This window comes from Lactuca sativa, chromosome 5 (genome assembly GCF_002870075.4).
Source record: "Lactuca sativa cultivar Salinas chromosome 5, Lsat_Salinas_v11, whole genome shotgun sequence".
In the NCBI taxonomy this organism is placed as follows: domain Eukaryota; kingdom Viridiplantae; phylum Streptophyta; class Magnoliopsida; order Asterales; family Asteraceae; genus Lactuca; species Lactuca sativa.
The window spans coordinates 232,352,152-232,424,240 of record NC_056627.2 but is presented as its reverse complement, the minus strand read 5'-3'; the positions used below and the strand labels follow the sequence as shown (position 1 = coordinate 232,424,240).

At 37.1% G+C, this 72,089-nt stretch overlaps 3 protein-coding genes and 1 pseudogene across 3 annotated transcripts; 2 read left to right on the top strand and 2 right to left on the bottom strand.

Moving 5' to 3' along the window:
- Positions 1–5,330: 5,330 nt before the first annotated feature.
- On the top strand, positions 5,331–7,951 carry LOC111911454 (glucan endo-1,3-beta-glucosidase 14). Its single transcript, XM_023907239.3, has 3 exons — positions 5,331–5,735; positions 6,134–7,161; positions 7,582–7,951. The coding sequence occupies exons 1-3, from the start codon at positions 5,672–5,674 to the stop codon at positions 7,660–7,662; spliced, it is 1,173 nt and encodes a 390-aa protein (XP_023763007.1). The 5' UTR covers positions 5,331–5,671; the 3' UTR covers positions 7,663–7,951.
- An 11,650-nt stretch (positions 7,952–19,601) lies between these two features.
- Positions 19,602–20,779, bottom strand: LOC111911577 (umecyanin). Its single transcript, XM_023907333.2, has 2 exons — positions 20,402–20,779; positions 19,602–19,703 (listed from the first exon to the last, which is right to left on the bottom strand). The coding sequence occupies exons 1-2, from the start codon at positions 20,777–20,779 to the stop codon at positions 19,602–19,604; spliced, it is 480 nt and encodes a 159-aa protein (XP_023763101.2).
- Positions 20,780–21,353: 574 nt separating this feature from the next.
- LOC111911586 (umecyanin-like) lies at positions 21,354–21,969 on the bottom strand. The gene has a single exon (XM_023907342.3). It carries the CDS (start codon positions 21,916–21,918, stop codon positions 21,355–21,357), a length of 564 nt encoding a protein of 187 aa, XP_023763110.1. The 5' UTR covers positions 21,919–21,969; the 3' UTR covers position 21,354.
- Positions 21,970–24,950: 2,981 nt separating this feature from the next.
- LOC111911567 (protein argonaute PNH1-like) lies at positions 24,951–59,619 on the top strand (annotated as a pseudogene).
- Positions 59,620–72,089: the final 12,470 nt, after the last annotated feature.

Here is a 72,089-nt window from a genome sequence, read left to right as displayed (position 1 = left end):
GTATTTTTTTTGAGTTGCAGGTGTGTTTTTTTCGAGTTGAGGCACATATATATATGTATATGTGAAGTGCATGTTTAAGATTTAATGTGTTTCAATAGGGAAGAAGACGAAGGTGCTATTTGTTTTTCTATAAAAACCTCTTCAAACCACTTATTGTTGCGCGGCGCAGCATACGCGCAACACTTTCCCTCTCGCAGTAGTTTGTTTTTTGGAAAACTTCAGACTACAAAACCTCTGCGCGTGTGCTGCGTGGCGCAGCACTTGACTTGCCTCTTCTAACCTCTTCAGCTTTCATTTTTTCTAAGTGTTTTTTAAGAATTTTTGTATAACTTTTTTTTTTTTAAATTTTTTTTAAAACTTTGATTTTCTTAAATTTTTATTTACGGATGTGATACAATTTATTTTTATAATTTTCACGATTTTTTTTAACTTGATTTTTTTAATTTTTTTTACCGTTTTATTAATAATATTTTCAATTTCAGTTGCATATTTTTTAACGTGTGTAATTTTTTACGAACTTTGTAGACAACGTTTGCAAAACTTTCTTAATTCTTTTTATTATTTTCTTTTTTAATGTTTTTTAAAATTAGTTTTTTTTTCTAGAATAAAACTATAAGCGTATTTTACATTTTTTTTTAGTTTTTTTTTTAAAAAAAAGTTTTATATTTTTGTTTTTTACATGCTCTTTTTATTTTTATTTCAATGTTTTAAGACTAGAATTATTAAATTTCGATGTTGATAACTATTTTCAGTTTATTTAAATTTCAGTTTACTGCAGCAGTCTGCAGATGTTAAAAAACAAACATGCTTCTTATTATAGGCTGCAGCCGTTTGTTCCACCTCTTTTGCTACAGAGGATTGCAGAGGTGGTCTGTAGACTTCATGAATTTTCACTTCGAAAAAACAAACAACACCGAAGTGTGTGGGTATGTGTGAGTGACAAAGTGAAAGGGAGAGAGAGATAGAGTACAGTGGGGTGGGTGGTGGCTTATCTTATTTTTTTTAATCAAAATAACATTAAAATAATTATAGAAAAAGGAAAAAAAGAAATTTAAAGGGCATAATCGTTTTTTCAAGTTCTCTAGAGACTAAAAACCTAGAAAAATCTTGATTTTGGACCTTTTATGCAAATGAAAAAGTTTTTGGATCACATCCAAAGTTTTTTGAATACCATAGGGACAAATCTTGCAGATTTGTCTATTTTATAAGACAAAATTTAAAAAGTCAACACCTATAAAATAATAATTTTAAATAAATCATAAATTTAAGACAAAACTGCAAAAATGGTCCATATGGTATGTACTATTTGGGGTTTTAGTCTAAACCACAACTTCTTTGGATTGGTGGTCCTTTTGGCCATGTTTCTATGTGGAAATGGTCCCTCCGAAAATTGAAATGACTAAATTGGCCTCTTGATATATTTTTATGTGTTTTTTCAATTTAATTTAATGTTTTATTATTATAATAAAATGGGGCCCACACCATATTCTCTCTTTCAATATATATACTTTTTTTTACCAAGAAAGAACAATTCTTCTTCTTTGTATTTCCTGTTCTCTTTCTCTGAACTTAATTGAAAACCAGGAGCTCCACCGGCAACCATCTGTACAATTTTTCTTTTTAATACCATGATCATGTATAGTAGAAGAATGGAGGCCATCTAGAACCATTTTAGATTGAAACCCAGGAGCTCTATCAACCACCGACAACCACTTCTGATTAGTCTTAGAGCTCTATCCCTCCGAATCAACTTTCATCTCTTTCTCTCTCTTTCTCACACACACACAAACCAGAAATATGATTGAGACCCAGATGTAAAATGGTCAAGAACACCCGAGTGAAAGATCATCAACAATCGATTTCTAGAAAATTGGTTCCATAATCAATCTTCTTGTTATATATTAAACCACCCACAATAATCAATTAATAGATTAATCCCACAATCCAGCTTCAATATATAATGTTAATCATTAATTTGAGCAAAATCTGGAGTATGAGATCAAAATGAAGAACATCGAGAAAACCATAGAATCATAATCCTCAACTATTTAATCCAGGAAAATTGTTGGTGTCTGAAATTGATATTGATATACGAACTTGAAGCACATACCCATGGATGAAATCGATGAGTGATGAGGATCTCCAATAAAATATCGAAAAGGCGTTCACCGAAATGGGTTTGTAGACTGAATGTCGGTGATGCAAAGAAGAAAATAGTGGCAAAAGAGGGTTGTGAATGGCGGTGAAACGAGGTGGGCAGCGGTGTTTTCGGTGGCCTCCTCTCGCTGTAATGCCCTCGTCCGTGCTGTTTTTGGCATCGAGTAGTAACAACGCACATGGTGGTGTTTGGGGCTGCTATGTTTGAAGGAGGGGGCTAATATTGTCGTTGAAGGGGTAGTTGACTCTTATTTTAGCATATATATATATATATATATATATATATATATATATATATATATATATATATATATATATATATATATAGAGAGAGAGAGAGAGAGAGAGAGAGAGAGCTTACTTCGTTCTTAACTTCTTATAACTATAAAACAATATATTATTTTACAAACCTTGACAAACATGAAAGTATATTGTAAAAATTAGAAAAAAAAAATGTCATAAGATTCTTTTCTTCATAACTACCATTTTGTGATCGATGTTAAAGCACCTTTAACTTAATATAATAGGTATAAGAACGTATGATTTATTATGATCTATAAACAATTCGAATAACGTACGACTATACTAGTGGTTTATCTTACATAAATATTTATTTTGCAAAAGTCCTATACAACAAAATAATTTTCTTAAAATTACTATAAAATTCAAAATACATATAACATTTTAGTTGCCATTTAAAAAAAACATATAACATTCAGTTTGATTTATAATTTTAAATAAGTTATTATGGTAAATCTATAAAGTTCTAAAACTTTGGCTCAATTTATGTTTTAGTTATAAATTAATTTTTTTTACGAAAAAAATCTTAAAAACGACAATAGTTTGCAGTTTGATTTTTTTTACCAGGTGGATCCGGTAACAAATTAGTTTAAGATTATTTTGTAAATTGATCCAAAATATTTTTGTTTGTAAAAAAATCTCAATATTTTAATCAGTTTACGAAATAGTTCCAAATTAATTTGTTTCGGTTTAAACCGGTTAAAAAAACATCAAAATGCAAATTTTTATTGGTTTTTAGAATTTTTTTCATAAATAAAAAATTAACTTAAGACTAACCAAAATTTTGAAATTTTGGTGTAAATTTTACTAATAAAATTGATATACCAACTTTGTTTCAGTTGGTGAAACTCTTTATCTAATTACACAAACGTCCCCTATACAATAATGTCATCAACATTTCATACTACTTATCAAATTATCAAATTGCGTGTAGCCAAATTCTAGTTGTTTTCATTATAAGAACTAATTCGCATATCCATTAATATACTCGTAAATCTAGTTGTTTCAAATACGCTTTAAACTCTTACCATATAGGCTGTTAGAGACATTTACAAAAACTTTAGATACTTTTAGGTCCCGTTTGATAGTTGTTGACTGAGAAAGTGCTGACTGAGAAATATCTGTCTGAGTAAAAAATCATGTTGTTTGATTGTACATCTAACTGAACGTGCTGACTGATGCAAAATGACTATTTTACCCTGAGGCACTATCCATTTTTATGCAATATAATAATAATAATAATTATAAAGATAATAATAATAATAATAATAATAATAATAATAATAATAACCAGCGTTACACATTATATAAAATATTTGAGCAAATATAACAAAAAAACCTTCTAGTGTGGTGGAAAAAATGTGGCTTTGTGAATGTAAGGTTGTGGGTTCGATTCCCACTTAATCTAAATTGAAAAGTTTAGCGATATCTTTCTCGATGTAAAGAACCAGATTGTTTTCAATAAAATCATCATCAATTTTATTACATAATATATTCTTTATGAATCTAATCTTTTTTGCTTTGTTTCCATTCCTTAATAAAGTTCACTAATCACAAAAAAAATCAATTACAAACGTACTCTTATATTTTTTAACAAAACCATCTTACATATAATATAATAATACAAATAAAATAATTCATAACAAGAAATAATAACCTAATTTATTAGGATTTAGGAACCTACGATAAAATATAAATCTATGATGAAAATAAAAACAATAATGAAGCAATTGAGTAATCAAGATAACATGAAAAAGTTAATAAACTGATCTGATGATGACCATCGATGAATAACGATTAACAAGTGGAAAAGAAACATTAAACATATGAGCAAAGTATTACGAACAAACGTCATAAATTATTGAATTAGAAAAAGATTAATAGTGTAAAATCGTCAAAATTGAGAATAAGCAATTTTAATTTGTCATTGGTTGGGCTATGAAACTCAACTTCTTCTTATATATAATAAAATATATACATTAAATATATATGAAATTGAATTTTTGTAGGGTGGGCGAAGGGCTACCGTTGCCTCAATGTGGCTACGCCAATATATATATATATATATATATATATATATATATATATATATATATATATATATATATATATATATATATAAATTTAAGTCAACATTTTATTAAAATTTGACGTCAAATACAAGCCTTGGAGCCATGATGCGCCTTAACGAACTTTTTAGAACCTTGCTATTAAGTCATTTGGTAGTCAGTTTTAGTTCACAATATACAGAAAACAATAACTAATTTAGTCATTTTATGCTAACAAGCTAAAAATATATTATATCTATGTCTATTAATTTCGATCATATAGTTCTTTATAAAACATAATGTTTTATCCTTTAAAACAAAGGTTTTATGAGTATGTTTTCCCTTTTTTGACATCTTTTTTTGACATCTTAAACGATTTTTGAAAAGTGGATTATAAAAGTTATGACCCCATAAAGTGAAGTTCTAAAAATTAAATTTTTTGACTTGTCATCTCTTGACATATATGATTGACTTATACTAAATGTTTTTATTGACTAATATAAAAAAAAATATAAGTTATTTTTAATTATTTAATATGATACAACCACATATGTCAACTAATTTATAATCAAAAAGATAGTTTGAAAATTGAAACTTACTATAAAAGATTTTAGGTATCCCAATAGGAAGAACCGATAGATTTTGTCAAATTTTATGATTTTGGAATAAGTTATTTTTAACATATTTGACCTTAAGTTTCACAACATAACTTTCTCCCAAAAGGGATATTTTTTAAACAGGAGGGACTGATTGGCAACACATATCTAATTCAAGGGTAGTAAAAAGATATAATGTGGGAATATAAGGCCATATAATATGCTATGTGGCTATTCATCGACACAAAATTGAAAAAAAAATTCTACACTCTACACTCTACACTATAAATTGTGCCCACTGAGAAAACCACCAAAAGCCCCTTCTTCCGCCGTACACCGCCGCCCCCGTCGCCGGAGCCACTGCACATGATCCCCACGATTCTTGAAAGAAGAACTTATTAGTATACTCTTATACAAAGAGAAGCGTGTACGAACATGTATACAGAGTAAGAGATGGTGTGTAGAGTCGAGAGGAACTGAGGAAGGAATCTGTTTAATTAATCTCATGGCATGGCTGAGTTGCAGGATCAAAAGTAACGGCGTCGGAGTCATTTTGCTGACTCCGATGCAATGAAGATTTCGAGATCCTTTTGTCGGTATCTTCTTCTGCTTTTGGTCTTTTTTATTCAAAAAGGTAATAATTTTCCCCTTTTAATTATTGTTTTCATTCATCGATTCTTACTTGAATGCTATTAAATTGACGTTAAAATTGATGTTCATATCAATTTAATGCATATAGTAATTAAAAGGTTAATCATTTGTTTCTGTGTTTTATTCGATTTTGTTTGATTGAAATTTGAATCGGCGAGCTAACAAACAGCGACACTTCTTTAACTTCAGTAATTGGAACTGAAGTTCAAATTGTTAAATGTAAATCGTTGTCTCGATGTGAAATCAACCTCAGCTACATAGTCGTTTAATCTTTTGTTTGCAAAACTGAATGTGGGTATGCGAATTTGAATGATTTTGTTGTAATGTGATAAAGAGTGTTAATTTCCGCTATAAATCTTCACCCCTTTTTGTTTCTCACAGGGTATGTAACAGCTAAAGCTTTCACAGGAACCTATGGTATAAACTATGGAAGATTAGCAGATAACATCCCTTCTCCTACTGAAGTTGTTAAACTCCTTAAAGCTTCTAAAATTAAAAATGTCCGAATATATGATGCTGATCACAGTGTTCTTGATGCATTTAGTGGAAGTGGGTTGGATTTAGTGATTGGACTTCCGAATGAATTTGTCAAAGAAATGAGTGAAAATCCCGATCATGCCCTCAACTGGGTAAAACAAAATGTTCATGCATACTTTCCCAAAACACATATAGTAGGGATTGCAGTTGGAAATGAAATTCTTGGAAGTACTGATTTAGATCTTCAAGATTCTCTTTTTGATGCTGTTAAAAACATCTACAACGCCACAAAAAAACTTAAATTACACAAAGTGGTTCAAATATCAACTGCACATTCACAAAATGTGTTTGGGACTTCATATCCTCCATCTTCATGTACATTCAAAGAAGATATTGCTCAAAACATGAAGAAGATTTTGAACTTATTTTCACAAATCGGTTCCCCTTTTTGTCTGAATGCATACCCTTTTTTAGCTTACATGGGTAACCCTGATCATATTGATATAAATTATGCTCTTTTTAACCCAACTAATGGAATATATGACAAAAAAGTCAACCTCCATTATGACAACATGCTTGATGCTCAAATTGATGCAACTTATGCTGCTCTTGAAGATGCTGGATTTGATAAAATGGAGGTTATAGTTACAGAAACAGGTTGGGCTTCTCATGGAGATTTAAATGAAGGTGTAGCAACATTGAAAAATGCAAGAATTTATAATTATAATTTGCGTAAAAGGCTTGCTAAAAGAAAAGGGACTCCAAGGAGACCGAATTTTGTATTGAAGGCGTATATTTTTGCTTTATTTAATGAGAATTCAAAGCCGGGGCCCACTTCTGAAAGGAACTTTGGGTTGTATAAACCTAATGGGAGGATTTCGTATGATATCGGTTTTCCAAGTCTTAAATCTTCATCTGCAAATTCATTGAAGGTATGTAACTTGTCTTACTTTTGCTATATCTTCTTGTTGACTAATTTTCCACAAGTTTTTTGACATATAAAAAGAAATTGAATTTTGATAGATATGATGCCTTAATAAGAAAAATATTGAAATTATATAAATGGTCCTTATGGCAAGAAAGGCAAACGTGTCATTTCATAAGGGACTTAACTGTAAAAGTTAACATCGTTAGCCAAAAGGACTGTCTTTGCAAGATTTTGAAACCACAGGACTAGAGTTGGTCGATTTTGTCAACCACAAGGACCATTTATGTAATTTTGTCTAAAAAGAAATAGAAATAAGATGCTACAACCTACTTACACAAATAAAATGAAAGTATGTTGTTATTTTCCTGCATTTACCCCAAAGAAAAGTATAAATCGTATCTTACACCATTATTCTTTGTATCAGGTTTTTCGAGCTCAAATTTGTCAATGGTACTACGTATTGATCTTAATACTATGTGCAACAATGTTGTTTCAATTATTATAGATTTAGTAACAAATTTTGCACAATTTAGTGTTTGATATTCGATCATGTAAGTTTAGTTTCGTTATATGTTTTGACCTTATGTCTGGGCTTCACGAAATAACTCTTCGGGATAATCTGAAAGATGATAATTTGAGTTTTAGGCATGAGAATATGAAGAAGAGAACTAAATTCGTGTAACGTATTTAAGTCCATTTGGTTTTTGTTGTTATAAAAATGTATTCACTTAAACGAAATGAACATCTGAAATGTTGTTTTTTGTAATACATTTAATGTTGTGTTTGCCGCATCATAGCTAATTTATTTATCGAGTTTTTTTTGAGTTGTCATGTTTGGTAAACCAGAAAGTAGCTTATAAGTTAGTTTATAAGTCAGCTTCTTGAAAAGTTATTTAGACTAGTTTTATAGGACTTTTTTAAAATTTTTTTTTTTATTTCATAAATATACATTTAATTAATATAAAAAACATATTTATCTAAATGTCTTTTATGTCATTTTATATCTTCAAACTAGCTTATCAGTTTGTTTTTACCAAACTCAATTTTTATTGGCTAGAGTATAAACTAGTTTTTCAGTTAGTACGTCAAAATAGAATTATCACATCACTGTTCAACTTTGACAAGGACGAAGAGTTCGAACATGTCTTTTAATTAAACATTTTTATCCTTTAACTTGAATTTAAAGGTTATTTTGGTGTAATATTGTTTTTATTTTTTATTTTTTAATTTTTTTTCCAATTTTTATCAGCATGATTAATACAAAAGTATGAATCAAAAACTAAAAACCGAAACAATTGAAAAACGGTTTTAGGAACATATATATTTTTTTCTTAAAAACATTCTTTTTAAACCAAACTCGACGGTTTTAGGAACATACTTTTTTTCTTAAAAACATCCTTTCAACATGTATGCATGTAATTTTTTTTTTTTTTTTTAATGATTTTGAATAATTTAAGTTTCAACAATCCCATATAGTCTGGCATGTTGACCATTATATTAAATATTTAAGTTTATAGAAATTACACAATGATATTACGTTTTTACCAATGTTCCGACATTTTTGACGTTTAATAAGGCTTGACCCAAAAATTTATTTTTTACCCTTTTTTATCGAATTATATTTAGGTAGTGTAATTTTTTGGGCTAAAAAATATATTGTTAGACGAGTGAAATAAATATTGGATGTGTTTTTGCTACAATGCATATTTTAAACATGATTCTGTGTATTTCCTAAAAGAAATTCAGAGTACTTTCAATTAAAAAGAAATTTATAATTAATTACCATCTAAGTTTACTTGACCATTTATCATTGATATATATATATATATATATATATATATATATATATATATATATATATATATATATATATATATATATATATATATATATATATATATATATATATATATATATATATATATATATATATATATATATATATATATATATAGTTAGGTTCAAATGTTTTTACTATCTATTGTGTGCTTGTATGATTGATTATGAACCAATCATTTTAGTTATTTAAAAAAAATAATTAATGCATATTAAATGCTGAAGTTCTAATTAATGCTCATTATATCTTTAATATCTAATATGCATTAATTACTTTCTTAAAATAACAAAAATGATTGGTCCAGAATTAATCTTACATGCACACAATAGATGATTACAACAATATAACCAAACCCTATATATATATATATATATATATATATATATATATATATATATATATATATATATATATATATATCATACTAATTTTGTGAGACCGTGAGACTAAATCTAAAAATAATTTTAAAATGCAAAATAAAAGGAAAAATCCAAAAATTCTTTTTTTTAATTATTACTTTCGGAACTTTATTTACCTAAAAAAAAATTTAAAAAGATAAAAAAAAATTACCGTTTTTTTTTTTTTGATATTCTAATAGAATATTAACTCTACATTTATAATATGATTTTTAGAATGTTTAGAATATTATACTAGATTTGCCAGATATATAAAATATTCAAAATATTCTACTAAAATATGTAAAAATTTTGAATTTTTTGTATTTTTTGGAAAATATATATTCCGAAAATAATATTAGAAAAAAAAATTTCAAAAATTTTCAATTATTTTGCATTTTAAAAATGTTTTTGTTTTATCTACTAAATGAGTGATTAGGATTGCGTCTCACAGTCTCACAAAATTAGGTCGTCTCACATGAACCTAACCCTATATATATATATATATATATATATATATATATATATATATATATATATATATATATATATATATATATATATATATATATATATAGAGAGAGAGAGAGAGAGAGAGAGAGAGAGAGAGAGAGAGGTTACAGTGTGGATGGTAAATATTATGTGGATGTAAGAATTAATGTGGACCAAGAGTTTAAAATACATATTCTAATAGAATATATATTTTGATTGAATACAAATTTTGAGAAAATACATGATTGAATGAACATTTTGAAGAATAACAAATTTTTGAACCATGACTATGAGTTGAAGAATAACAACATTCTTAAAGAATAATCATCTATTATTAACATTATTGAAGAATCTAAGGTCCAAAAATAAACAAAATAACATTTTTTACTGTCACATTCTATAAAAATACAATGTTATTTTTTGAATTTTTTCCACATTTTATTTAGAAAACAAGCTTTATAGTGAGTCATTCTTTAAAAAAATCTTCATTCTATAAAAATACAATTTCATTCATGAATGAATCTTCGTTCTCATTCTTGTTTCATGTTGTTATATTTTGACATTTTGGTGTGGGGAATCTCAACTGCCATGAAATTGTCTCTTAATTTCCACCCACCATTGTTGTTCTAAACAACTTTGCTATATTCTGAGTGGTTCCGAAACAAAACACATACAAATATAAGAAATCATTTCAAAAATTATGACTCCAAGAAGACATTCATTTCAGAATACATTTGGCAGAATCGAGTACATTTTGCCATAACACATTTTAGATCGCTAAGGCTAAAAGTATTTTATCGCAAACTCTCTTTTTACGATTCCCGGTGTCATGCCGGTTTTGCCGTAAAACTTCGACGGGTCATAACTTCTTCGTTACAACTCGGATTTCGGAGTTGTTTATATGTACGAAACCCGTGTGACATATATTATACATTGGTTAAGATTATTTTTACTCTAAATAATATTCTATCAAAAATTCATTTTTGATGCTTATTGTCTCTAAATTGACTAGCCCGAATTTGTAGGCGTTATACACAAAAACAATTATTGAATTTAGAACACGAAAATTAATATTGTCCACATAAATCATACGTGGTCAAATACATAAATCATACTTGGTTAAATATAGAAATCACACATGGTTACATGTGATTAAATACATCTAATCACATATTATTAAAGTAACAGAAACAACTATTGAATCAAGAAATACAAAAATGAATCTTCTACATCTAAATCATATGTGATTAGATTATATGTGTTTAATCACATATGATTTATGTAGACAATATTGATTTTCGTATTTTCGGTTTCAATAGTTGCACAAGTGTATTTAATCACATGTGATTTGTATGGAAAAGATTCATATCACATAATATTTATATTGACAATATTCATTTTCACGTTTTCGATTCAATACCTTTTCGCATGCATTTAATCACATGTGATTATATGTCACTACTAGAAAAAAGACCTTTAATGACGCGCTTTTTACGACACGCGATAATTAACGATACGCAAAAGGACGTGCCCTTAAAATAGTGTCATCTCTCCAAAAAATTTAAGGATTTACGTCACGCTTTATTGCGTGCCCTTAATTTAGTGTCTCAAGAAAAAAAAAAATTAAAAACACGGAGGGCGCTTTATCTTAAACGCGCGTCGTCTGTACCTGTCGCTTTATAATTTTAATGAAACGCGCTTTTAGTAGACAAGGGGGGAAATGAAATCCCCAAAATTTTGAAAACCCACCTTTTTTTTCTATCTTCTATCTATCTTTCATCTTCAACCTAACAAGGACGAGCATTGCACTCTTGATTTCCCTAACTCTTTCTCATTTTCTGATTCAAACTTGAAAGAATCGAAAAAAAAATCTATCAATTTTGAAGCCTAAAAAAAATCTAACAAGGACGAGTATCCATCGATCCGACTTCCAAAAATAGAGGGCATCGATTCCACGTCTTCCGGGGTTGGGAGGAAGGAAAAACTGTTGGTCCCGTGTTGGTTTTGTGATGCTCAATCGAAGAAAAGGAAATCAGAATCGACGAAAAAGAGACCGGCTGGCTAGGTGCGTTCGTCGGACCTAGCAGTAGATATTCATGCCTAGCAGTCAATATTCACGCCTAGCAGAGGATTCTCCTTTCTCCCACACGGTAAAATTGTTCAATTTGGGAAATTGTTACGTGGCCACCGTCGGATAATCAGCAACCATCTATTCTCTCTTCAACACTTTCAGTTATTCTAGATATTGTCATTGTTTCACCTTTGAACATGTTCTTATCTTTTTAATTTTAACAGAGGAGGGTGGCGGTGGTTCCTACACTGAGACAAGGTAACTTTTCTTGCGAAGCTATTTTTCGTTATCTGATTTTTGTTCTTTCTTTTCGGGATTTTGACTGGTTTAAAAGCATACATGGAATTTTTGATGGCAAGATTTTCATTTTGTTACTGCACAGAAGGTGTTCGACAAAATGCCACAGTGAAGATATAGAGCTAAGCTGATTCTTCTACAGAAGTCTATTGCCCTCAATCAGGTAACTTTTTTTTGACTCACAAGCAATTTGTATCTTATCAAATTGAAAAGTTGGATGAATCATGGTGGAATCTATATGACAGTTTATGGGTTGTGATTAGTGAAATGCATGGGAAAGGGCCAACCTGTGAATCACAACGAAGAGCATCATCAGAAGGGCTAGGGCTTCTAGCTCGCCTTGGAAATGATATGTTTACTGCCAGATTGGTAAAATTTTGATATTGTTATTTATTTCATTTTAGAATGTGTTAAAAATCTCATGATCCATAATTTGTTTTGACTAGACTCGATCACTGCTTAATGATGTAACTGGTGCACCAGAGCATTATGTTGGATCAATTGCTCTAGCTCTTGGTTGCATCCAACGCATGTATTTTTCTTTTTATGTTGTATCTTTTTAGTGAAGTTACTTGTTTTCTCATAATTTATTTATTTTATTTTTTGAAAGCAAAAGATTTATCATTCTCATGTTGTATGCAGTGCAGGAGGAATGGCATTATTAAGTTTAGTTCCATCCACTGTGCATTCTATCTCTTCACTAGCTAAGAGTTCAATAGCTAACTTACAAGTATGGGCTTTGCATGGACTTCTTCTAAGAATAGAAGCTACGGGCTTGTCTTATGTTTCACAAGTTCAGGTACATTACATATCCTTTTGTATGTATACAATTGCCACCTTTCTCTCTAATGTAAGAATAAAAATTAACAAGAGCTGGCATGTAATTAAAACGATCTAGACTAGGAGATAATAGTTATTATATGATCTGTCATTCTTTTTTAGGCAACACTTGGCCTTGCTATGGATATTCTTTTGTCTGGAGAGAATGGATAGAATGTGCTTCAGCAAGGAGTAGGTCGCCTCATCAATGAAATAGTTGCTGTTCTTGGTCCTGAACTTCACCCTGGATGTATATTCTTTTCACGCTGCAAGGTTTGTTAATTCAATTATATAATTCATAAAATATATTTAATTTCCTGTTGTTGTTATGTGCACTTACTTAATTGTTTGTTTTCTACAGTCTGTCATTGCAGAGATAAGCACACAGCAAGAAACAACAACACTTCTTGAGTAAGCAACCTTATAAGTCCTTTATTCCAGAGATAAGCACACAGCAAGCTGTTACAGTTCATACTCATGTCAAAGTTATCCTATCAACTCTTTCATCAAGACAGGTAATTCTTGCTGGTGACTCTTAAAATTATTCTGTGATTTTCAGGTGAAATTTTACTCATTACTTTACTTTGTTACCCATAATACCAATATATTAACTTTACTTTGTTTTATATTTATGGAACCAATATATTAACTGGTGCTGATCTTCGTAGATTAAGCATGGATGCTGCAAGAGAGGTGCTTATTAAATTCAATGTTCCAGAAGAACATATTGCAAAACTGACAAGGTGGGTTAAAGGGTAGCTTTTATTTGATAAAATGATATAGTTTAAGTGTTTCTTATTTCTTGTTTGCTGGTATCACCTATGTATGATTTGGGCATAATGTGTTTTTTGTTTTTTTAGCTTTTGCTATAATTTGCTTATATTATAGTAATCTGATTTGGTTATAATCTGAAGAACATAATGTTTTTTTTTATTTTCTTTTTCAATCTGATTTACTTGGTATTGCATCCTAATCATATATGACGTTCAAGAATATTTGACAAATCTAGTTCAATTCAAGGTTGGAAAAGTTAGCAGCCAATTAATCTTGTAATGAATTTTTTAGATGAAGATGTTCAGAAGTATATTAATGAATGATTATCATTTACCTTTTTTTGTTTAAAGTTAAACAAACTTACAGTGAAACTATATCAAGCATCTAAGCCCCATATTTTGCAATTGTTCTTTTAAATGGTTGTTGCACTTTTTCTCAATACATCATCTTTATTCATTCTAGTCCAATTTCATGTTCATCTTCACTGTCAATGGATGGAGGTATGTCTGCACCCAAGCCGAGCCCTAACTTGATTAGCATTGCTATTCGTTCAAATGATCCGGTTACCTGATGATATGTTCCCTGACTAGCCTGATCCAAATCATGAAACAACATGTACTATACCTGATAAAGAGATTAAGGAACATGGTGAGAAAGAAAAAGACACATCAGAAGACACAAAACAAAGAGAACATGATCAAGATGATAAATATTGTGATGTGACACATCATTTTTCCCAAAATAAACCCCCACGTACTCTTGAAGACTCTGTAGCTGAACTCTTTCATCAAGGTATCTACTAGTCCCATCTGGCTGTTGTTATAAAGGTATTGCATTCTTTTGAACAATTGATTTCATGTCCTTATTGACCCTTTGTATGTTGGAAGATGTACATGCTCAAATGCTTTGTCTTCGTGAGAAGGTGAAGGAAAGATTGAGCAACTCAGATGATTACCAGTCATTTTTGAAGTGCATTGCAGAGTATTGCACAAAGAGTATTACTCGGCCACAATTGCAATCAAGGGTAAAATTATATACACAATACACATTATTTAAAGATTTATTCTTTTTTGTTTCTAGTATCTGCTTCCTGCTTTATTGCTAGATATTTGCATTCGTTGTTTGTGTATCCATAAAACTTCTAGATGACTTTTTGTGTGGTATCCTTAGATTTAATTTGATAAATTAAAGAATTTTTTTTAGGTAAATAGTTTGCTTGGAGTATATCCGGATATTGTGGAAGAAGTCACTGAGTTTATAGATCACATTGAAAAGACAAGTAATTGTACACATAAGTTCTTATTTACATTTACATGCCTAATAAGAATCTATAAATCTTCATTTAATAATGTATATATATGCAGATAGCTCTTCCCCATGAGTAAGTTTACATATAATTACATATATCCTAAACCCAATGACGATTTTACCTAAATGCCCCTCCATGTTATTTCCTTAGTAATGTAGGATGCTAAATTGTTTTTTTCATGACTCTATAGCATGACTTTGACTAGCTTTTGCAGGATCCTTATGGAGTCATGGACATTTACCTGGAGTAATACAAGGTAATGACGAGGGTAAAGATGGAAATTCTGATGAAGATGAAATTGAAAAGAATAGTTCGGCCATGGGTTGTATTTTATTTAATATTATGCAATGGGTTGTATTTTTTGTATATGGTATTTCTATTATGAGAGATTAAATGCAAATTTAATTTATAAATTAATAAATATATAAATATATTTAAAAAAAAAAAATTAAAATTACGATACGCAAAAATGTGTGTCGTCTTCATTTATGACATGACCTTTCTTGACTGGGGCTTCCTTGATACTCATTGTGTGTCATAAACACGTGCGTCGTAAAGTTACGACACGCAAATGCGTGTCGTCTTCCTTTATGACAGGGCCTTCCTTGATACGCATTGCGTGTCATAACCGCGCGTCGTAAATGCGCGTCATAAATGCGCGTCGTCTATAGACGACACGCAAAAGCGCGTCGTCTCTCTTTATGACAGGGCCTTCCTTGACGCGCATTTGCGCGTCGTCTGAGCGTTTTACGACGCGCAATGAGCGTCGTAAAAGGCCTTTTTTCTAGTAGTGTGTATTTAATTACATATGATTAAGTATACGAGAACAACTATTGAATCAAGAACGCAAAAAAGTCGTATCCACATAAATCATTTATGATTAGATACGTATAATCACACGCGATTATATGTATTTAATCACATATGATTTATGTGGACGATATTCATTTTCTCATTTCAATTCAATAGTTGGTCATGTGTATTTAATCACATGTGATTATATATATTTTCTACATAAATCATATGTGATTAGAAACATGTAATCACATGTGATTAAATACATAACAAAAATTATTGAATCGAAAACACGAAAGCGAATCTTGTTCTAATAAATTTTTATATGATTAAATACATATAATCACATGTGATTATATACATGAGAACAACTATTGATCCAACAACACGAATGAATCATATGTGATTAGATACATATAATCACATGTGATTAATTACACCGTACCAACTATTGAATCGAAAACGCAAAAGTGAATGTTCTCCAAAATAAATCATAGTGACTGAATACATATAATCTGTAATTATATGTATTCAATCACATATGATTTATATGGAGAATATTCATTTTTGTGTTCTCGATTCAATAATTATTCTTTGTCCACTTTAATCACATGTGATTAAAACCGTTAATCACATATGATTATGTGTTTCTAAGCACATATGATTTTATTTGGAATATATGTATCTTGTCTAACGATGAAGGGTGGTAGGTGGTGGTGGTTGGTGGGTGGTGAGTGGGTAGTGGTATGTGGTGGTGGCATGTGGTGATGTTTAATGGTGGTGGTGATTGATGTTGTAGTGGTTTGTGGTGGTAAGTAGCGGGTGATGATGGTGGTGGTGGCTGGTGGGTGTTGGTTGGCGGTAGGGGTGGTGGTAATGGTAGTGGGTGGTGGTTTTGGTGGATGTTCAGTAGGGGTGATGGTGGTGGGTGGTGATGGTGAATGGTGGTAGGTGTTGGTGGGTGAGTGGTGGTGGTAGGTGGTGGTGATGTTTGGTGGTGGTGGTGATTTGTAGTGATAAGTGGTGAGTGGTGAGTGGTGATGGTGGTCGGTGGTAATGATAGTGGTGGGTGATGGTTGCAAGTGGTAGTGATGGTGGTGGGTAGTTGTTTTAATGGGTGGGGGTGATGGTGGTTAGTGGTAAGGGTGGTAGTGATGATGGTGTTTGGTGGTTTTTGTGTGTGGTGGGTGGGGTGGTGGTAGGTAGTGGCTAGTGGTTCTGGACGATGGTTGGTGGCAGTGGCGGGTGGTGTGTATGGGTGGTAGTGCTGGGTGGTGGAGATAGGTGGTGGTGGTTAGATGGTGGGTGATGATGGTGGTGGGTAGTGATCGTGGTGGCAGTGATGGTTTCGGTGGGTGGAGGTGGTGGTGATGGGTGGTGGTAGTGAATTATGATGGATGGTGATGGTGGTGGGTGGTGGTTGGTAGTGGTAATGGGTGATGGAGATGGGTGGTGGTGATGGTGGGTTGTGGTGTTGGTTGAATGGTGGTGGGGGGGTGGTGGGAGTTGGGTCGGGGTGGTGGTAGTGGGTGGTGGTGGAGGCGGGTGGTGGTGGTTTGTAGTGATAGGTAGTGGTGGGTGGTGGGTGTAGTGGTTGGTAGTTGTGATTGGTGGTGGTGGGTGGTGTTAGTTGGATGGTGAGTGGTGTTTGTTAGTGAGTTTTTTAATTGTTAGTAACTATTTTTTGATTTTTATGAATATTATTTTATAACTTTAATTAAAAAAAATTGTGTGGTCCAAATTTGTTCTCAAATGTTCTCGCAATAAGAAATGTACATGATTTAACGCTCCCCCCCCCCACACACACACACACACACACATATATATATATATATATATATATATATATATATATATATATATATATATATATATATATATATATATAGGAGTGAGATCAGTTGAGAACTCATAGTTTCCGGAGAACCTGAGAACTAAAGACGGAGCGTTAGATCAAAATTAACTCTTTAATGGCATGATCGTGTTCTTACCAATCTCATATAACTTTTTGTATTATTAGAAGTATTAATAAAAAACTCTCAAATTAACATTATAAATCAAATTTTTGGAATTTTTTATAAAAATGTAAATTTTCGTTTTTTTTATTTGCAGATTTTTTTTTAAATTTTTTAAGAAAAATATTTTTTTTAAAAAAGTTGAAAAAAAATATTTTTTTTCAAAAACTGCATTTTTTTTTTAAAAAACAGTAAATTTTATAAACTTAGTAAATTAAAAAAAAAAACTAGAATATTTTTTTAAAAAAAAAACTATAACTTTTTTAACAAAAAAATCAACCTTTTAGGAGCATATAAGAATATATACATATTTGTTATACTATAATATTCGTAAGTATATATCATACAAAATACACATTTTTATTTGCTAATCTATAAACACAATAGAATAAATATCTTATTCGATACAAATAAAATATAAAAAACAAAAAATGCTACAAATTTCAAAGCATTTCATGTCTTCGTGTCAATATTTTCATATTTTCTTCAATTTATCATTTTTCATCTCTTCAATATTCACCACAATTTCTTCCAAATCTACAAGAAAATTAAAATGAAATTAATTGATGTAAAACACTTACAAAAATACATATGTGATTTACATGTGAATCACATGTAATTCATATGTGATTTACATGTGAATCACATGTAATTTATATGTGATTTACATGTGAATGTGAATTACATGTAATTCATATATGAATTACATGTGATTTATATGTGATTTACATGTGATTCATATGTGAATTACATGTGAATCACATGTAATTCATATGTGAATTACATATGATTTACTTGTGAATCACATGTAATTCATATGTGAATCAAAAGTGAATTACAACATGAAATATATGAAGCTATTCTATGTTGCACGGTTGCAAATATGGGTGATCGTATTTGAAATGTTTCATCTAATAGATTTTATATTTTTTAAAGCCAATACTAACCATGGTTTCATTACTCCATCATAGTGTACAATCGTTGCCTCCTCGATACTTCCTGCTTGGTTCTAGAATGATACCCGAATCCATGAACATGCCTTTTTTGCTCCAATCCATTGTCTGGATGTAAAATGTCAGCCAACCTAATAATTTAATAGATGTTTAGTTGTTCATTGGTTTCAACGACTTTGCCAGAAACAAGGGAGTTAATATCACTAGTATATAGTTTAGTTACCTTACCCGTCTGTCATCATCATCATCATCATGACACATATAGATAATATTGATCCACCTTTAAACATGCTCATTTGGTAATTGGTACCTGCCATGATAGGAAAGCAAATAAACAAAAAAATCACAACAATCCTAGTTTATTTATGCTCAATGCACAATTAACATTTCAAGAGAGAGATATAGCTTAATTACATGTATTATTATAAGTCCATAATTATCATCATAACTGTTAAACTAAATTTTTTCTTGTAAACAATGGACCTAAAGTTCATTTGTTCTTCTAAGTAAGCCTGAAGGTTCCTCATGTACTCCCTTTTGAAACCTTTTGAACATAACATAATTTTGTCATTTTGCAAAAAGATAATGCCATTTTTTTGTGAAATTGGCTAAACATAAGTAGTTTATTGAAATGTAAACAAAATTAGGTGCAAAAAAGTTGGTTCAGGTGTTTGGATTTTAGTAAAATCACATGACTTTAAGTCCTTTTAAAGTCATGACATCACGTTGTTGAATAAGAACCAAGATTTTTGCCAAACAGACGAATATAAGATCAACTATAATAGATTTCTGTAGTATAAAAGAAAACCAAACTTCAATATTAACACAATAGGACCAATACTGATAAACCTTGGTAGCTAAGAATGACCAGATATAGTGAAAGACTACTAATTTCTGAAAAACATACCCTAAATTTCTTATTCTCGTCCATAATAATGCATAAATACTGCTCTTTGATCCCAGACAATTGACACTAGATTGACATATGTGAAAGACATAATTGATTGAAAATGGCAACTATCAACGTTATAGTCGATGGTAATTTCCAGTCGACAAGAGAGTGGTAACTTGTGATATTTTAGTAGAACTATTATAGAAATTTAAGGATGTTATAAATACATAACGTAATGAATCAAATATTACGGTAAATGAAAAAATTGTGTTTTTGATATATCTAGCTATAACATATGTAGCCATGTAGTTCAACAAAGTCGTTTGAACCTTAACTAAATATATATCATAATTTTGTCTCTTAATTAGAAAATTAATTACTATAGTGCAATAGTTTGATGCATAAAATAAAAGATTTTATTGCGAAAATTTCTTTAAAAAAAAAATATATTGCATCTAGTTTGAAATAACACAATTTTTTCATTGAATAAAGATCGATACATTCATTTAACGAGCCACATCTTTTAAGAATTATGATACTTACCCTATACCATTTTATTTTATACATAAATCCTAATTATATATTCCTATTTCACATTGACACTTAACTTCTGGCCCATTTTGCAATGGAAAGTGCATATGTAATGGCGGGTGCCAGCTTTTGTCAAGGCGATGGTGGCGGGGCCGGTCTTGTAAATGTGTGTGCGGTCGGTGGTGTTGCATTGGTCGTATCCCTGCAGGGGTACTTCTGCAACCGTATGTTTTCCGGTGGTGAAGTTAAAGACTAGATCATCTCCGACTTTAAAGGTCTTGGTAGCAGCCCAACTAGAGTAGATATCGGATCCTGACGCAGGAATAGTCCAGCCTGCTGGACCACCGACCACATGGGTATTCTTAGCCACCGTGGTATGAAACTGCATGTATGCCACCATGACAATCATAACCGCCGCTTGATTCAGCTGAAAACCTGCCATATTAATTAGTTTGATGGATCCCTTAATTTCAGAAAGGTTTGTATTTATATGATGGGAACAAAAAAGAAGTTTTAGTTTCCAAATTTGAGTGACATGAAAAACAGATGATTTTTAGTTATCAATTTGTTTTGGAGGTGTTTAATTAGGATCGATTTCTACCTAAGCAAAAGACGTGATCAGCCCTTTATTTGCTTAAAAATTACAACATCACTCCTGAAGGATCTTTAATTACGTAAAGATGACTGGTTTAGTATGTTATATATCACCATATCTTTAAATTCAATAAGAAAAAAAAGTAGAGCTCCCCTTTTCTAAAATTTATCATGTCACATATCCAATTATGACGGACTAATAGTAATGGAAATACTCATATATATCAAAGGCATAAAGCAATATCAATCTTTTTTTTTAAAAAAAAAAAAGCGGAATCTAATGGAAATTGATACTCATATAAACAGTATAAAGCAATATCAATCTCTATAAGTAGACGAAATATGAATAGAATCAAAAAGAGAAAATTCAAACCAAAACGAGTTACGTATACACATCTCAAATTAGGCAACTAAACATTGGATCTAATAAAAGAAAGCTGAAGCAATCGCCAAGAAACTGAAGGGTACGACAGCGGTGAAAGATGGAGCAAAACTGGATGATGGTGGTTGTAGAATGGTGCTATCTGTGGGTGGAGAAACCGGTGTGGGAGAGTAGGGTATTGGTGTTGGTGTTGGTGGAGGGGTGGCAGATGTGGCGGAGATGTTGATGGTTAGTTTCTGACCAATTTGGCAATGAGTTCCAACTGTGCAGATGTAATAGTGATTGCCAGGTGCGTTCAAGGTGACTCTAGCGGGGCCGGTGGTGACGATGGAGATGGGGTTGGCGGTGGTGCATGGGCCGTAAGCCGCCTGCGAGACTTCAGCAACGTTATGGAATCCGGTGATGAAGTTAAAGAGAAGAACATCGCGGACTCTGAAGGTCTGAGTTGATGCCCAGGTGGTGTAAGCAGATGGTCCGTTGGGAGGAATATTCCAGCCCAAGGCGTTGCCGACCACATGGGTAGTTTGAGCCGCCGTGCCTTGAAACTGCACAGATGCAAGCATGAGCGCCATAATCACCAACAAATCGATCTTTAAACCTTGCATTTTTTGTCTTTAAATTCTTGGGAAGAAAAATATCTAGAAGGATTTTGAAGGTCAATATATGGTGTTTTGAAAAATGGTTGTGTTATGATTTGTATTTATAGGGAATGGTTAGGGATGCGTAGTATCTCAACAACAACCACGAAAAGGAAAGTCCTATTTGAAATCTAGAAGGATTTTGAGGCTAATATTTACAAAAATGTATATGAGACGATATTTGTCTATATATTTTTTTCAATGTAATGGCTTCTTGCCCTCCACGTAATTATATGTATTTATATATGTAATGTAAAAAGTTATTTGTTAGATACTCACTCCAAATAACAAGCAAATCAGTTTTATTTGATAAATCATGCAGCTATGCAATTAAATAAATATCTAACAAAACCATACGATTGCTGAACAAAATCAGTAACAATTCAAATAAAATTAGGTTACTAAATTTTAGAAAACAAAATTTCTATAAAAAAACAAATAAACTAATCTAATATCCAATTTACGATCTCCATCTTTGAGAAATACAAAACGTAGATTACAAATAACACAAAACATTGTCGGCGTTCACATTAGAAACCCCAGATGACTTATGTGTGTTCGACCAACAACCACTAGTACGTGGCTTTGTGTCTCTGAACGACGATCGCTTCTATGTCAGCAAACTTTACACAAGCTACAAATTGATATTAAGACTGTTGACACCGAAAATCAGATTGATATAAAAATTAAAATTATATTGCTAGAAACATAGAAATTAATCGGATTTTGCACAAATACAAATATTTACTTCTCAAATGAACCTTTCAACCAAGCTCCAGAAACACCAAAAATCTAAAATTATTTAAGATTTTTTTAAATCTTAAACGCCAATATTTACCAGCATCTCCAAAAAGTTGAGTAAATGCTAACCAAGAGTCCAGACGTAAAGAAAAGGAGTTCCAGACTTCAATTCCATTCAAAATTAAACCAGTTGTAATCAAAATCCAAATAAAAACTGAAATATTAATCGTAGCTAACAAACATAAACAGAAAACTAGACTGCTAATTAATTCAATTCTACCACCTTCCTTTGGGTTTCTTAGAAAAAAAACAAGATTCCTCCAAATAGGCAATCAAAATTGAATTTGAATTATTTTAAGGCAACAAACAGATAATGGTACACTTCATGAGCTTTGTTTATGTAAAGATTTTAGCTTTATACAGCTTTTTTTACGCCAAGCTTTTGTTTTTGTTTTTTTTTTTTTTTCCTTTTATTTCCTAGTTGAAAGGGAGGTATGTGAGAAAAATGAGTCTTCTAAGGCTAAGGCTAAGGGGAGTGGTAACATACTTATATAAGATTTTTTTAAGCCACATAGGAAGAAAAGTGTGATAGCATCTATGTTGTAAAAGATAGGGAGTTGTATCATTTAAAATGTTCTTTTTATTTTAGTTTCAAAAAATAAAATAAAATAAGAAATAAGCCAATCACAGCCTTTCTCTTCCATTTCTTTTACTCTTTCCTATCGCTAGAAGTCTGGCGAGCCACATTTGGCGAGGCAAGCAGCGAATATGATGGGAGTGGTCATAGCGAGAGTGGCGAGCTTCTGGCGGCAAGGGCCACCGATTGATGCATTTTGTGAGCAATCATTTCTTTAGATTAAAGAATGTAGTGATGGCATACAAGTGCCAGAATGACAAAGAGCCATGCAAATATTCCTGGAGAAAACGAAAATGGAACTAAAATCTGTCACCACATTCTTTAATTTGGAATTATTATAGAAATTAATTGAAGATTTACTTATATTAATTACTGAAGTAATTAGAGACTCATCGGCACAACTTGATTCACAAAGATTAGTGAAAAACAAATTTCATAATAGATAAGTGAGACAGTGAAACCAAGTAACAAACCCCAATGAAGGTAAAACTATGTGGAAGCAAATCCAAAATGGTTCATCATACTTTCAAACAATAGCATCGGTGGTTTTGTGTTGCGAAGAACTAGCCCTAATCCCCTAAATCGAACCCTAGAAATTGCTTTGATAGGGAAAATTAACCACCCCATCAACTACTCCCGTTTGATTCTTCATCTTCCCCGACAACATGTAAGGACTAGCACCTCCAACATTCGTGCAACAATCTCGCAGTAGCAGCAACAACAAAAATAAAAAATTAACATTTATAGCTAGCTCCACGTGCTACTCTGACGATCATTTTAAGAGGTAACACGTGCTACTCCTTGCTTCTAGCTAGTTCCACCACTGGACCAAAGATGTCGTTGGAGCTGAAACACTACAAGAATACGGAGCTATGCAGACAACACCTATCCCGACGACACAAGTCATCACTACAAGTCCAACTAATCTGAAGACACGTCGTCGCCATACCTTTTGCAATCTTTGATTAATTCCTTTGACAAGGATATCTGTGCCGACGACAAGTTGTCGCTACAAGTCTGGCGGGAACGACAAAATTGTTCGCGGTATTTTGAAAGTCTATACCGATGACTTGTCGTCGGGATAGGTCAAAAAATCTATTTTCCATTTATTTTTATTCTGTGTTCCCGAAATACAAATACAGTACGACGTAGTTTTGTGTAAGCTATCCCGACGACATGTCGTCAGCACAGGTTTTTAATTTTTTCTTTTTTTATTTCAGCAAAAATGAAACGACATCGTTTATATAGACCCTATATCGCCGACATGTCGTCGGCATAGGTATTTACCCTAAAAAAATACAGTCGTTCGTTCATTTGCACACAGTGACACCGATTTGTTTCCTCTCCGACGAAAATCACGTTCTGCCTTCCATAACCGACGATTAGCCTTGGTAATATCTTTTCTACTCCTAATTCGTTTTTTTATTGTTGTGTCACTACAAGAAATCAAAGCATTAACGGCGACGCCTCGTTGCGACACTATGTTATGAGCGGCGACAACCTATTAGCGGCGACGGGTAGTATTAGCGACGACACGTTGTATTAGCGGCGACTATGAGCATTAGCGGCGACATTCAACGTATTAGCGACGAAACAATACCGACGACGCATTTGCTGCGACATGTCACCACTAAAGGTATTAGCGGCGACAAGCCTAACCTTTAGCGGCGACACGTGTCGCCGCTGTTGCCCAATCTTCTTGTAGTGTGTGGTAAATATTTTTACGCCAAATTTGGGATTTTTTTTGGTGTTTATAGTTGCTAACCGGTGGTGATGAGGTTTTGCTTCACCACCGTCTATCTTCCACCACCACCACCTTATTCTTCCCCACTGACAACTCGACCCTCCTTCCAGCTTCTCTCCTTCACTGCCACAACAAGTAACAAATCTGGTGGGTTTTTCATGTTTATTTTTTCTTTATTATATTTTTTTTTATGATTTTGTGTATTTCTGGTGACCACCATCCACCATCAGAGGATCACCATCAACTTTGACAATCGGAATCCGTCCATCACAACAAGAAGAACGAAACAGGTTAGTTTTTTTTTTTAATTTTTATTGAAATTGAAATTATATATATGGATAAGTTTATATGAAATTGAAATTGAAATTGCGCCTCCTATGATTATAGAACTGCGTTGTTTGGTTGGTATATGTGTAAGTGTTGTTTGTTTGGTATATTGTGTTGTTTGTTTGGTATATGTATGTTATTTGTTTGTTTAGGTTTATACGAAATTGAAGTTGTATGTATAAAATGTTAAATTACTTGGTTAATGTTATATGAAATTGAAATTGTGGTTAAAATATTATATGAAATTCAAATTTGTTTAGGTACATATGAAATTGAAATTGTATGTATACAATGTTAATTTACTTGTTTAGGTTTATATGAAATCGAAATTTTGTATGATTGTGAAATATGTATGATTGTGATCTTTGTATAGTTTGATATGAAATTTTATGTATAAAATGTAAAATATGTATGGTTGTGTTACTTGTTTAGTTTATTAGCTTGAGTGAATGAAGTGATAAAGTGTTTAATTTTTAAGTTAAAATGTTTGTCATTAAGAACAAATGCTACTAATAGTAACATAAAACAAAATATAAAATTATTTAAACTAATAAAAATACATTTATTAATAACAAAGGTTATTAATAGCAACATGAAACAAAATATAAAAATATTTAAACTAATAAAAGTATGTTTATTGAGAACAAAATTTATTAAGTAAAAAATATTTAAACTAGAAAAGTTATTAATAACAACATACTGTTTTTAGCTTGTTTATTAAAGTTTTTTATTTTTATTTCTGTTTGATAGTTATAACATAAAACAAAATAATAAAACTATGTTGCTATTAAAACTACGATGATATAATAAAACAAAAAAACAAACAAAATAATATTAAAAGTACAATGCTATAATTAAAAAAAAAATAAGATGTATATATACTATAAGTATGAAAGAGAAGTGAAAATAGAACGTTTTAAACAAACTAATAAAAGTACATTGCTGTAAAAGTACATTGACTCATTGATTTTTAGTATACGTTTCTTATTTGTAATCATCAAGAGCCAAGAAATACTCGCCCGAAATTGATTTAGAAATTAATTTCGGGTTGTCCCCGTTTTGGGACTGCTTTTTGTATACTTTATCTCATTTAGGATGCGAATGTGTATTGCATGATTTTTATTTTAGAAAAATTTGGTTGTCATTTTCTCCTTGCTCTTCGGGTATGTATTTCTTTATATACTTGGAAGAAAAGGGGAAATGCTGCCGATTTTTTCTCAAACAAACAGTCATGCAATACACATTAACATATGAGATAAAGTATTCAAAAAATGCGTTTACAAGCCTACCCTTGTCAATACTCTATCGATTTCATCCGATTTCCACTTCCAGGGTATATATTTCTTTATATACTCATGGGGTGCATAGGAGACCAACAGCCAACTTCAGTTTAATTCCAAATGAATGACCTTCCACTTCCAAATCATCCTAATCTCAACGCCAATCTTAATTTCAATTTGATGCACAACAAATGCAAGAATACTTGCAACAACGTAATGCATCATTGGCGACATGTATTCCGAACATCCAACCACCACCATTTCCTAACTTTCTATTCAACTCTAACACACAAGCAAGTACCTCTCAACAATTTGCCGAAAGCATGGAAGAAAAGGGGGAAGAAGAAGAAGAAGGAGAAGAAGAAGAAGACAATGATGATAATGATGTTTGATGTTTTTTTAGTATTTTGAACAATGTTAATTAACTACTTATTATAATATTAAACTTGAATTTGATGTTTTGAATTTGAACAATGGTACCTAGTTAATGTATTTCAATTGATATATACTGTAATGTTTTTGGATTTGTTAAAAATGCAGGAATGGTAATGTACAGAATCTGTATAACTAAAAAAACAACCATTGGCTATCCTGACGACAAGTCATCACTATAGGTATTTAATCGAAAACTATGAAAAACCTATAGCAACGACAAGTCATCATAATAGATTAAACCTTTAATGACGACATTTCGTTGATGTAGGCTTCCCGACGACTTGTCGTCGCCGCAGGTAATTAATAAAACATTATTTTTACCCGAGAATATGCTTGACAAAAGTTGTACCGACACAAAGTTGTCGCAATAGGGGGAAGCGATGCCGACGACATCTATGCCGACGACAATATTGACCGATGTCGACGACTGTTTGCCGACGACAAGTCGTCTGCATACCCTATGGTGACGACATGTCGTCAGGATAGGGTCTGGAATTGTCGTCGCCATAGGGTGTTCATGTTGTAATGAAAGCAAATATTTGTCTATGTTCGTATAGCTACAGTTAATGATCTGGCACCAGTGTTGCTACTTCTATGTCTCAGTCCCTCGTTCTCAAAACTACATCCCAAGCAACAACATCATCGTCTCTCCAATCCACCATATTTGTAAGTAAACTCTCATACATAAAATTTTTGTTGAACTCTAGGCTCCATCAAACTTTTAAAAGTATGGTTTGACACATCAATATTTTATTATATCATTTGTTTATAAATAAAACTAGAATATTATAATAATTAGAAATCAAAATTTAAATATATAAATTATTAATTAAAGATTACAAGTTATAAATTAAAAGTTACAAATAATACATTAAATAAAAAATACATCTAAAATACAAAATTTTCTACAATTGTATTTTATTTTAATCTCGTGACAACAGTTTCTTCAAATTTCACGTCTATCTTCCGACATAATACTAAGATCCATGAAAAGGATTAAAGTCTTTTCATTCTTTACATTTTCTTCTTTAATTATCATTTTTTTTCTTTCAGTGCATTCTTCATAACCAAAGATTTTTGGCAACGTTCTAAACTCTTTTCATTTTCTTCTATATGTTTTTCAAGTTTTCATCGAGCCTATCACCCAATGACGAAGTGGAATTGGTTGCTTCTCCTTTTGCCGCTTTTTTGTTGCATTCCACCAATTGGGCGAGTTGTAACTTCATTATTATCCACGTTAATGAATGATTTTGTATTTGATGAAGACATAGACGCCCCCCAAATGTAGTGCTTCAACCTTTCCATTTGGGTTCATTTCTAAGGATATTCTAAATTTGTTCATGCCTAATATTTGCATCATAGCATCTACTGAGGTGCAGACTTTTCAACAATATATACATTTGATTAAATGCAATTGCAACCGGGTTACTTAATAACAATGCATTTTGAGGTTGGCTTGAGTTATTGCCATGTTCGACATGTTGTTACTGTCATGGTACGTAGTAATTCGTCGCCATAACTCTTTATCACATTGTTGACTTTTTCTTGGAAATTTGTAGTTCCAACAACATTTCTTTTTCTTTTCTCAATTAGGTTTTTTTTGTTAATGGGAGTTTCTGAATGTGTTGGCTTATTTTTTGGAATATGGGCAGGATCCGGACATGTAGAATCTATATGTATTTTAGTAGGGATGGTGTGGTGATATCGAGTATGAATGTTGTGGATGATTGTTTGGATTTGGGGACGGTTATTATGGTTGATTTGCCAAGAAGTAACACTTTAGTTTGAGTATCCTTTCACGTACAACCTCTTTTAATGCTACACCCGGAACACTGTACTCAGGGTTCCAAACCTCTAGTGAGTGACTATAAATGATTATGTCATTGAGGTTTTTCTGGTCAATGTATGGCTTTGAGTTATCTGTTTAACTATGGAACAAGACCTGAATTAGGATGACGTTCTTAGAGTAGTTATCCTTTGTGTACGTTATGGAGTCTCCATTTTGTGTTGAAAGCTCTTTTAAATAACATGAGAATTGAAAGTCTTCAAATAGACTAGAGTGTTAGAATCTTTTTTTTTTATTTCTTTCAAAGGGGAATGAATGGAATGAAGAAAAAAAAAGAGGATGAAAGTTGTTCACTGGAGTTTGTCTCTTTAAAATGACTATTATCTTGTAGGTATTTTTCTCTATTTTCTTTCATGGTATTAAAGCCAATAAACAAGACAAATCGGGTGTTTAAGAAAAAGAAACCCAAACCTGCTTGTTTAAAGAATAAAATTGTTTCTGACTGCTTTTTCTTTTTTATTGATTTTATGGTCGATAGAAATGGAAATTTTTTTATTAGATGCCCTATACCCACCCTCTTTGGTAGATCCTAACACGAATTATGTACACTTTGTAATGAGGATCACAATCATTGATAAAGTTTGGATACTAAGCTATCTTATAAATATATTTACAAAAAAAGCCTTCAATGTAGTGATGAAATTGTGATACATAATCAATCTTGTTTGTTTTGTTCATGGAGTCTTCTTTTGACATCTTGTATATGTTCTTGTCGAGGAGCATACATAAACAAAAAGACTTGATTCATAGAAAACGTTATATCGGGTTGGGTCAACATGAAAGATTTTAGGCCTCCCATCATACTTTTATAGTTCCTTGGATCAAGTCTTTTCTTTAAGTAAATGTAAATCCTTTAGAGACAAGCCTGACCTTTTCCTCCTAAGAGGAATCATGACTACTACATTACCTTAAAACATGGTAGTGAGCCTGTGAATGTAAGGCCCTACAGATACCACACATCCAAAAGAGATAGAAAAACGTATCAATGAGATGTTGTTAAGTGGTATTATCAGGGAAAGTGTGAGTTCTTATGCCTCTCTAGTGTTGCTGGTGAAAAAAAGGACAATACCTGGAAATTTTTTATGGATTATTGTGCACTCAATTCCATCATGATTAAAGAGAAATTCCACATCCCAAGGAATTGCTTGATGATTTACATGGTAGTAGTAGTTTTCGAAGCTTGATTTGAGAAGTGGTTACCATCAGATTCAGGTGTTTGAAGATGATATACACAATGTTGAATTTCAAACTCACTAGGGCCATTACAAGTTAATCTTATGGTTTCACTAATGCTACAACCTCATTGAAGGATTTATTGAATAAGGTTTTCATGGATTATATGAAAAAAACTTACTAAATTTTTTTCAATGACATCTTGACTTTTTGGATTTTGGTATGGATTTTTTGGATGATTGTTTTGGATTTGAGTATGGATTTTGTGGATGATTGTTTGGATCTGGGTAAGGGTGTTGTGGAGGATTGTTTGAATTTTTGGGTCATATGATGATAACAACTGTGTATAGTAATTTTGGATTCATGATTCATGTATTAGATGCTTGGTAGGTGTGAATGATAATATAATAGGTCACCCTCATCTGTAAAGGTGAGAATCTTATATGTATTTACCTTTAATTTGAATTTCATTTTACTGTAATTTCAATTTCATATTCCTCCAATTTCAATTTCGTTTGACTTTAATTTGGATTTCATTTTACAAATATGCATTACTATCATATGCCAGTTGGCATATGGCACAACTGGTGACCTCTTTGATGATGACCTATGAATTAGTGAATCAAATTCAGTTGAATGTCTACAAAACTTTTGTCAATATGTGATTGAGGTTTATTCAAGCCATTATTTGTGAAAGCCTAATGCTAGTGACACCCAAAATTTAGTACAACAACGCTCAAAAAATCAAAAGTTTCTTGGTATGCTAGAAAGTACTGATTACATGCATTGGCCTTAAAAAAATTATTGTAACACCCCCTTTTCTCTGTAACATCCGGATTCCCAGGTATAATATTTTATTTCTTATTTTTGGAAGTTGTGAGGAGACTCGGCGAGTTGGGGTTGAAACTCGCCGAGTATGGTCGCGGATTCGTATTCGGGTTCACAGTCGGACTCGGCGAGTTCATGAGTGGACTCGGCGAGTCCATGCTGTTTAATGAAACCCTAATTTCCTGGGTTTGGGACCTATTTAAAGGCCCTTAGGGCCGTCATTTGCGGCTACCAAACCCCAGAGAGAAGCCCTAAGATCTCTAGAGTGTTTGTGAGTAAGGAGAGGCCATTCGTGATCCTTTTGTTGGTGTATTTGCAAGAAGGAAGTGACCTAGGCAGGAGGAGGTTGAAGGAAGTGCGATTTTGGTGACTTCTGAGTTCATAGAGATCATATTGAGGTATTTGTTCGGACCTTTTTCAGTTTTGGTGTTGATTCTTAGAGTTAGGGTTTTCTAGCCCCTTTAGAGGATGGATATGTGGAGCAATTGGTCCCTTCTTGAGTCTATGCTTTGGATCTGGACCCAAAGAGGTCCACAGACCTTAACCCTTGGAGCTTTATGAGTTATTTTGGGAGCCACGAGCTTGGGATGTCATTTTGGGGCTAAATCACCAAGTTAAACCATTTAGATGTTATATGAGTGTCAAGGTCTGAACTTGACATGATTATCATGCTTGGGAAGGCCAGATCTATGAGTTTAAGGAACAGATCTGACCTCAGGAGGCCTATTGTAACGCCGAAAAATTCAAAACAATTTTTTATTTAAAAACAGTCGTTTAATTCTTAAAATACTTTTCTTAAAATCTCATTCATAATCGAATTACAAAACGTAACTCCATTTTCACTTGCATAATAAACCAGGATCCTCAAAACATGACTCTTTCTCTGGTGTGTACAATTGAGCCGGTGCCGTCTCGTCATCCTGAGAGAAACCTGAAACACATAACACAAAACACTATAAGCACGAAGCTTAGTGAGTTCCCTAAAATACCACACATACACATATTAGCCACTCGAGGCTATAACTCTGTGGGTTCGTGGACCCTACTCTATGAACCCTCTGGTTCTAACTCTGTAAACATGCACAACATAAATCACATAGAAATAATGCAGTATAACACATAGCATACAAATACTCTGTCACATAACTCTTGTTACCTACTCAAGGTAAAGTATCGTGAGAAGACTCACCTCGCGTATCTCGATAACTCGCAATTCCCGAAAATCACTTGCGCTCGATCCTCCGAGCTATAATCCTCCTATAACACAATATATCTCTAATTAACACTTTCACAACTAAGGTTGACTACCCCTATCAAGTCAACACTGGTCAACTCTGGTCAACGGTCAACTTTGACCGGACTCGGCGAGTGCACTAGAGCGACTCGACGAGTCTATACGTGTTCACTGACTCCCTAGGATCCTCTCTTGACACGTCGAGTACTTCCCTGACTCGACGAGTTCCACCTGGCATGAATCGCGGGGCCACCACGACTCAACTCGCCGAGTCTCAAGAACAATTCGGCGAGTTGCTGCTTGATTCAGTCCACCTGTCAACCCTCTCTGACTCTCCCTGACTCACTGAGTCAACCCTTAACTCGGTAAGACTACTCACTGAGTGGTTATGGACAATCTTCATGCTACTCGCCGAGTCTGTTCTTCGGACTCGGCGAGTCTAAGCCATGCATGAACTCAAACTCACTCCTGAGGTCAGATCCGTTCTAGTAACTCATAGATCCAGTCCTTCCAAGCACATTTATCACGTAAAGTTACAATCTTGGTGCTCATGCAGAGGTCCAACGGCTTTATTTGTTGATATGGTCTCTAGAATGCTATTCTAAGCTCATGGCCTCCATTAACACTCATAAAGCTTGAGGGAAAAGAGTCTCTGGACCTCTTTGGGTCCAGATCTAAAGCATCAACACAAAAAGAGGCCAATTACTCCATGAATCATTCCACAAAGAAGCCCTAACTCTAAAATTTACACCAAGGGCTGAGAAAGGAACGAATGGTTACCTCAAATGAAGTCTCTGGACTCAGGAATCACTGGATTAGCACCTCCTTTGGTCTCCTCTTGCATTGATCCTCTTCTATATGCAAAATCACCCACAAGTAATCAAGGATCTTCCTCTTTTCTCTCACAAAACGCTCAAGGACTCTTTTAGGGTTCTCTCTGGGGTTGGTGGCCACAAATGACGGCCATAAGCCCCTTTAAATAGGTCTCATACCCTGAAATTTAGGGTTTCATTAAACAGCGTGGACTCGCCAAGTCCACCTTTTGGACTCGCCGAGTCCGGACGCGAACCCTTTCCTAAACCGCGATCATACTCGGCGAGTTTGAGCTCAAACTCGCCGAGTCTCCTCACAAAACACCAAAATTAAGAAGAATAAATAATACCTGGGAATCCGGGCTGTTACAATTCTCCCCCACTAGAACTAGACTTCGGCCTCGAAGTCTCACTCTGCAAATAACTCCGGATGCTGCTCACGCATCTCAAGCTCCGGGTCCCAAGTCATCTTGGACCCCTTACGATGCCACCACTGAACCAAAACCAAGGGTATCTCCTTTTTCCTCAGAACCTTGATTTTCCGATCTCTGATTGCCACTGGTCTCTCAGCATAATTCAGGCTCGCATCCACCTGAATATCCTCTAATGGAACCACTGCCGACTCATCGGCTATACATTTCCTCAGAACCTTGATTTTCCGATCTCTGCTGGCAAATCTAAACGATAGGCTACCCGACCTACCCTCGCGATCACTCGGAATGGACCAATATATCGGGGCCCTAACTTGCCCCTCTTCCTGAATCGAATCAATCCTTTCTAAGGAGAGACCTTCAGGACTACAAGGTCACCGACCAAAAATTCGAGCTCGGACCGGCGCCTGTCCGCATAACTCTTTTGGCGACTCTGAGCGGTTAACAACCTCTGCCTGACCTGTTGTATCTGCTCTGACGTCTGAAGCACAATCTCTGTACTTCCCATCACACGTTGCTCTACCTCTCCCCAGCAAATGGGGTCCAATACCCCCTTCCCTACAACAGCTCAAAGGGTGGCATACTGATGCACTAATGATGGCTGTTGTTGTAGGAAAACTCTGCCAAGGGCAAATACGGGCCACAATTTCCCCCCGAAATCTAATACACATGCCCGAAACATATCCTCGAGCGTCTGAGTCGCTCGCTCTCTCTGAAGTGTCCATAGACATCACCATGAAAAACTCTAGCTCATTTCTCATATTCATCTTCGATACTGAGCACCTGGTCAGCTTTTGGCCCCACAGCTGAACCCCCAAAGGTCACACATAACATGATCCAAAACATTTCACTAACTTCCTCCCCGTGACCACTATCACAGCCCAGTGACACGCAAGTCACGAAATTCCCTTTTCCTCATAAAAATACAATCCAATCGAAGATCGACTTAGCTCTAACCTCTGGCGTCTGCTGCGTATATTCTCCCGCGTGCCTCGCTGACCCTCCCGACAGAGACGGAGACCCCAGTCTCGCCCCGGTTTAACCACTAGGATTCCAAAAACTCAACACTAGGGCTACTGAAGCCTAAAGCTCTTCTGCATCATGCACTTATCGGAGAACACTCCATCATCACACTCTCTTGCCATCTAGTGGGTACTATGGCTTCCCACAACATTACGACAGCCTCTGACTAATGAGTACTACGACTCCCCGTAGTATCACAACGCCAACTAACTAGTGAGTACTACGGCTCTCCGTAGTACCACGACTCCCTCCCTCTGACTTGTGAGTACTACGGCTCCCCGTAGCATCACAACACCCTCTGACTGGTAAATACTACGACTCCTCGTAGCATCACGACTCTCTCTCTCTCTCTCTGACTTGTGAGTACTATGGCTCCCCGTAGCATCACAACACCCTCTGACTGTCGAATACTACGGCTCCCCATAGCATCACTACTCTCTCTCTCTCTCTGACTTGTGAGTACTACGGCTCCCCGTAGCATCACCCTATACTCTCATTCTCATTACAACGCCACACTATGTTCACTAACTCATGCACCAAAGTCTATCATAGATAGTTACACACACACTTGCCCCGATATGCATTACAGACTCTGGCGGCAACCGCCATAATACAGAACCTACCTCTGTGGAGATCCACTTCCTTAAATAATCCCTATTGATGACAATACACGAAGGGCTCCCACTGGAACCGTGGATACATGATACATCACTAGTCATCTTAAACCCAAGACTCTAAATATCTCTGAAATCGGGACGCTATACGCGGAAACCACGGAACACCCTAACAGAGCATCACAATGTCCTGCCTCTACCACTGATTCCCTTACTCCCAGCACCATACACATACAAGAATACATTTCCTCTGAATCCCATAATAATTTCCTATTTCACTCAATGCGCAACTTTAGTGCAGCCAAACACTCAATTGGAATACAAGGAAGGCGCTAACCCTTCAGAACACATTGATGATCCTCCGAAACCCTTTCCACTACTGCTCAAAATCTAAGCAAGAATACACATCCCAGCCCGGGAGTTGGCTACTCGACAATCTTCTACCCATGTCTCAACCCAGAAGTTTTCAACTGCCCATACCATCATTACGAGTCTTCCACTTGAAACGACTCTGACCACCACCAAATTCCTGACCATTGACCACCCGCCGTGGAGACACCCATCCTTCTTTCAGACATATACTACATGCATTATCTCACCCTGCACCTTTCCTTGATCACCAATGACCCTGATCTCATGAATTCAAGTCGCAGGTTTCTGCATCCAACCCCTAACCGCTCTTGCAAAAATCTCTGGTTCTCTCAATAAACCACCCGGTTCTCCCCTACTTAGGGTTCGAACCATCACTATCTGACACATCAACAACCTCACGAACTATTTTCACCAGCAATAACGCACCTGCCCCTGGAAAGTGCTACGCAACGCTTGATAATCCCCTTTAAGGAAATCAATCGATCTCATAACTCTGAACCTCAGATGAAATCCTCAAGAACTTCTCGTCACGACTGCCTCTAGTCATTCCAAGTCTCGTACCAATCCAATACCAAACAACTCAACTGTCCAATAACATCACTGACTCATAGACTGGACCACGAAATCATCATATTCCCCCACTTCGACTCATCAACCGACGTTCCAACACATGGATCATCCCAAGAACAGGGACCCACTCCCATATTCAATACCCAACATAGATAGAAAAACCACTGCACTGATTAACTCGACTGGACTCCCCACTGATACCTCTACAATACGCCCTACTATACTCAAATAGGTGTAACGTGGTCCTCGACTATCTCAGTCCCAACTGACTATCTGCTCATGGTAAATCACTGTCTCGTAGCACACATGCTACCTGATACCCTGATGGAAAATCATTATCAATGACAACCTGTAGGGTTTTACCCCCAAACCCGAAACATAAACATTAGGCCTCTCATGTTCCGCACACGAACATAAATAGCACCACTCAGGTCATAGAAGGTGACATCTCCTCTATCGACTGATTGCTCAACTCATACCGAAATTCTCCCCTCCCTCTAACTCCTTACCAAAATACTCTGATATGCTCTCGACCTCTCTCTCAAGGGACGCCTCTTTGAACTCAATCATGGCCCACAGGCCTAAAACCCATAGCGTCCAATCTCTACCTCATCAATCGTGACCGGATAACCGGAGAACCACAAGCATCATTCACTACGAACCATGGTACTCATCCCATGACATCTCTTCTCAATATGCTCCGATGTATGGTACCCGAACCATAGCATCACTCCTCCATCTGCTCCGGTGTATGGTACTCGAACCATCACATCATTCCTTCATCCGCTTCGATTTATGGTACTCGATCCATAACTTCACTCCTCGATCCGCTTCGATGTATGGTACTCGAACCATAACATCACTTCTCAATCCTCTCCGATGTATGGTACTCGAACCATAACATCACTCCTCAATTCGCTCCGATATATGGTACTCGAACCATAACATCACTCCTCAATCTGCTCCGATGTATGGTACTCGAACCATAACATCACTCCTCAATCCGCTCCGATGTATGGTACTCGAACCTTAACATCACTCCTCAATCTGCTCTGATGTATGGTACTCGAAACATAACATCATTTCTCAATCCGCTCCGATGTATGGTACTCGAACCATAACATCACTCCTCAATCCGCTCCGATGTATGGTATCGAACCATAACATCACTCCTCAATCTTCTCCGATGTATGGTACTCGAACCATAACATCACTTCTCAATCCGCTACGATGTATGGTACTCGAACCATAACATCACTCCTCAATCTGCTCCGATGTATAGTACTCGAACCATAACATCACTCCTCAGTACGCTTCGATGTATGGTACTTGAACCATAACATCACCCCTCCATCCGCTCATTAGAACCTTCAGAATACTCCATGTATCAAGTATGGGTCCTCTGCTTTCAGTAGTACGGGCCCATAGTACCTGCCATATCTACCCATACTTTCCACACGCACTATCCCGGAGCTCCTAAGTAGCTGCTCGACCTTCTCGTTCACCAATTCCGTCGCGTGCTTGCTCCCCAGCGAAATTCTCTACTCTGCTAGCGCACTCATCTGGCTAAGGTTACTCCCTAGGCTCTTCTTAGATTCCCACACTTCTCTGCCATCAGCTGCTGAAGAGCTCCTAATGATGCCAACCATCTACCTCCTGAATATCGTCATATTCACTTGGTAGCTAACTCCCATCATCGAGTGTTCCACAAAGCACGAAGCAAGTAGCATTCGAGCATCGAAGAATATATATGACTCACTCTGGGTGATAACTCCGCTTGCTCTGCTTATCCTCGAAAGTACCACCGAACTCTGCAACTCTTCCCCTCGCGGGTTCTAACTATTCTTTCTCTAAGTACCACGGTACTTATCTAGGTATCTCCCCTAGATTAGTCCTCTACTCAAATCCCCTAAAGGATTCCAACTAAATATTCTCACTCATCACATACTCAAAAGCACATCGCATATAACAGCAATCCCTAGGCTAAGGCATCACAAATCAGGCCACTCTAGTCCTAAGATATGAAATACCTAGCCTGTCTCTAGCATGTAATAATATCTCATAAAGTGTATCATAAATATCTCATGACACAAAAGTAAGGGTATTTTGGGAAATCACCGTTTGGGCTCTGGCTGATTGTACACACTGCTCTTTCTCGCTTTCTCTTTGAACTCTTATTCGCTTTAGAAAATTATTTCTTTGAAAACTTTTCTTACTTCCTCAGTTTGAGTCCAGATTTACCCGAAGGCGCATCCGAATCCCTCAAACCAAGGCTCTGATACCAACTTGTAACGCCGAAAATTTCAAAACAATTTTTCATTTAAAAACAGTCGTTTAATTCTTAAAATACTTTGCTTAAAATCTCATTCATAATCGAATTACAAAACGTAACTCCATTTTCACTTGCATAATAAACCAGGATCCTCAAAACATGACTCTTTCTCTGGTGTGTACAATCGAGCCGGTGCCGTCTCGTGATCCTGAGAGAAACCTGAAACACATAACACAAAACACTGTAAGCACGAAGCTTAGTGAGTTCCCCAAAATACCACACATACACATATTAGCCACTCGAGGCTATAACTCTGTGGGTCCGTGGACCCTACTCTATGAACCCTCTGGTTCTAACTCTGTGAACCTGCCGGTTCTAACTCTGTAAACATGCACAGCATAAATCACATAGAAATAATGCACTACAACACATAACATACAAATACTCTGTCACATAACTCTGGTTACCTACTCAAGTTAAAGTATAGTGAGAAGACTCACCTTACGTATATCGATAACTCGCAAATCCCGAAAATCACTTGCGCTTGATCCTCCGAGCTATAATCCTCCTATAACACAATATATCTCTAATTAACACTTTCACAACTAAGGTTAACTACCCCTATCAAGTCAACACTGGTCAACTCTGGTCAACGGTCAACGGTCAACTTTGACCGGACTCGGCGAGTGCACTAGAGCGACTCGACGAGTCTAAACGTGTTCACTGACTCCCTAGGATCCTCTCTTGACACGTCGAGTACTTCCCTGACTCGACGAGTTCCACCTAGCATGAATCGCGGGGCCACCACGACTCAACTCGCCGAGTCTCAAGAACAACTCGGCGAGTTCCAGCTTGATTCAGTCCACCTGTCAACCCTCTCTGACTCTCCCTGAATCACCGAGTCAACCCTTAACTCGGTAAGACTACTCACTGAGTGGTTATGGGCAATCTTCATGCTACTCGCCGAGTCTGTTCTTTGGACTCGGCGAGTCTAAGTCATGCATGAACTCAAACTCACTCCTGAGGTCAGATCCGTTCTAGTAACTCATAGATCCAGTCCTTCCAAGCACATTTATCACATAAAGTTACAATCTTGGTGCTCATGCAAAGGTCGAAAGGATTTATTTGATGATATGGTCTCTAGAATGCTATTCTAAGCTCATGGCCTCCATTAACACTCATAAAGCATGAGGGAAAAGAGTCTGTGGACCTCTTTGGGTCCAGATCTAAAGCATCAACACAAAAAGAGGCTAATTACTCCATGAATCATTCCACAAAGAAGCCCTAACTCTAAGATTTACACCAAGGGCTGAGAAAGGAACAAATGGTTACCTCAAATGAAGTCTCTGGACTCAGGAATCACTGGATTAGCACCTCCTTTGGTCTCCTCTTGCCTTGATCCTCTTCTATATGCAAAATCACCCACAAGTAATCAAGGATCTTCCTCTTTTTTCTCACAAAACGTTCAAGGACTCTTTTAGGGTTCTCTCTGGGGTTGGTGGCCGCAAATGACAGCCATAAGCCCCTTTAAATAGGTCTCATACCCTGAAATTTAGGGTTTCATTAAACAGCGTGGACTCGCCGAGTCCACCTTTTGGACTCGTCGAGTCCGGACACGAACCCTTTCCCAAACCGCGATCATACTCGGCGAGTTTGAGCTCCAACTCACCGAGTCTCCTCACAAAACACCAAAATTAAGAAGAATAAATAATACTTGGGAGTCTAGGCTGTTACACCTATGGAGTTTGTCCATGGCACAAACTCGCCCAGTCCAAAGAGCAGACTCGGCGAGTAGGATTAGGGTTTCCCGTAAATCACTCAGTGAGTAGACTTACCAAGTTGGGGAAATAACTCGGTGAGTCAGAGAGAGTTAGGGGACTGGATTTCAAGGCGGAACTCGCCAAGTTGTTCTTGAGACTGATCGAGTTGAGTCGGGGTGGCCCTGCGATTCATGCCAGGTTTAACTCGTCGAGTAAGGGGAAGGACTCGACGTGCCGAGAGAGGGACTAAGAGAGTCAGTGGACACGTGTAGACTCGCCGAGTCGCCCAAGTGCACTCGACGAGTCGCGTCAGAGTTTGACCGTTGACTTTTGTTGACTTTTAGGGTTTGGTCAACAGTGAGGCCTTTAAGCCAAGAGAGGGGTAAAAATGGTCTTTTACTCTTCTGAGGGTGTTAAGAAAGGTTTGAGTATAGTTATATTTATGAGAGTATTTACTTTATGTGATTAGACGGAGGCTAGGTCACATTTCTACCGAGCAAGAGACTTACCGAGACACCTGAGGTAAGTCTTCTCACTATACGTTACCTAAAGTGGTATTATGTGTTGACCAAAGGGTCTTATGTGTTGCGTATGAGTTTATGTGCAATGTGATATATGTATGTCGTATGATGTTATATACCAGACCGGAGGGTCCAACGAGCTATGACCGGACCAGAGGGTCCAATGAGCTACGGGACTGGAGGGTCCCACTGAGACACATCAACCGGAGGGTCGTATTATAGCCTCGAGTGGCGTATGTGTTGTATGCGGTATTTTGGGGAACTCACTAAGCATTTATGTTTAGAGTTGTTATGTTATGTGTTTCAGGTACTAGCGAGAACCGTGGGAAGGCGCTAACATGATTCGTACACACTAGAGAGAGAGAGAGAGAGAGCTTTATTTTATGATCTTGGGATATGTTATGTTCCAAAAACTAATATTGGAAATATTTGAGAATGTTTTTATATGAACTTGGTTGATGAAAAATGAAAATTTTGTTTTGAAATTTACGTTGTTACATGTTGGTATCAGAGCCTTGGTTTGAGGGATCCGGATACATCTTCGGGCGTATCTGAACTCAAACTGAGGATTTGAGGAAAAATTTTGATAATGAAGTAAAATTTTTGAAAAGAGTAAAAAGAGTTTTGAGACAAACAGAGCAGAGCCGTGTGTACGATCAGCCAGCGGCCGAACGGTAAATCCCCAAAAGTACCCTTACATTATGTGTTATGAGATACGCTATGTTACATTATGCATGCTAGAGTAGGCTAGGTATTCATATTAGGACTAGTGTGGCTTGATTTGTGATTCCTTAGCCTAGGAGATTTCTTCTGTTGAGATGCTTTGAGAACGAGTAGATAGCAGTTAGGAGCTCATAAGAGGACTATCGGAGGGTAGCCAATGCATAATGAGAGTAGAGTACTTATAATCCAGGCTCCAAGGAGGAGGACTTGGAGTGAATGCTGATGCGGTGTGGTCAGTAGTATTGGGCCCGTACTACTAAAGACACCGGATCAGTGGGCATTCCAAGTAAGAATCTTTTGGACAACGGAAGAAAAGTAGGGTTGCATCATCGAGTATGAGTATGCTCGATCTAATCTCTGATATTTATTGTTGTATTTCAGAGGCATCATGGTTGGGACTCGACACAAACCTGAGAGAAGTGGTGTCAGCGACAAGGAGATCCGTCGATTGATTCATGAGGAGGTGGCTGCTGCCATCCGGGATGAGATTCCTAAGACGTTTGGGGACATGAAGACCACATTGATTGAGACCTTTGATGAGCAGTATGCAGCATTGACTGAGGCTGTGGCAGCTGCAGCTACTGCTGCAAGACCTCAGGGAGGTGACTCGTTGTTGTTTCAGGAGTTCAGCAACACGAAGCCACCAGAGTTCGATGGGACGCAGGACCTGATTGCTGCGATGAGATGGATCTCTGACATCGAGGGATGTTTCTATATGTGTTCTTGTCCAGAGCACTTGAGGGTACGGTTCGCTCTGAACCAGCTCCGCTTGGGAGCGAAGGATTGGTGGAAGTTCGTGACGGCGAACTTCACTTTGGCAGAGATTTCTGAGGTGACCTGGGGGAGGTTCACCACTATGTTCATAGACGAGTATGTTCCCCCGGTGGAGAGGGAACGGTTGATTCAGGAGTTCTTGACCCTAAAGCAGGGTATTGATTTTGTGGCAGTGATCACCAAGAAGTTTCATGAGAGGGAGATGTTTTGCCCTGAGCAGGCTCGTATGAGCCGTTATCTGAGTATTATGAGCAGAGATATTCAGGCGTTCGTGGCGAACTTGACTTACCGGACATTTGCTGAGCTCCAGGCAAATGCCCGGAAGAGGGAGATTGAGTTGGAGACTCGGGCCAGGGAGGAGGCCGAGTCACAGAGGGCGGATCGGCGACCGACTCAGTCTCATCCGGCAGCCAAGCGGGCTAGGCCCGCTGATTCGAGATCTGGAGGCGCGAAGGGCCGCACTTATGGGAAGTGCGGCAAGAGTCACGAGGGGTCGTGCAAGGCTGGAGTATGTTACAAGTACGGGAAGGAGGGGCATATCGCGAGGGATTGTCCCAAGGGATTTTCGGTTTGCTTTCATTGCAACCAGACCGGCCATCGGAAGGCCAAGTGCCCTCAGCTACTTCAGGGATCAACGCAGGGATTTGCGCTTGCTGCTAGGGCTACCGAGGTTCGGCCGGTGAAGGCCGAGGCACCGAAGGCTCGTGGGAGAACATTCCAGTTGACTGCAGAGGAGGTCCGCGCGGCGCCCGATGTTGTGGCTGGTATGTATTCTATATTCATCTTTTATTTGAGTTGAGTTATTATGCTTATATGATGATGTGCGTAGGTACTTTTCTTATGATTTATGTGCCTGCTTTGGTATTATTTGACTCGGGTGCGAGTCGGTCGTTTGTTTCCGTAGCATTTAATCAGCACATTAGTATATGTCGGGAGGCGTTGGATTGGCCTCTGCGAGTTTCCATAGCTGATGAGCGAGCAGTGTATGCTTCAGATGTGATTCGAGGATGTGTCCTTGAGATCTTCGGTGTTGAGTTTCCGATAGATCTGGTTCCGATTGTGATGGGGGATGTGTGTGTGATGGTGGGTATGGATTGGTTGAGCCAGTATGGAGCCGTGATAGACTGCGAGCATCAATTGGTGACAATTCGAGACCCTAGTGGGGGAGTTCTTACGGTGTATGGCGAGGGCACACGTGCTGGGTCAGCATTTTGTTCGGCCGCCAAAGCGAGACAGAGTCTACAACAGGGCTGTAGGGGATTTGTGGCATATGTGATGGATGCGAGGGTTGATTCAGAGAGACCGAGGTCGGTTGATGAGGTCTCGATAGTGCGTGAGTTTCCGGATGTGTTTCCAGAGGAGTTGTCGGGTGTGCCTCCGGAGAGGCAAGTAGAGTTCAGTATTGAATTAGTTCCGGGAGCTGCGCCTATCGCCAAGGCGCCTTATCACCTTGCGCCTCCAGAGATGCATGAGTTATCCTCGTAGCTCCAGGAGCTGCTGGGGAAGGGGTTTATTCGGCCAAGCAGTTCTCCATGGGGGGCGCCTATTCTTTTTGTCAAGAAGAAGGATGGTTCACACCGGATGTGCATTGATTACCGGGAGTTGAACAAGCTAACGGTCAAGAACCGTTACCCGTTGCCGATGATCGATGATTTGTTCGATCAGTTGTAGGGAGCATCTAGGTTCTCGAAGATCGATTTGAGGTTTGGGTATCATCAGGTGAGGGTGCGAGATGAGGACGTCCAAAAGACATCATTCCAGACTCGTTATGGGCATTACGAGTTCGTGGTGATGCCTTTCGGGCTCACCAACGCACCGGCGGTGTTCATGGATCTCATGAACAGAGTGTGCAAACCGATGTTGGATCGCTCGGTGATCATGTTCATCGACGACATATTGGTGTATTCGAGATCCGGAGAGAAGCATGAGGAGCATTTGAGGGAGATCCTCGGAGTTCTGATATCAGAGAGGCTTTATGCCAAGTTCTTCAAATGTGAGTTCTGGTTACGAGAGGTTCAGTTTTTGGGGCACCTCGTCAACCAGAATGGGATATTGGTCGATCCGGTCAAGATTGAGGAGGTCATGAGGTGGGAGGTGTCGAGATCACCCACCGAGATCAAAAGCTTTCTGGGTTTGGCCGGCTATTATCGGAGATTTATTAAAGATTTCTCCGAGATTGCCGTGCCACTCACCAAGTTAACCCGGAAGGGTGCTGCATTTTCTTGGGGTCCGGAGCAACATACCTCGTTCGAGACACTTCGCCAGAAATTATGCGAAGCCCCTGTATTAGCCCTTCCAGAAGGGATGGAGGATTTTGTGGTATATTGTGATGCATCGATATCCGGATTGGGAGCAGTGCTTATGCAGAGGGGGCATGTGATAGCATATGCTTCGAGGCAGCTTAAGCCTCATGAGTCGAGGTATCCCACTCATGATTTGGAATTAGGAGCGGTAGTGTTCGCCCTCAAGATCTGGCGACATTATCTGTATGGGGTTCGGTGTACAATATACACGGACCACAAGATTTTGAAGTATTTGATGGATCAGCCCAATCTGAATATGCGCCAGAGGAGGTGGTTGGATGTGGTCAAGGATTATGATTGTGAGATCCTGTACCACCCGGGCAAGGCTAATGTTGTAGCCGATGCACTGAGCCGTATGGCGGAGTGCGCCCCGATGCGAGATGTTTGTTTGAGATTGACAGTGATGACCTCAATGTTGGACGCTATTCGTGGGGCCCAGGCTGAGGCTGTAAGGCCAGAAAGCCAGAAGGGAGAGCGAGTTGTCGGGCTGGTATCAGAATTTGTTACCGATAGTCGAGGGCTTATGACATTTCAGGGTCGGATAAGGGTACCGTCTGTAGGCGGAATGCATACCATTTTGATGGAAGTGGCTCATCGATCGAAGTTCTCGATCCATCCCGGTGCCACTAAGATGTATTTGGTCCTGAAAAGGGAGTATTGGTGGTCCTGTATGAAGAGGGATGTCGCATGGTTTATGGAGAGATGCTTGACATGTCGCAGGGTTAAGGCCGAGCACCAGCGTCCGCATGGTAAGCTGCAGCCGTTAGAGATTCCCGAGTGGAAATGGGAACAGATTACCATGGATTTCATCACCAAATTGCCAAGGACTGCGAGGGGTGTCGATGCAATTTGGGTGATTGTGGACAGGTTGATGAAGAGCTCTCACTTCCTGGCTATCAGTGAGAGCTCTTCCGCAGAGAGGTTGGCAGAGATGTACGTGAGAGAGGTGGTATCGCGGCATGGAGTGCCGATCTCGATTGTCTCAAATTGAGATGTACGTTTCACTTCCAGATTCTGGAAGAAGTTTCATGAGGAATTGGGTACAAAATTGCATTTTAGTACCGCGTACCACCCACAGACTGACGGGCAAAGTGAGCGGACGATTCAGACACTCGAGGACATGCTCTGAGCATGTGTGGTGGATTTCGGCGGAAGTTGGGACACGTATTTGCCCTTGGCAGAGTTTTCCTACAACAACAGCCATCATTTGAGCATTGGTATGCCGCCATTTGAGCTGTTGTATGGGAGGAGGTGTCGGACCCCCATTTGCTGGGGAGAAGTAGGGCAGCGTGTGATGGGTAGTACCGAGATCGTGTTTCAGATGACAAAGCAGATTCAGCAGGTCAGACAGAGGTTGTTGACCGCTCAGAGTCTTCAGAAGAGTTATCCGGACAGACGCCGATCCGAGCTCGAGTTTCAGGTCGGCGACTCCGTGCTCCTGAAGGTCTCTCCTTGGAAAAGTGTGATTCGATTCAGGAAGAGGGGCAAGTTGGGGCCCTGATATACTGGTCCTTTCAGGGTGATCGCAAGGGTAGGCAGGGTAGCCTACCGTTTGGAGTTACCTATAGAGTTGGGTCAGATCCATGACACATTCCACGTGTCGCAGCTACGAAAGTGTATAGCCGACGAGTCGGCAGTGGTGCAGGTGGCGATTAGGGATCGGAAGATCAAGGTTTTGAGGAACAAGGAGGTGCCTCTGGTGCAGGTCCAGTGGCAGCATCGGAAAGGGTCAGAGTTGACTTGGGAGCCGGAGCGTGAGATGCGGGAGCAGCATCCAGAGCTGTTTCAGAATGAGACTTCGAGGGCAAAGTAAAATTCTAGTGGGGGAGAATTGTAACATCCGGATTCCCAGGTATAATGTTTTATTCCTTATTTTTGGAAGTTGTGAGGAGACTCAGCGAGTTGGGGTTGAAACTCGTCGAGTATTGTCGCGGATTCGTATCCGGGTTCACATTCGGACTCAGCGAGTCCATGCTGTTTAATGAAACCCTAATTTCCTGGGTTTGGGACCTATTTAAAAGCCCTAGGGCCGTCATTTGCGGCTACCAAACCCCAGAGAGAAACCCTAAGAGATCTAGAGCGTTTGTGAGGAAGGAAAGGCCATTCTTGATCCTTTTGTTGGTGTATTTGCAAGAAGGAAGTGACCAAGGCAAGAGGAGGTTGAAGGAAGTGCGATTTTGGTGACTTCTGAGTTCATAGAGATCATAATGAGGTATTTGTTCGAACCTTTTTCAGTTTTGGTGTTGATTCTTAGAGTTAGGGTTTTCTAGCCCCTTTAGAGGATGGATATGTGGAGCAATTGGTCCCTTCTCGAGTCTATGCTTTGGATCTGGACCCAAAGAGGTCCAGAGACCTTAACCCTTGGAGCTTTATGAGTTATTTCGGGAGCCATGAGCTTGGGATGTCATTTTTGGGGCTAAATCACCAAGTTAAACCATTTAGATGTTATATGAGTGTCAAGGTCTGAACTTTACATGATTATCATGCTTGGGAAGGCCAGATCTATGAATTTAAGGAACAGATCTGACCTCAGGAGGCCTATGGAGTTTGTGCATGGCACGAACTCGCCGAGTCCGAAGAGCAGACTCGGCGAGTAGGATGAGGGTTTCCCGTAAATCACTCAGTGAGTAGACTTACCGAGTTGGGGAAATAACTCGGTGAGTCAGAGAGAGTTAGGGGACTGGAGTTCAAGGCGGAACTCACCGAGTTGTTCTTGAGCCTCGACGAGTTGAGACGGGGTGGCCCCACGATTCATTCCAGGTGTAACTCGTCGAGTAAGGGGAAGGACTCAACGTGCCAAGAGAGGGACTAAGAGAGTCAGTGGACACGTGTAGACTCGCCGAGTCGCCCAAGTGCACTCGACGAGTCGGGTCAGAGTTTGACCATTGACTTTTGTTGACTTTTAGGGTTTGGTCAACAGTGACGCCTTTAAGCCAAGAGAGGGGTAAAATGGTCTTTTACTCTTCTGAGGGTTTTAAGAAAGGTTTGAGTATAGTTATATTTATGAGAGTATTTACTTTATGTGATTAGGCGGAGGCTAGATCACATTTCTACCGAGCAAGAGACTTACCGAGACACCTGAGGTGAGTCTTCTCACTATACGTTACCTAGAGTGGTATTATGTGTTGACCAGAGGGTCTTATGTGTTGCGTATGAGTTTATGTGATATGTGATATATGTATGTCGTATGATGTTATATACCAGACCGGAGGGTCTAACGACCTATGACCGGACCAGAGGGTCCAACGAGCTACGGGACTGGAGGGTCCCACTGAGACACATCGACCGGAGGGTCGTATTATAGCCTCGAGTGGCGTATGTGTTGTATGCGGTATTTTGGGGAACTCACTAAGCATTTATGCTTAGAGTTGTTATGTTATGTGTTTCAGGTACTAGCGAGAACCGTGGGAAGGTGCCGGCGTGATTCATACACACTAGAGAGAGAGCTTGATTTTATGATCGTGGGATATGTTATGTTCCAAAAAGTAATATTGGAAATATTTGAGAATGTTTTTATATGAACTTGGTTGATGAAAAATGAAAATTTTGGTTTGAAATTTACGTTGTTACATTCTCCTTATAGTATAAACACGTAAATAAACATTTTATATAGAAGACTATTTAGGATAAATAGTCTTGATGAAAGTCGTGGTAATCGCAAGACTGAGAGATTGCATATAGAGAATGCCCATAGAAACCAAAATTAATATCAGTTGACCGTTAGGGAAAACAATAGAAACAAGAATTGAAGATCTCGTCAATACCAATATGTCGATTTAAAGATAGTCGAGAACGAATATCGTAAGAAAGAGTTATGGTTTTTATATGGACTTTAACAGTCTAAGCTTATAAAAATATAACTTTAAAAATAAAGTGAGAATTAGCTGAAAGAGTCTAAATGAAAGTTGTAGATATTTTCGATAGCTATGCATGGATATAAAGAACATCGAAAATGGATCTCGTTTGAAGAAGTTATGCAATTGAAAAAATCTACGTTTTGCGTTGCACGACACACAACCTTCTGGAAGGTGACACGTGAACCATAAGGAAAGTGACACGTGGCACCACCCCATGTGCACAACATTCACCTCCCATTTGTGTTACGCCAACTCCCAAAAATGGCATATGAGTAGTAGCCCATGCCTCACTCACTTCCTCACACCATCACTCTTGGATTTCTCTGTCTAGATAACCTTCTTCCTTCTGGATTCCTAAGTTTTTGGAGTTCTACAATATTCATGTTAAAATTGGGATCCTGCCCATGACTTTTCTGGTTTTCGCCAGAAACTCTCTGTAAATTAGGCTACACTTACTATGCACGAGTAACTTATATTTATTATCATAGTCATTGTTATGGATATATAAATAAGATTTATCAGTAATTCCAGTTATAATGATGATTGATCTACTTACGATAAAGGTGTCTAGTATGGTCATGTTGGCTTGGTAGTTTGATTTGAAAAAGGCTATATGCCAAACTGATCACGCCTCCCAACTGTCCGGCGTAATCAATCGCTATTTGATATAACTCTCAGTGTTCATTTAGATTAGTGAAAGATTTAGCTTTCAAAACCAGATTTTCATATGGATTAATAAGTAATATTATTATAGGTTAATACTTGTTATGCGCGTTACCGACTAGTTGTATTTCTAGTTGGATCGTCCAGATAGCCATCAATCGTCTTAGTAACTTTCCATGTGAGTTATCTCACTATACTATGTATTATAATACATGTCCATGTATGTTAGGATAAAGAACTAATAGAATAGTCTCTATGTGGTTAAGTGTAAACTAGTATAGTAGAAAGTATAAATGTGCATGTAGAATGTAAAGTGCAGTCTCTAAATGTGTAATTGTTGTGATATTAGATTTGGTTAGAGGGTTGATGGCGAAATGACCAAAGTACGGAAGCCTATAGACCCACATAAATTTATTTAGGTTGATGGCGGAACGACCAAAGCTCGAGAGCCTATAGACTCGCATAGGTTGAGTTTGGGTTGATGACGGAACGACCAAAGTACGGGATCCTATAAACCCATGTAGATTTAATTTGGATTAATGCAGGAACGAAAAAAATATGGGAGCAGTGTTTGTACGCATGTATATGTATTGTGGTAAATGATATTTTGGGGAACTCACTAAGCCTCGTTTATACCTAGTTGAATCGAAATGTTTTTTAGGTACTTCAGTGATGCGTGAGAAGGGAAAAGTTTGACTGTATACATGCACATTCACAACATTTTTCTACACAATGTAAGAATACTCTAATATATCTTAATAAATAAAAATGGAAAACTCTGGGTTGAAAATCGGGACGTTATAATTAATGTACTTAATCACTCACCATTATTCAATGTTGCATGGTAAGGTCAATATACTCGAGGTGGTCAAGGGTATCTAATACTTATGCTGGAAGTAGTTGCATCACAAGACCTTAGTTAGGGCATGCGTATTTTGGGGTTGCCAGGTCTAACAATGACATTAATGTACTTAATCACTCACCATTATTCAATGATGTATTATAAGGGCATGCTCATGAACGCAATTTTACTGCTAATGGAAGAACATACAGGAAAGGACATTACATTGCAAATGGTATATACCCTAGATGAGATACAATGGTTAAAAGTTTTCCATATCTGGTTAACCCAGAAAGGCTCAAGTTTAAAGAAATGAAAGAGGCTGCAAGAGAGGACATGGAGAGAGTATTTGGTGTTCTTGAATCTCTTTTGTAACACCCACAGATTCGAGCTAGTAAATTAAGATATAGTAAACATTAAAATGGCCTTTTGATCGAAAAATACTTAGGCTAAATAATCTTAACCAAAGTTGTAGTATGTGTGACAAGGATTCCGTACATATAAACAACGCTGAAATACAACTTCGTATGAATGAGTTATGCTTCTTTGAAGTTTTGCTATTAAACTAGCATGGATCTATGTACCTCAAAAAGCGAATTTTTGATAAATTACTTTTTACCCTAAGTGATCTAAATGAAATTATTAGTATTTGTAAAAACGAGAGCATGCATATAGAGAATGTCCAAATCTGACTTCGCAAGAGGAAGTTATGATTTTTCGAAGTTCCAGCGTAATAGTGAGTGCACAGAAATCGAACTTTTAATCGGTTGATTTTTAGCCGAAACAATCTAAACGAGAATTAAAGATCTCGTGAATATGAACCCATCGATAAAAATACAATCGAGAACGGAGTTCATATGAAAAAGTTATGAATTTCGCACGGACTTTAACGGTCTAAACTGGTCTATATATGGATTTTTTTAGATCGATATTTAGATGTTTATTCCTTAATGAAAGTTGCAGACCTCTTCGAGAGGATTCCAGGGATATAAAGAACGTTGAAAATGGATCTTGTATGCAAATATTATGGCCGACCGAAGATCTGCAAGAAACTACATGTACGATGAGATGTGGCACGTTGTGGACATGAGACGTGGTGCCATAAAGAGCAAAGACGTGGTACCCTTCTAGAAGGTATTACAAGGAGAGATCAGAGCATGACACATGGCGAAATGGGGAGGGGAGCCAGCCAGGCCTTAGAGCGCTGCATGCCTCTTCGACCTGTGCGGCGCGCACGCCCTGCGGTATATATAGACCTCCAAATTTCTTCATTTTCACGCTAAATTTTCAATCCTTTCTCTCTGAGCCACTATCTCTTCTCGAGTCTGAATTTTTTGAGGTTCTTAGGGGTATTTCGTAAGGTTTTGAGAGGTTAATGTGTCCAACGAATAGAAGCTTTCGGTTCGGAGTTATGTCCATGCGTTTTCCCGATTCTCACTAAAACCTTTGTAAGTCATTATTATGAACCTATTAATAAGATTTATCATTGATTCCAAGTCATTATATTGTTTGATGTACTTACGGGGATGATGTCGATATTATATTTAGTGACGTATTTAAAGTAGGATTGCCAAACAGTATACTATAAATACCAAACAAACCCTACCTCAAATATGATCGTACATGGTTGTTCCTTACTTGATAGATCTTGATGTAGACATTGAGATTTTTGAGGAATCTAGACTATCATTATTCACCAGGAATATTAGACTAAGACTTGGTATAAATCATACCGAGGTCGTGTCAAAGGAAAAGTTAAAGGTGTTAGGTGAAGCTCTGCCGAAATCACCAGTCATTCACCTAAGTCAAGTGAGTGCATAATTACTTTCATCTTACGCTTAGATATAAAGTATTTAATTTTCTTAGATGTCCTATGTGTTTATTACCAGCGTTCCTAATAATTGTGTTAAATGAGATAATGATTTTTGCTCGCATTAATTTATATATGTATTTTATTAAACTTATAATGTATCGGGTAAAAAAGGGTAGAGAGAGAAAAAAGAGATAGAATAGTGGTGAGAAACCATACCAGATTAAATAATGGTGAAAGACAATGCCAAAGATAAAATAGTGGTGAGAGACCATACTAGAGATAATGGTGAGAGACCTTTCCTAAGTAAGAGCAGTCATCAAATAGAGTATTGATGACACCCACCGACTCTTCTAGACAGTCTAGTGGAACACTAGCAGACTCACAATTTGTAAATGTTAATGAATCATACTATCCGTGAGTATGGATTGCGTGTTCATTTGAGTACTCTATCCCCCTCATAGTTGCCTTACTGACATGTATTGCTAAGGAATCCTCGAGGCAATGTTGTCTACTCATTGTTACAGAAATCTTCTAGGATAGGTCCCTTGAGATTATCATTTTAGGATCGAAGAGTGAGAATAATAGGCATAGGTAATCAGGATTAATATGTTTGGTATTTTATATATACTTAAAACAATATAATAATAATATTTTTGGTTGAAACCCTATGTGTTCACCAGACTCCCAAGCCTGACCGATTTAATTTCTATGTATCACAAGTAGCTATACAAAGGTACTCGTAGATAATGTAATTATCTTTTAAGAGACTTAAGGAGTTTGTAGGTCGCTAGAGTATTAATTAAAGGCCTATTGATGCTTATGTTTATGTATCTGTTATGACATCCCAATTTTTAATAATCAACAAAAAACATTTTCTTCAGAAATACTTTTACAGGATCAAGTCCTCATTTATAAACAAACTTTATTTTTAAAATAAGCATAAACAAAACGGTCTTTTCTAGCCGAAAAAACTGGGGATGTCACATCTTGGGGTAATGGTATGAGGTCTAACAAGATCATGTCAACTTAAAGACATAAAAAATATAATATATACATGTATCATATTACATAATATAATCGTAGAAAATGAAAGAAATGAAATTAGTAAGTGGTCAGATGATGTTGATCCTCATATACGTGTGAATCAAGGACCTGTCGAAGAAGTTCATTTTGATATTCAAAGAAAGTTTGAACAACATGATAATGTAATACGTTACACTCTTCAACATGATTTAATAAAGCATATTTGGGAATGTTTTATTAATATATATATATATATATATATATATATATATATATATATATATATATATATATATATATATATATATATATATATATATGTTGAAACGACAAAGTAATCTACTCCTAACTATAACCATCTATGTCGTGAGACTTTAACTGATGATCTCAAATGAGAGAGTCACTCTCTACCACTAGGTCAATATATTGGATTATAATAAATAATATGTTTTCATTTTAAAATAATATATATATATATATATATATATATATATATATATATATATATATATATATATATATATATATATAAATTTCCTTCTTATCTGATCTTGATTATTTAACTTAACTTGCAATGTTGAGTTTATTAGATTTAACATCACATCATCTTTTTTGCTTATTGAATTCCCTATTGACATCCCATTGGAGATGAAGCAATTTAAAGTTAAAAGCCTAAGAAATATCAAGTTTATCTCTCAAAATAAAGTTGCAATAGACCAACTCGTATGAATATTAGTTGTGGTTTTGTTAGTATTTAACTTTTATAATTATACTAGATTATAGCCCGCGTTAAACGCGAGAAACGCATAAAAAAATATATATAATCGTTTATAGATATTGTAGAATGATTATAAAAAAGTATATGATTATTGGTATTATTGAAATGTGTAGAAAATACATTGAAAACGATGAATATATAATCATTGAAAGATCTCTTTGTAAACATCATTTTTTGTTTTATTAGTTGAACGACTTTCCTCGTCTCATATAGTTATGATATTTATATATTTATAAGCATTTTAATTCGACGTTCCTTGCATAATAATGTTATCTAATTTAAACATATATTGACAACCAATATACCGCTTTTTCTATTGCATTAAATATTGACAAGTATTTCATTTATTCAAATAAAGTTATGCAATATAATTTATAAAAAGTTAAATGTTATATAGATTTAATTTTAGTATATCATCAATGAAGATTCTTTTCTAAATCATGATTGGTTTATGTTAAATTGATTATAAACATAAATGCTAGCTTTTATGTTTGTTCTTATTTATTTGGTATTTGCAAGAACTTTGCATTAGTTTTGGCGCAACTTTGAATAATTTTAGTATATCATCAATGCAATTTGATATATCTTTCAATAATAATAATAATAATAATAATAATGATAATAATAATAATAATAAGAAAAATATAATAAATTAATAAATTAAATTATTGAGCATAAAATGAAATAAATTATAATTATAGTATATAACAAAAAAGAATATTATAGTCCGTTTATGATAAAAAAAATGTTAAATTTCTATAGAATTGGTTATATTAAATTGGGTAAAAAATGCAAAATCATATACCACCGTTGAGTTGAAAAACTTTCGTGTTGAATGAGGTTTAAACTCGTTCATTTAACTTAACTTGCAATGTTGAGTTTATTAGATTTAACATCACATCATCTTTTTTGCTTATTGAATTCCCTATTGACATCCCATTGGAGATGAAGCAATTTAAAGTTAAAAGCCTAAGAAATATCAAGTTTATCTCTCAAAATAAAGTTGCAATAGACCAACTCGTATGAGGTTGTGGAGGGGTAATTTTTTCATTAGTGTTGTTTTCTGTTTACATGGTTTTGAATGACTAGAATCAATATATTGAGCCTTGTGATGGAATTTATTCTATTTATATGTGCTGGTAGTGTGGATTTAAAAATATAAGTATATAGTGAAAATCTACCGAAACAAAAAAGAACACTATAAAATCAGTGAAAGTGAAAAAAACACAAAACCCTTCCAATCCATGGGGAGCATGGGACCCATCACTAGTTTATATTAATTTGATGTTCCCTTAGGAACAGGTACCTTTCGTCCTTTCATTTCAAGTGTTTTTTTCTTGTATATATCAGATTCCAAATCTCCTCTGTTTTCTTTTTCCTTCTGTTCCTTTTACTTTTCATTTGGAATCGACATGTTGAAGTTTGTAAAGTTTAATTTTTGACGTAATTATCGATTTTGTTCTTCATCTACATGCATATTTCTTTAATTTCCTTTTGTTCTTTTGTCTCAGAAACCTTACTCTTGCTGTTTAAATCGTCTATTTTTTTTTCAATGTATGTGTGTATGGGTGGAGTACAAGAGGATTCTTGAGCTTTAGGAATTGTCAAGTTTTGGGTGATCGTGCACCTTCTGAGAGATAATTTTACTCTATGGGTTTTAATAGGCTTTTATTCTCTATTTTTTTATTTATAAAAAGTTATTAAGTACTACAATTAAATGTTATATCTACACATGGTATTTTTTCACAATATACAAATCATATCAATGATTTGGATGGATAATACTTCTAAATTATATTACTTTATAACATGATTTGGATGTTAACTGACTTGAAATTGTTTGCATGTCTTAAAAGTCAGGTGGCAGTAATAGGAAAGACAAATGATAAAAGAATTGATTATGTGTTAAGAGTGTGATTTTATCGAAGGCCAAGTGTAAATTAGTCACATACTAGGGTGTACCATAATCCATAAAAAAGGTAACCTATGAAGCACAAAGCCACAAATCGTAAAAAAAGCGAAAAAGGTTCGTTGCATTTTTTTTTTCAATTATCCATGCATATCAAGTGGATTTTGTGACATAAACATTTTTTTATTGGAAAATTAGAGTCGAAAACTCTACTCATATTGTAACACCCCAGATTCCCAGGTGTTATTTATTCTTGTATTTTTTTGGTGATTTGTGAGGAGACTCGGCGAGTTGGAGCTCAAACTCGCCGAGTATGATCGTGGTTATGGACACGGGTTCGCGTCTGGACTCGACGAGTCCAAAAGTGGACTCGACAAGTCCACGTTGTTTAATGAAACCTTAATTTCCCGGGTTTGGAGCCTATTTAAGGGCACTTATAGCCTCCTATTGCGGCTACCAGTCCCTTGAGAGAAACCTAAGAGAGCTAAATCGCTTTGAGAGAGAAGAACTCACTTTTGGATCTTTGTATCCTTTGTTTAGCAAGAAGAAGGTGACAAGAGCAAGGAGGAGGTGAGATTCAAGCAGATCCAGAGTCCAGAGACTTCATTTTGAGGTAATAGTTCGAACCTCCTTCAGTTTTAGGGTTGATCTTTAGAGTTAGGGTTTTGCTAACCCCTTTGGAGAGTGATTATGTGGAGCAAATGGTCCCTCTTCGAGTTTGTGCCTTGGATCTGGACTTAAAGAGGTCCAGAGACCTTAACCCTTGAAGCTTTTTGGGTTAGTATGGAGTTATTGGACCTAGGTTGTCATTTTTGGGACCAAATCTCCTTTTGATGCCTTGTTGTGGTTATACAAGCATCAAGTTTCGAACTTTATGTGACATTCATGCTTGGGAAGGCCAGATCTATGGTTTGGGGAAACAGATCTGACCTCAGAAGGTCAATAGAGTTTGTGCATGGCATGAACTCGCCGAGTTGTTCTTGAGACTCGGCGAGTAGGGTTTGGGTTTCACGTAAATTGTTCAGCGAGTAGACTCGCCGGGTTGGGGGATGACCCAGTGAGTCAGGGAGAGTCAAGGGTGGGGGGGTGAGTCAAGCCGGATCTCGTCGAGTTGTTCTTGAGACTCGACGAGTTGAGTCGTGGTGGCCCTGCGATTCATGCCAGGTGGAACTCGTCGAGTTAGGGAAGTACTCGACGTCTCTAGAGAGGATCCAAGGGAGTCAGTGGACACGCATAGACTCGCCGAGTCGCTCTAGTGCACTCGCCGAGTCCGGTTAAAGTTGACCATTGACCATGCTGACCTATAGGGTTGAGTTCAGTGTATTCATGGGTGTGTTACTTTGTGTGATTAGGAGAAGGCTAGATCACATTTGTTCCGAGACAGATATTTACCGAGATACCCGAGGTGAGTATTCTCACTATACTTTACCTTGATTAGGTAATCAGAGTTATGTAACAAAGTATTTGTATGTTGTATGTATGTTATGTGTTGTACTGCATTATTTCTATGTGATTTATGATGTGCATGTTTATAGAGTTGGAACCGGAAGGTTTACAGAGTTAGAACCAGAGGGTTCACAGAGTAGGGTCCACGGACCCACAGAGTTATAGCCTCGAGTGGCTAATATGTGCTATGTGTGGTATTTCGGGGAACTCACTAAGCTTTGTGCTTACAGTGTTTGGTGTTATTTGTTTCAGGTACTAGTGATGACCGTGGGAAGGCGCCAGCTTGATCAGTACACACACGGGATTTTTATGTTATGAGATCTTGGGATTTTTATATGTCATGGATTGAGTTTCAAACATTGATGTTTTTATGAATATTAAATGAATTATGCTTTTATAAAATGCGAAAAATTGTTTTGAAATTTATGGTGTTACAAGTTGGTATCAGAGCCTTGGTTTGAGGGATTCGAGTACACCTTCGGGCGTATTTGAACTCAAACTGAGGATTTGAGAAGTATTTTGAAAAAGAGTAAAAGATTTTTTGAAAAACGCAGAGCAGAATCGTGTGTACGATCAGTCCGCGCCCAAACGGTGATTTCCCAAGATACCCTCATGATATGTGTTATGATATTGATATGATGTATTCTCATGCTAGAGTAGGCTAGGTACTCCTATTAGGACTAGAGTGACCTGATTTGTGATGCCTTAGTCTAGGGAGAGGTGAGCTGCTATGAGATGCATGAGAGTGAGTAGGTAGCAGCGAGGAGCTTATGAGAGATCTGTTAGATAGTGGATTGTGCATAACAGAGTACTTGGAACTTGGGATCCGAAGAGGAGGACTTGGGGTGTATACTGATACGGTGCGGACAGTAGTATTGGGCCCGTACTACTGAAAGCACCGGGGCGGTGTACAGTTCAAGTAAGAATCTTTGGAATGCCAAGGATCAAGGAGGGATGAGTTGTCAAGTGTCAGTATGCTCGAATGGATTCTAATTTATCGTATGTTGTATTTCAGAGGTAGATCATGGTGAGGACACGTCTTATACCTGAGAGCAGTGGGGCCAGTGATGAGGAGATCCGTCGGATCATCCATGAGGAGGTGGCTGCGGCCATCAGGGCAGAGATACCAGAGATGTTCGGGTCTATTAAGACCACGTTGATGAACGTTATGCTGCTCTTTCTGAGGCTGTTGTTGCAGCGGCCACCGTAGCTATTGCTGCCGCGAGGCCGTAGGGTGGTGATGCGTTGCTGTTCCAAGAGTTCAGCAACACAAACCGCCGGAGTTTGATGGGACCCAGGACCCGGTGGCGTCTATGAGATGGATTTCAGACATAGAGGGGTGTTTCTTCAGTTGTTGGATCATCTGAAAAAGATCTTGTCACACTCGGATTCCAAGTTAGTAAAAAGTTCTTATTACTATTACATTCATAAAAATTATATTTTCTTTATTTAAGACTTAGTGACCGAGTGATATACTAGCCAAATATAGTTTTGTTTTTTTGATTGTTTTTTAATTAAATTATGCAGTGGCTAGAACGCATATTATCTTATACGCACATTTAAATATAATATAGAAAATTAATAAAACCTTAATACTTGATAGTATCTCACAATTTTTTAATTAGATTTTATTTACATAAAAAGACAACTTATTCTTCGCTCAAGATTTTATTTATATAGACTGTTGGGATCAAACACATGTTGCTCAATTTGCATATAATATTGTAATTTTTCTTACAACTATTTTTATAAAAAAAGGTTGTTTCCTCTCAAGACTAGCGAGAAGTTACAAAATATGTAGGGCTAGTTAGTGCTCAACCTCACAAGCAAGAACTTATCCAGGACTTGTATAAAACCTGGCAAGATCCTCAACGTGGAAAAGTCAATGGAGGCATGATTAGGTGCATATTACTTATTGTGTTTGATATGAGGGGCATTTATGTCTTTTGCACAGACGAGAGGTCTAAAGCAAGTCCCTGTCCTACCTTGTTTCATTTTTTTGGGGTGGGTTAAAAGAAAATATGTGTTTTTATGGATGTTCATAGGTTGGGTAATGCAGTAACTCAGATATTAGAAAATACAAGGAAAAAACCAATGAGGATCATATTTTACAGGTATATATATATATATATATATATATATATATATATATATATATATATATATATATATATATATATATATATATATATATAATTCCAACTTGTGCAATTTTAAAAAAAAAAAATATCCAATCCTCACTTTGTTTTTTATTTACAGAGATGGTATATGTGATGGACAGTTCTATCAGGTCCTACTCTATGAGCTCGATGCAATTCGTAAGGTTGGTTTATAAATAATTCTAAGATACCTATTATTTGTATTTGCTTCAAATGATTAATCAGAAATTTCTATTATTTAAAATCATATTTTTCAACATTCTGTAGGCTTGTGCTTCTCTTGAACCTAATTACCAACCTCCAGTCACATTCATTGTTGTCCAAAAACGCCATCACACGCGCCTCTTTCCAAACAACCACAACGACCGAAAATGCACCGACAAAAGTAGAAACATATTACCCGGTATCTTTTTCATTTTCAAAAAATATTTCATATTTATCATCATCTTAAATCCCAAAAAATATATATAAAGGTAGGTTACTATACGTGGTGATTTGTAGGTACGGTTGTGGACACAAAGATTTGTCATCCAGTTGAGTTCGACTTCTACCATTGCAGTCATGCAGGAATCCAAGTATGATAATTAAACAATCATTTAATAAGAGTAGGATGCCATAATAATGAAATTAATAAAACTACATTCTTATTTCTCTACAAGGAACTAGCAGACCTGCTCATTATCTTGTTCTATGGGAACAATTTCACTGCTGAATGCTGATGAAATTCAATCTTTAACAAATAATATTTGTTACACGTAAGAAACTTATACCATGGGATACAATGACACCACAGTTATTGAGCTTGATTCCAATTTAGCACAGAATTTAATGAAAGTTTATGAAAAAATGGGTGACACTTTACCACTTCAATACGGTGGTTCTGCAACCCACAATAAGGTAATCAATCCTCTGTTTTTTACTTATACTTGTTAAGTATTTATAAAATTTGGAGTTTAATATTGTTTTTAAACTTTACGATCCAGATTTGATGTGTTTTTTTTTTTAAATCAGAAAGAACAATAGTAATGAAGTGACTCACAACTTTATTGTTGTGGAAGCCAACTTGACCTACAGTTTTGCGAAGGAGTACTCCTTCCCTTGGAGCTACACATGGTTACTTTTTACTTTTTATTGCACTTGTTATTTATTGTTAAATGCAAGAAACAACAGCATACTTTCTTTTACACGTGTATTATAACATCCTATTTCATCTCTTTCTATTAAATCCTTGTACTTTGTTGTGTTTAGCCCTAGAATTAGTTATTTATACTATGGGAAAATGGTGAGATATTCATTTACTTTGTTTCATTTTTCAGTCCCTCCAAGTCCAAGTCCAAGTCCAGTGAGGGGCATTTTAGAGAATTCAGTCTTAGTCTCCTCCATCCCTTCATCACCTATAAACAAGGAAGAAGAAGTCGGAGGATTCCATGTTCGTAAATCATCTCCTGCCCTTAGTGAATCTGTATTAAGGAATCTCGGGAGGGGAAGTTTGACCAGTTTGACAAGTCAATCTTCAGTTACTGTCCTTATCAACCCTACGAATAGTAACATTATTTCTACCAATAATGCCCTTGGTGTTGGTCAAGCTTCTGAAATGGCTAAGAGGCCTATGTTAGGGACAGATGAGAGAGTGGTTCAGCAGCATCCTCCTGTTTCATCTTTGAGTAGCAGAATGATGTTGCCATAAAGTGGTGTCAAAAGTACTGATGGTGATAATGGAAATGGTGGTGAGGGTGGCATGGGCACAAGAGTCTTTTCACCTTCTGGTGTTCCTGGCATTCAGTGGAGACCTGGTAGTTCCTTCCAAACTCAACATGAAGGGTTATGATATATATATTGCTATACTATACATTGTATCTACATTAACTAAAATACTTTTTTTTTAATAGGGACAATTCCGTGGAAGAACTGAAATAGCACCAGATTCCAACAACTACAACAAGGAAGCGTCACCCTTCTTGGTATGCCTCCTATTTTTGGAGGAACAAGTCAATGATGTTAAGGACTTCATTGATGACTATGTTGAACGAAATCAGGTCATCATATACTTTTTTCCCTTTCACATTTTCTCAATAGTTTCTTTGAGGTTCTCTCCTCTATGCCACCTTGTCAAATTCATGATAAAAGATTCTTGTTGTTTTCACTTTTCACAAAGCATCTAAAACCACCACAAACCATTTCATCTGCAGGAGGATTTTGATAAGTTTGAGGATGTTGATATGTTATACAACACCTTATCACTAGACAAAGTAGAAGCACTTGAAGATCTTGTTATCATTGGTCCACCTGACCTCGTTAAGGTAACAACATATATGTTGTTCAAACTTCAAAACCCTACTTGAATTTATATTCCATTCATCATCTAGAAACTAGTTTCAATTAGAAACCATGTCAACTAAGTCAATTTAGTTGGCTTAATTGTCCTATGTAGAAGGAATTCATATGAACAAAAAATTTCATGAAAATGCTTTGTCTTCACCTCCAGTTCAGTCACCGGTATGTCGAATGATAAATCTACCCCCATAGGACGCCTCCCCATGTTCCCATATGCATAGAAAAACATAATATATTCAACAGGGAGCTTCAGTACATGAACAAAGTGAGGAGACATTATCCTTATCAACCCTGCAAATAGTAACATTATTTCTACCAATAATGCCCTTGGTGTTGGTCAAGCTCATAGATAATAGCCTTCTGGATGTGTATGCCATCATATTACATCCTCCAAATACTACCTTTACATATATTAGTTTTTTTGCAGCTCTCAATCTGATCTGGAAGCTAATTTGTTTAAGGTATATATATCTATCCCTGTTATCTCCATTATAGCCATGTCTGAGTTTTTACAGTATACCCTCCACATCCTTATCATTATAAATACTATGTTTTGTTTTGAAAATGAACTTGCCTATACAATTGATGTTGCTCTTGGGATTTTGATTATTGAGTAAAGACTTGGAGTTGAATTTGATTTAAATCTTGCAGCATTATCAACAAGGTGCAGTAAAGACTTGGAGTTGAATTTGGCTAAGTCATTATTAAGTGAGATGGGCCAATGTACAATTGCTTATCCATATAATTAGCTGTTTGGAGCATTAGTCTTAAAGAATTATGAAAGGCAAGATGCAACTTTAGTTAGTTGGAACTTAATGTACATAGTAGATTAGATGCAAATTTATATATTGTACGAAATAGAATTGTATGACATTAAATTTATGCAATGGATTCTATTTTTTGTATATGATATTTTATTTTCTCTTATGAAACATTAAATACAAATTTAATTTGAAAATAAGTAAATCTATAAATAATTTTTTTTTAAACATTTAAAATTATGATACGCAAAAATGTGTGTCATCTTCATTTATGACATGGCCTTTCTTGACAGGGGTTTTCTTGATACGCATTGCGTGTCATCAACACGCGCGTCGTAAGGTTACGACACACGAATGCGTGTCGTCTTCCTTTATGACAGGGCCTTCCTTGATACGCATTGCGAGTCGTAAACGCGCGTCGTCTAGAGACGAAACGCAAAAGCGCGTCGTCTCTCTTTATGACAGGGCCTTCCTTAACGCGCATTTGCGTGTCGTCTGAGCCTTTTACGACGCGCAATGAGCGTCGTAAAAGGTTGTTTTTCTAGTAGTGTTCTCTATTTCTTTGATCCTCTTCTGTTTCCTTCTCGGAATTCTCCTCATGAATTTCTTTTTGATCTTCCTCGACTCTTCTGTCGGTTGATGTAGTGGAGTGGTTATATCTAACTATGTTGTCGTGCGAGAATGGGAATGTCTAGAGAATATTAATAGTTTTTATGGTGATCCTTATTGGTTCCTCCTATAATTATGCAGTGTATACCAGTTGTATATAATTTAGATTAAATAGACTTTGGATTAAGTGATCCTACTCTAAAACCACAACCAAAAAAGGAATAGGTAGCAGAGCAAAGATCACTACTTCTAAGTCTATGAAATTTATATATAACCTTGGAGCATACACTCCGCAATTATAGACCTGCCAGCAAGGGTCTTTTAGTTTTCACATAATTTATCTTATTGTACTTAAAATACTCCTATAGTATTCTAAATGTTATGTTTGATTCTAAGGTTTATAAGTTTGGTAAGTTTTAGACTTGTTGTCCACTGTAACTATCCCCTGGCATATGTTGGTTGGCTCTCGGACAAATATAGTTGATCATGCTATATTTATCCCAGTCCCAATTACATGTCCCAAGGCATACCTGTAGTGCACAACTCATCTGAAATACTTATATGTTGGTTTTATTATGATACTGACCCTGTTATGTAATGTATGAATGTATACATTTGTAAAAATTCTATTTTAAAAAGTATAACTCTTAATCAGAGTGTTTTTGCCCAGTTGTGTTTATAGTTGTATATCAAAAATGGTTTTGATATACTTAGTTCACTATAAACAATGCTCTGATACGAATCTGTCACATCCCCAAACTAGAACGACGGAAACATTTGGGGGCGGAGGACGTCATGTACAATATCATAACCATTGAATAGTAAAGAAAGTACACACAACCATGATATACATAATTGAAAAGTTTACATGATTGTAGTATTACATGTTTGCAAAAGTCAATTACAATATGATATCCAAAAGATTAAACTAACGTCTGAGCGTAAGTCTTCAAAAGTAGTTGCTAACCTGGCTTAGCGATTCCCTAAGAATACAAGTTATTTCAAAGAAAAAGTGTCAACATTTAAGTTGGTGAGTTCACAATATATTATTTGTGTAAATGAATGTCATTTGAAAAGTCCGCATTTGTTTTCAAAAAAATCCGATATTTTCTTAAGAATGATGTTGTAAATCGTTATTGTACAAAATGAATATATTTGAACCAGGAAAATCCTATATTTTTCTAAAATTGAGGTGTAGTCTTATATGAACCAAGACCATGAATGTAAGTAATTATGTCATACTTAGTTTGATAACTTGTAGTTTTATTATTAAGTAAAACTAGATGTAGTTGTATCTATACTGAATTATGAATGTGTTGATAATACCCTATCATGATTACCCAGTCCCTACAAGTTATATATGACTAAGACTTGAACCGACAGTCGATTGGGTGATTCTACCATGTCCACAACCAAACAAGGAACAAGAAATGAAGCTGAAATCACACATCTCACTATCTATTAAATGAAAACCATATAAAACCCCGATGTAAATACTAAGTGATCATATAGTTATTATCCCCCGAGCTTGATTGAGTTGAGTATTACTACGTTTATGAGTCATTATTTCAACGTGCGAGTTCCTATAACTATGCTAAGATAACGGATATTCATACTGTTAATGACATTCGTCACCCCTGAACTTTCATTCCAACTGTAGCTAACAGTCAGGGCATGGGATTGTCTGTCCCGTATAGATCTATACACAAACTCACGCTCTCCCTACAAGAGACTCTGACTATAAGTGATGGACTTTCGTTTAATACTAAAGAAAGCCGTTGTCTCACAGATGATTCTCTAACAATAAGTTCACTAGTAATTTATGAAAAACCTTTTAGTAAATAAAAATAACAATTTTCATTTATAACTTTGTACGATAGAAAGAGTGGATTGACTCATAAATTATACTTATCACAATTTATATACGTGTTTTCCTATTGATGAGAATAAATCTCTAGATCGATTAGATTTGTCACATGTATATTAATAAAGAACAAACTATTCAATCAAAACACGACAAAGAACACAATATAGAATCAATATGAAACTTATGATTCAAACGTAGTCACGCCTCAGCAGAGCTCGATAAAGAACTTCCACTGTAGAGGTGAACTAGGGTTTACAATACTATGATAAGAAAATAATTAAAGTGTTACTTACTAAGGATGCTTGCATGCACCTTAAATACTAAAACCCTAGAATAAAATAAAGCACGGTTGGACATGCCCAAACCGGCTACAAAACTAGGCTAAAAGGAACGAGCCTAAGATGCAACATCATAATCCCAACAATCTCTCCCTTTGCGTCAGTTAGGGCAAGACCTTTCACTACTTTGAACAAACAAGGAATTACTGCAAGAAGAGCATGGCGAAAGTGGATATACCATCTTATCATATCAATGAAGTACTTCTTGTCGCTTTCACTGTTCTGCTTGCATCTGTGAATAATCCCCAAAACATACTCCAAGCACGAAGTAGTAAAGAGATGGTTATCTATCAAAGCGAACAGGCATTTCTTACCATCCTGTTTGGTGAACATCACAGAGTTTAAGACTGGATCAATCTTTCCCATCTTCATCTTGTTGACATCACTTGCAGAACCAACTGGCAAAAAAGTGGGCTTCTTCCTGAGAACCGAAGCGACCTCTTGATCCATCTTAGCTACCTCCAGAACGTAGCAGACTAACAATCTTTTAAGATGATCAATAATTGGCTCATACTCAACTGGTTTGGAGAGTAGAATATTGTGCAGGAGAATCCAATCATGAGGATTAAGATTGGGCAGATCAGCAAGAGAGAAGGTATGCTTAGACAAAGTCGAACCTCTGGTGGCTTTGAACTTAACGTTGATAAACTTTCCTGCTGCTTGAGGCTTAAGGAACCGAACTTTGATGATTTTCTGAGCGCTCCAAGTGATATATTGTGGTTGAGCGAACTCCAAGTAGTAGTCAATGAGCTCACGATCAACCTTCGGGTCTGGATGTGGGACTTCTGCAATGGGAAGAAAGTAGTGAAAGACAAACGCCTTTCAGGTGATAGGCATATCAAATTGAGAGTCCGTTATGCTTTCTCAGTCCAAAGACACTATTGGCTCAAGCCAATGCGTGCTAGGAGAGTCAATGGCTTCTTTGAGCAGCTTCTCCAACGTCTAGAAGGGGAAAAGGGTTTTCTTGTTTTCTAGGAGATCCAGAGCCTCCTTTAATCTCCTTTCTCTTTCTTCAGCTTCTTTTACAATTTTGGCATTGAGATCGATTTCCATTTCCCTTGCCTTTCGCTTCAAAGCATCAGCAATTGTTTCCTCTTCCTCATCACTGTCATCTATTATTGGAACTTTGCCTTTATCCTTAGGACCCGAACCTAAAGCATGCTCAGTCTTCTGTTGTTCTGGTTGGGAAGTGGGAGGAGGTTGAGATTTAGGAGGAGGTTGAGACTTAGATGTGAGTCCTTCTCCCCCTTGTTTTGGAGGTACCATCGCCTCTAAAACACCTTCAATGCGACTCAACATCCCAAGGGCAGGACGGAATTTGTCAGCAAGATGGCGTCTAACGGAAATAGTCAGAATAGGTTCATGAACCTCCAAAACACTCAAGAGAATAGTGTGGATGTCGGAGACACAACTTTTGACGACAGCCCTTTCAGAGCGAAGCTGACTGACCTCGTTGTTCGCCTAAGAAAGTTGGAGATTTTTGGTCTTGAGTTGAGTGGTCTTGCGAGCAAGCTCATCCATGAGTGAGTTCTCCATGGCTAGATCATCTTGAAGCTTGGTGAAACGCTCATTGAGAGAGGAAAGAAGAGCAACATTGTCCTTTTGAATATCTTGGTGAAGATTGACAAAATTTTGCTTCTCAGCGGCAAATGCTTCTTCGAGCTTGGTTATTGAGTTGGTCACTTTAGAAGCGTTCAACTCAGCTGCTCCCTGTAAGGACTCAAGAAAAATGTTAGCATTTTGAATTATATTATCGACTTTTTTGGTCGCGTCGGTACACACTTTGGTTGAAGCGGTAATAGCTGCTGTGGCACGAGAAATGGAAGCCTCATGTGCTTTGACAAAGGAGTCAAGCATTTTCTGAATAGCAGATTCAGAATTGGGATTGTGAGAGGTAGAAGAGGCCATGGGAGTGTCAATTTTGGCATTCAGCTCCTTGAGATGCTTTTTGGTAAGAGGAGCATCATCATCTTCATCACTTTGAACATGATAAGGGCTGTAGTATATGGAATCAAATTCCATGTCTTCTCCACCAAGGACAATGTTGGTTTCGGTTGAAAGTGTGGGAGATAATGGTTTGGTTGTTTCCAGGACTGAAGACCGAACCCTCGTATCAGATACGTTGGTTTGAACTCCAGTGGTGGTTGTTTTGGTTGCTTCAGAAAAGAGAGGAGTGGGAATAGGAATGGTAGAGGTAGGTGGGGATGTGATAACTGGGAAGGTTGTTGGTAAGGAAATTGGAATAGAAGCAGGTGGAGAAGAAGGAACTGGGGAGCGAACAGGTACCTTAGGTGTGGGTGATCTAGGTGGAGTACCACCACGAGCCGAAGCCTCCTCGTCAGAGCTTTTGCTCTCTGATTCTGTAGGAGTAGGGGGTTTGTTGCCAGGAGGAACATACTCAGAATCTGAATCACTAGAGGATTGAAGAATAAGTCTCTGGGCTGGCTTTTTCAGCTTCTTCTGCTTAGGATGTGAAGGAGCAGTTTGTTTGACTTTTTCTTCTTTGGGGTTTGCCCCTTAGCTGGTTTAATGACTCTCACATCCTTTTGTTTTTCTGGTTTCTTTCCCCTCTTTGCAGGCTTGTCTGCTTCCTCTATGGATCGAATCATAGTAAGAGTGAGTTCCCTTGGACCTGAAGAAGGAAGCTTCTTGTATTCTTGAATGACGTTACTTGCCTTAGATACACAAGCATACATAGCTTTTGGAATCGATCCAATGAAGAAAAACTTGGAAGGATCTGTGACGATAATCTTCGTTGTGTGAAATGTTGTGATCGATGACAGAAGGGAGTCTGCCATGATTGGAACATGAAGACGATCCATTGCCCACTTTGTGATAATTGACCAGTACCTGCCACATGAAATCTGAGAATGGTGAGAAGAAGATTATAAACTCTGAACAAGTTGTTGCTATATGACCGCCCCAAAGTCCAGATTTACACCATTGTATAACCCATAAAGCATAGTCATAAATGACTTGCTTGCTCCATCTGATCCAGTGCTACGCTCTGAGAGGCCCTTGAATAAGAGAGTAAAGAGACAGTTCCATTGTGGGGGAAGGCAAGACTTCTTGAATTTCGTAACAGTGGTTAGGGTTTCAGTGTACCTCATTTGGTAGAACATCGAGAACAGTTGACCAGTAGTGATGGAGTCAGGGTTTACTAGAGTGGGTTCGTGAGCAAGACCAAGTAGGGCACATAAGCGATTCTTGGAAATCGAGGTCTTCTTGTTGTGAATGTCAAAGTGAATCCTCTTAGCAACCTTGTCATAGTAAGCAGTTGAATAGATGTGCGAGAGGCAAGTCATGGGAACCACTTCCACCTTTGTAAGAGCATCGATAAGTGGAGAGTATTTGAGACATTCTACCACGAACAACATGTAGGGTTCATAGACGAATGGTGTAAGGTCAATGATGAGGTTTTATTGTGGCTTAATGGTCAGAAGGTTGGAGTGAACAAAGGTATCTTGAACAGAAGACGATCCCGCAATTGATGAAGCTTGAGTAGAAGATGATGAACAGTTAAAGAAATCACCTTTTTCTTTTAGAAGATTTGTGAGTGGTAAAAGAGTAAAGTTAATCGTGAGAAACCCTTTTATACGTGAGAGTAGGAGAGAGAAAGATCCGGCTAAAATCTCGTCCTTTTGGGAAACGTTTCCTGATGCGATGGGGAGTAGAGAGTTGGCAACCCCGATGATGACGCAAGAGAGAGAAAAGACGTTGCACTTTTTACGCGCCTTTCCATAGAAAGTACCTTTTTCAAATCGACGAAATGATTGGATAATAGCTGACTCATCCATTGTGCTTTCTGAAACGTCACCCACATAATTTACATGAACCGTTGTCATTCTTATTATATCGATTGAAAATCATCATAATGCTTTTTAGAACCCAAGCTATAAAAATTAGCTCATATATAAAATAGAACCAGAGTTTTGGAAAATCAAAGATTTTCATGCATAGAGTGTGAATGAAACAGAAATAAATCGAACTTTATTGGATATTGTGATGTCAAGTAAGACATGAAACAGTAGATCTCGGGCATGAATCTCTTCCTTTCAAGTCAAGAGAGACTTCAAAGTGTCTATGTGGTTTCCTGTTAAAATACGATCAAAGAATTTTGAAGAAGCAATGAAAGGCATCTTTTAGATATGAGGCATGTAAGGGTGGCTTGCTCTTCAATTCAAATTTCGGTACTCGATATAAGACTAAAAGCGAATGAAGTACTTATGAGACCAATGTGGCCTGTTGAACAAGTAGGTTTGATATGTATTTAGTAGCTTGTTGAAACTGAGAAATCTCAAAAAGAAATATAACTGCATCCTTAGGGAAGAAAAGTCTTGGTAATAGACATTTTCAAAAGGATCTCTCAAAATAAAAAGAGATTTCAATGGTGAAATCTTGAACATAGTAATTGTTCACCGTCAATGCATTAAGTGTATTGAATTGTGGGTTTCACTTAGTACGTAGTGACACGAGACTAAGATAATAAACACAAATTTTTGTGTAACCAAAAACCTCAGTGGTAAGTGCTAATAGTCTCAAGGGTTACATGAGTGAGATGAAGTGTAATGGAGAAAAATGATGGAGGTGGTTTAAGAAGAAAATGTACCTCTACTATAAAAGTAGGACCTAGCAGAAAACTCTAAACTCAATATGAGAAGAGTAAGATAGCTCTCGATTAGAGTGAACGCAACAGCCTAATATGGTGTAACACCATAAAAATTAAAACAATTTTTCACTTTCGAAAACGCATTTTTAATTAAACCATTCATTCACAAAATGTCATAACATCAAGTTTTCAAATCACAAATGTCTCCCAAGATCAAAATACATCCAATCCCATATGTGTGTACGAATCAAGCCGACGCCTTCCCGCGGTCATCACTGGTACCTGAAACACATAACACTGAACACTGTAAGCATAAGCTTAGTGAGTTTCCCAAAATACCACACTAATCACATAATAGCCACTCGAGGTTGTAACTCTATTGACCCTCTGGTCAATGTGTCTCAGTGGGGCCCTCCATCCCCAACTCTCTGTGGGCTCTCTGGCCCTAACTCTAGGGACCCGAAAGTCCCAACTCTGTAACTCTGAATCATGCATATCACATATCACAACAAATCACAACACATAATAACATGCAAACATACTGGCATATAAATCTATAATACTCTGTCTCTGAATTCTATTACCACACTAGGTAAAGTATAGTGAGAAGACTCACCTCGGGTATCTTGGTAAATATCTGTCTCGAAATAAATGTGATCTAGGCTCCGCCTAATCACACAAAGTAATACACTCATAAATACAACTGAACTCAACCCTAAAGGTCAACAAGGTTAACGGTCAACTTTGACCGGACTCGGCGAGTGCACTAGGGCGACTCGGCGAGTCTATATGTGTCCACTGACTCCCTTGGATCCTCTCTCGACACGTCGAGTACTTCCCTTACTCGACGAGTTCCACCTGGCATGAATCGCGGGGCCACCACGACTCAACTCGCCGAGTCTCAAGAACAACTCGGCGAGTTCCGGCTTGACTCAGCCCCCCCTTGACTCTCCCTGACTCACTCAGTCGACCCCTCAACTCGGCAAGACCACTCGCTGAGTGGTTACGGGCAAACTTCATGCTACTCGCCGAGTCTGTTCTTCATACTCGACGAGTCTATTCCATGAATAAACTCAAACTCACTTCTGAAGTCAGATCTGTTCCATACAATCATAGATTTGGCCTCCCCAGGCATGATAATCACGTAAAGTCGAAACCTTGGGGCTCAAACAACAACTATTTGCTCATAAATGATGTTTTAGCCCCATATCTCATAATTGTAGGCCAAAACTCTCATGAATCCTCATAAAGTTTAAGGAATAAAGCTTCTCTGGACCTCTATGGATCTCATCTCAAGCCTCATCACAAATAGGGATGAAATGGACATCAAATCTAACCAACAAAGGGGTAAAGAAACCCTAAACCCCCATGTTCATCATAACAACAGAAAAGGGAGCCAAAATATACCTCCAAGATGATGCTCTGAGCTCCAAAATCGAAGGATGTCTACCTCCCTTTCCTTCTCTTAGCTAGAATCTCACTTGACTTGCCAAACAAGGCTTCAAAGGTCAACAATGGCCTCTTCTTTCTCCCAAAACGCTCAAATCTCTTTAGGGTTTCTCTCTGGGGGTTGGTGGCCGCAAATGATGGCCATAAGCCCCTTTAAATAGGCCTCAAACCCTAGAAATTAGGGTTTCATTAAACAGCATGGACTCGCAGTGTCCACTTTTGGACCCGCCGAGTCCAAACGCGAACCCGCGCCCAAAACCGCGATCCTACTCGGCGAGTTTGGGCTCCAACTCGCCGAGTCCCCTCACAAAACCCAAAAATACAAGAATAAATAATACCTGGGAATCCGGAGTGTTACAAGTCTCCCCCACTAGAACTAGACTTCGCCCTCGAAGTCTCGATCTGCAAATAACTCCGGATGTTGCTCACGCATCTCATGCTCCGGCTCCTAAGTCATCTCGGACCCCTTCCGATGTTGCCACTGAACCAAAACCAAAGGTACCTCCTTGTTCCTCAAAACCTTGATTTTCCAATCTCTGATTGCCACCGGTCTCTCAGCATAATTCAGGCTCGCATCCACCTGAATATCCTCTAATGGTACCACTGCCGACTTATCGGCTATACACTTCCGCAATTGCGACACGTGGAAAGTGTCGTGAATCTGACCCAACTCTGCTGGAAACTCCAAACGATAGGCTACCCTGCCTACCCTCGCGACCACCCTGAATGGACCAATATATCGGGGCCCCAACTTGCCCCTCTTTCTGAATCGGATCACTCCTTTCCAAGGAGAGACCTTCAGGAGCATAAAGTCGCCAACCTGAAACTCAAGCTCGGACCGGCGTCTGTCCGCATAACTCTTCTGACGACTCTGAGCGGTCAACAACCTCTGTCTGACCTGCTGGATCTGCTCTGTCGTCTGAAGCATGATCTCAGTACTACCCATAACACGTTGCCCGACCTCTCCCCAGCAAATGGGGGTCCGACACCTCCTCCCATACAACAGCTTAATGGGTGGCATATCAATGCTCGAATGATGGCTGTTGTTGTAGGAAAACTCTGCCAAGGGCAAATACGTATCCCAACTCCCCCCGAAATCCAGCACACATGCCCGGAGCATGTCCTCGAGCGTCTGAATCGTCCGCTCACTTTGTCCGTCAGTCTGGGGGTGATATGCGATACTAAAATGCAGCCTAGTACCCAACTCCTCGTGAAACTTCTTCCAGAATCTGGAAGTGAAACGCACATCTCGGTCTGAGACA

What these genes read in the sequence shown, in the direction of transcription:
- LOC111911454 (XM_023907239.3), top strand. Translation starts at nt 5,672, where the DNA reads ATGAAGATTTCGAGATCCTTTTGTCGGTATCTTCTTCTGCTTTTGGTC. An exon ending in GGTCTTTTTTATTCAAAAAG is followed by an intron (nt 5,736 to 6,133) that starts GTAATAATTTTC and finishes TGTTTCTCACAG; the next exon opens with GGTATGTAACAGCTAAAGCT. An exon ending in CATCTGCAAATTCATTGAAG is followed by an intron (nt 7,162 to 7,581) that starts GTATGTAACTTG and finishes TCTTTGTATCAG; the next exon opens with GTTTTTCGAGCTCAAATTTG.
- LOC111911577 (XM_023907333.2), bottom strand. Translation starts at nt 20,779, where the DNA reads ATGGCAGGTTTTCAGCTGAATCAAGCGGCGGTTATGATTGTCATGGTG. An exon ending in GCCAGAAGTTAAGTGTCAAT is followed by an intron (nt 19,704 to 20,401) that starts GTGAAATAGGAA and finishes TTTATACTACAG; the next exon opens with AAATCTATTATAGTTGATCT.
- LOC111911586 (XM_023907342.3), bottom strand. Translation starts at nt 21,918, where the DNA reads ATGCAAGGTTTAAAGATCGATTTGTTGGTGATTATGGCGCTCATGCTT.